The sequence below is a fragment of the Peromyscus eremicus genome, chromosome 5 (assembly GCF_949786415.1).
Source record: "Peromyscus eremicus chromosome 5, PerEre_H2_v1, whole genome shotgun sequence".
NCBI lineage: Eukaryota > Metazoa > Chordata > Mammalia > Rodentia > Cricetidae > Peromyscus > Peromyscus eremicus.
The window spans coordinates 70,834,611-70,902,427 of NC_081420.1; the positions used below are offsets into that span (position 1 = coordinate 70,834,611).

The window sequence follows — 67,817 nt, forward strand, 5'->3', positions numbered from 1 at the left end:
CCAACTGGGCGACCAGCTCCCACATTTTACCCCAGGATACTCTTGAGGAGAGGGATAAGAGATTTAGATAGAAAAAAAAAAAAGAAAGAGAGATTTAGATAGAAGGATAGAGGGGAGAGAGACAGATAGAAACACAGGCTAGCCTTGGGAGGGCCTGGATCCTTATCCACCAGCCCCTTCTGTCTTGTTTAAGAGCTATTTATAGAAATGCCAAGGGGTGGAGCAAAAGACCAACCCCTAGCTCAGCCAAGTGTAGACCCTTCCAATCACCTGGTAATCATGCACATGGTCAAGCAATCCTCTAATGCAGCTCTGCTGGGTAAAGCAAGCTCAGATCTCACTAGGAAACTTTGTGGGCCTCCACAACCCCTTCTTCAAAGGATACTGTAAACTATAAAGAAATGTATTCTTTATAGATATAACCATACTGTTATCAATATTAACACCAATAATGGCTGCTGGCATTTACTCGGCTGGTTAAACACCAGCAAGTTAAACAATCATGTCTTAGTTACTTTTCTGTCGCTGTGATTAAATAGACTGAAAAAAGCGAGTCAAGGAGGAAAGAAAGGGAGGGTATATTTCTGCTCACAGCTAGAGGTACAATCCATCATGGAAGGGCAGTCGAGGTAGCAGGAGCTTGAAGGAGCTGCTCACGCTGCATCCACAATCAGGAAGCAGGGAGCGACAAATGCTTGTGCTCAGTCCGCTTTCTTCTTTTTCTGTAGTTGAGGACCCAAGTCCATCAATTAGTACCACTCACTTTTAGAATGGGTCTCTGCATCTCAGTTAATCTAATCAAGATAATCCCTCCAGCCGTGCCTAGAGGCTTGTCTCCTAGGTGAGTCTAGATACTGCCAACTTCATCAAAAGAAACCTTTACAGTTTGGGAAGGGCTGAGAATGTAGCTCAGTGGTAGAGTGCTTGCCTGTCCTGTGCAAGCTCCTAGGTTCAACCTGGCTTTGAGAGAGAAAAAGAAAGAAAAGCAATGTGAGCTGTGTTGCTAGTTTTAAATCAACTTGACCCAAGCTAGAGTTATCTGAGAAAAGGGTACCATAACTGAGAAAATGCCTCCAGAAAACTGGCCTATAGGCAAGCCTATGGAGCATTGTCTTGATTAATGATTGATGTGGGAAGGCCCATCCTTGGTGACGCCGCTGGGAAGGTGGTCTTGGGTGCTACAAGAAAACAGGTTGAGCAAGCCATGAGCAACAAGCAAGTAAGCAGCCTTCCTCCAGGGCCTCTGCATCAGTTCCTACCTCCAGGTTCCTACTTGAGTTTCTGCTCTGACTTCTCTGGATGATGAACTACATGATTATCAGACATTTTCTTGATTAAGGATTGGTGTGGGAGGGCGCAGCCCACTGTGGGTGGTGCCATCCCTAAGCAGGTGATCCTGAATTGTATAAGAAAGCTGACTGGGGAAGTCATATTGAGCAAGCCAGTCAGTAGACGCTGCCATGGCCACCGCTCTAGTTCCTGAATCCAGGACCCTACCTTGAGTCACTGTCCTGACTTCCCTCAGCAATAGAGAGTGTCCTGAGAGTTGTAAGCTGAAATAAGCCCTTTTCTCCCAAGTTGTTTTTAGTCATGTTGTTTTCTATCAGCAACAGAAAGCCTAAGACTGGAGCCACATGAGATCTTAAGCAGGAGAACAAGAGAGATTTATTCTTTATAGATATAATAATACTGTTATTGATACTAACACCAATAATGTCTGCCAACATTATTTCTGTAGCCTAACTACTCAGCTTTAAAGGAGGCTTCGTTTTGATTTTGATAAATCAGGACATACAACTGTCGGTGATGAATGGCTATTTTCAGATGTTTACTGAATTCTTAGAATACATCAGTGTATTGAAAGAGGGGGTGGGGGAACATACTATTCTAGCTGGGACATTGTGCTTATCAAAGAGTAAGGCAGGAGGTGAGAGAGCCAATGTCAGCAAATGAAGATGCATCATGTCTGCCTCTGCTGCTATGTGGTCTCTGACAAGGTAATGCACTTGTTAGAATATTGTTTTAACTACGATAATAGTGAACAAAATAACAGTGGCTTACATCAAATACATTATTTTCCTTTTACTTTAAAAGTAGCTCAGGGCTAGCAAGCCAGCTCAGGGGGTAAAGGCACATGCAATGCAAGCCTGTTCACCTCAGTCCCATCCCTGGAACCAACCCTCTAACAAAGTTATTCTCCCACCTGGCTTCACTCCCCACCCCCAGAGACCAATTGCATAGCACTTTCTTCAAATTGATACATAACCTGTAGGAGGGAGGTGGAGGTTTATGAGACTGGGGGAGGTAAACAGACATCTCATGGCTGGAGAAAGCAGTAACCTGGAAGACTCTCAAAGGCCCTCCCCAGCTTCATAGGAGCAGTAAACAACTGTTGAAGGAGGAGACTGACCAAAAGCACTACTAAGAGGACATTCTTGAATCTGTTGAGCTACCAGCAAGTTATACATGGGGTCCATGAATGGAGCTTTCATGAATTTTCACTCATTCACAAAACAATATGAGTCGTTAGGGTGGGCTTCTCTGTGATACAGCTGCTGTTGAGTCATCCCTGCTTCTCTGACCCCTTGCCCAGGCTCCTGGTAGTAAACCCAATAAAACTTTAGATTTCAGTGCAATTGCTACTTTGGTAGGCCGTGGATGCCTTTTTTAGGATGTGCATGTTGTGTCTCCCTAGGAAATGTCCCTCACATATAATCCTCACACATGCCCCCCACATTATGGACACATAAACACACACAGTAATAACAACAAATGTTTTAAAGTAGGAAGTCTAAGCTGGTAAGCAGTGTCATGTGGTCATTCATGGACTTGAGTTTTTCCATGCCATAAAATGTCTTCATTGCACTGTTGAATTCAACATCACATATCTATACTCTTATCATATGGAGTATGAGAAACAGATGGTGGTAGAGGCACAAGGTTAAAGGGAATGGTCTACAAGTTATAATCACTTCTGGACACATTTTGTTGACTAGTATTCAACCACATGACACACATAGTAACAGTGGAGGTTCAGAATTGTCATCCTTGGTTGGTCAGCCATGTGCCCAGCAAAACCTATGGAGGTTGGAATGTGACAAATAGAAAGTCTAAGTGGATATTGGGGCATACTTAGCAAATTCTGTCACCTTTATCTACTATAAGCCTCAGTTTCCACTGTTGGAATGTAAACAATTGTATTAAGTAATCAGCCTATGGAAAACACACTTTAAGTACTTAATAAAGTTAGGTCCTCCTATGCTGAATTCATACAATGGCAGCTCCGAACTGTAACAGGTCATTCTTCTAGGACCACTAGCTCCACAATAATGAAAATGAGACATTAATTATGAAAGCTTGACCTTTAGCTCAGGCTTATTCCCAACTAGCTCTTATAACTCCAGTTATCCTATTTCTATCTATCTACATTCTGCCATATGGCTTTTACCTCTCTCCCATTCTGTACGTCCAACTTCCTCAGCATCTTGTTGGCATCTCCGGCCATGCCAGATTCTAACCCTGAGTTCCTCTCTGCCAGAAGTTCTGCCTAACCTCTCTTGCCTAGCTATTGGCAATTCAGCTTTTTATTAAACCAGTCACAACATCTTCATACAATGCACAATATCCTACAACATTTTCCCCTTTTTGTCTAAATAAAAAGAAAAAGATTTTAATTCTAACATAGTAAAACTATATACAATAAGAACAATTATCGGTAAGAATTACATTTACAATGTCCAGTCCACTTGTATTTGGCAAATTTGGAGAAACTACTCTATTACCTATTCTATCTTAGTGAGTTCAAAGTTTTATACCTAAACCATTTTCTGTCATAACTTGTATTACCATCCTAAAAACATCTTTTTAGACCTTAAAATATTTTCTTAGATAAAAAACTTAAGCTTTTATGTTTCTCAACCTTATAAACTTTACCTCTTTTATGTAAGTTTCTTTTCTGATTTTGGTAACAGGAAAAATGGTGTAACTATCTAGACTTCAACCCCATCAGAGACCCAAGAAGGATAAAATATTACCTGAGTAAACAGGAAGTGGAGACCAAACAACTTCCAAAACTACAGAAGTGGCAGAGACAGCTGGCTACCTGGACAAGTCACCCTCAGTTCCTCTGCAACATTGAAGCATCTGTCTTCAGCCTAGAATATCTGACAGACTTTTCTGTGAAGCAGTAATTTTGAAGGACTGACCTACCTTGTCTTGGCAAAGTTCAGTAGTTGCCTTCTTTTGTGTCCTGCTTGTCCAGTTTGGACAGCCATACTGTCAGCAGTCAAGGCAAAGGCAGTTTATTGCCCAGATGGCTAGCTTTGCCATAATGAAAGCAAACTCCATATGGAGATTCTTCAGTGCCCATTATCTTCTCTGAAGTATATTGGTGCTTCCAGGAGCAGATGTATCTCATGATCATGAAAAGCTTTATATTATTAAAACATATTAAATGCCATATTCTGTAGATCTCTGAAGTGTTTGAAGACCATCTATCCAAAATATGTGTTTGACCTTGAAAACATACCTAACATGACTAACTATTGTAGATGACTGATTACTAACCTGCATTTCTTAATTATCCTAAATAGTTTATAATAATAACTTTCAAGGACTAGAACTTTAAATTACATTTTTAAATGAGCTGCATAGGTACAATACCTTAAACAAGAGTAGAGGTACATATACAGGATAGCAAAAATAACCTTACATTTGTATCAACATACAAAAATCCATAGTGATGTAAAATATTTGAGACTAGTAGTTGCTTTTTTTAGCTTAAAAGTAGATTCAATAATCTACCCTTCTCCTCTGTCATTCCTATATCCCCCCTTTTTATCTTTTCATTAAAGGATCCCTGAATCTAACCTCTTTTGCTTAGTTTTCCCCCTAACCATGAGCAGTAACAACTTTCACACAACCCCCCTTAACTATGATAAACGTTCATAACTAACCCCACTTCTTGGGAATGTAGGCATCATGTTCTTAAAATTACTTCCTGCTGTCTGAGGCTGGTGGCATCTTTAGGAGACCCTGAGAAAGCTTGGGTAATGGTCAAGTCCTGGGAGAGCTAGCTGTATCATTTGTTGTCCAGTCTCTGTGTAATGGGAAAGTGCAAGACTTATCTGAAGTCCTGACTAGTTTGTGAGGCAGGACTTTATCAGCTAGCAGCTTTGAAGTTGTTCTGGATGCAGATTTTTGAGGAAACTGCAACAGAAGCATTCTGAGGGGCTGGATCACTTGAGCTACTTGTCTTCATTGATGTCTGGTCCTTTTGTCCTGAAAACACAACTTTTAAAGGTAACAGATATCTCTCATTAACACAAGTATGGAATGTGCAGTGTGTACAAATCAGTTAAAGATGTTTTGTTGTTGTTGTTGATGTTGTTCTAGGTTTGAGGTAAAAGACACCTGTCAACTTTATAAGTCTATTTGAAATGCATAAACAAACTGTAATATAAATCTCCATCCATGCCATATGAAAGGATGCCATGTAACAGTAAGTCATGAGCACCCTGTGGTTAACAAGATTTATTATGTCTCAACCAGTCCAGAGCTGTTCCCATAGAAGAGAGATCAGCATACCCTGTCTTGTAGTTTTTTTCTTGGCTTCTTTCTTCATGTCTGCAGCCAAGATTTTCAGGAGGTTTCCCCCAATCAAATCTGATCCACATTTGATTGGTCTTTATTAATTTTGGAGGAATCCCTAGATTTTTGTTTTCTGGGGAAACAAAGACATAACCTCCCCCTGCCCAATGCAACACATTTTTTGACTTCCATTCTAAAGTTAAGACATTCTTAAAATATATAGACTGGTTTGATTCAGTAGTTTTATTTCCCCCACAATCTAGTATCTCTCAGAAGCTGCCATATTTTGTTCATTAGCATTAAAAAATTCAAAGTCAACAAAGAAACATCAAGGATCCAGACACCCTGTGTATTTCCCATCCTTATATTGTGGCTTATTCTCCTTACACTACTTTACTCTCTCTTTAAAGACTTTATTATTTTCAAACTATTTATTTATTATTCTTTGACTGCCTATAGCCATTTTCTTTTCTTTCTTCAGCATCTAAGCACATTTTCAAGCAAACTGTACCTGTTCAGAGGTTTTCTCTGCCTGAACTTGGCTTTTTTTTTTTTTTTTTGTCTGCAGCATTTCTCTGACCACATGAGCCAAACTTTAAATGGCTAGGTGACAGCTAGGCTACCTACTGCACAGCTCTACTTACCATATGGTGCTGGTGGCTGGCTCCAACCCATTCAGGTTGGTAACAGCCAATCCTCATGCCTGTGAATATCAGCCAGGAGCTGCATTTATCCACCTCAGTTCTGGGAAGTTGCTGGGTTCATGCTGTGGCAGGTGTTTCTATCTAGTGTCCCATTCTATCCAGTAGTGTGCCATTCAAGTCATCAGTTGCATAGCAGGGCCTCTTAAAGGAGGTTTGCAGCATACAGATCACACCTCTGTATGACTCAAGCACCAGGCCTACATAAGAGACCATGATTTTCAAGAAGTCATAATTGACTCTCTGTTTGGAACATTTTTTTCAGCTTTCTCAGGCTCTATGTGGATATGCATGCCCGACGTTGAACACCAAATATAGTTGGACTTTCTTTGGACTGCCAGCCCCCAAATAATGACACCTTGGAGACACTTATTAAATATGAAAGCTTGGGGTTCTTGTTTTTGTTTTTGTTTTTGTTTTTTTGAGACAGGGTTTCTCTGTGTAGCTTTGTGCCTTTCCTGGAACTCACTCTGTAGCCCAGGCTGACCTTGAACTCACAGAGATCCGCCTGGCTCTGCCTCCCGAGTGCTGGAATTAAAGGTATGTGCCACCACCGCCCAGCTGAAAGCTTGGTCTTTAGCTTAGACATGTTCCCAACTAACTCTTATAACTTAATTTAGTCAGTTTCTATTAATCTATGTTCTACCACGTGACTTTTTTATCTCTTTTATTTTTATACATCCAAATTCCTCAGTGTATTGCTCACATCTCCTGTTGTGCCAGATTCTAAACCTGACTTCCTCTGTGCCCAGAAGTCCCATCTTACCTCTCCTGCTTAGCTATTGGCAATTAAACTTTTTATTAAACAAATCACAATGACACATCTTCACACAGTGTACAATATCCCACGAGACTGACTCTAGTCACAGTGTCCTTGCTTATTGAGGGCCTGGCTACGTAAAGCATGCAGGCCTGGCATAAACACAAGTGTCAGGCTGCAGTTGCTCCCTGTCATTCATCCCATGGCATGACCAGGAAGATGCATCCCCAAGTTCACTAGCATGAGCTTCAATGGCTTATCACTATCACTAGATCACACTTGTTGTAAAGCATCTTTACCCTTGGCCTCTGGACCCTTTCAATTTTAGTGGAATGGGTTTGATGCTACAAAGGAAGGGTGTCCAGAAAATATGAAGGATTTATCTTTTGGGATTTAATTCCTGAGGAAAAGCCTGGTAGAGATCCAACATCGCCTTCCCTTCCGTTGTGTCTGACGGAAGGGTCCACTTTTGTAAAACATATCCCAAGGAGCTAGCCTCTGCTAGGGCTTTTGTCCATTCAGAAGTAGAGCCAAGCTCCTGAGGTACTTTTTTTTTTTAACTCTTTATACTTTCTTTCTTGTGTTCTCAATATTCCAGATTTGGGGTACCTTTCATCTCTTACTATCTCAAGCGGAAGTGCTGTTCCCTTTCTAGCCACACCCCCTTGGTTTTTAGTAGCTAGTTTCCTGGTTGAGTTCTGCTGTGGGATGGTCTTTCTGTATGCTGTGAATATAAGTTGCTCCCACTGGTTAATAAATAAAGCTGTGTTGGCCTATGGCAGGACAGGATGGAGCCAGGCAGGAAATCCAAGAGAGATAGAGGGAGAAGAAAGGTAGGGCCAGGGGAGACGTCCAGCTGCCCAAGGAACAAGATGCCAGCCAGCTGGTAAAGCCACAGCCACAGCCACATGGCAAAATATAGATTAATAGAAATGGGTTAATTTAAGATGTCAGAGCTAGCTAGCAATAAGCCTGAGACATAGACTAAACAGTTTGTAATTAATATTAAGCCTCTGAGTAATTATTTACAAGTGGGATTGGGAACTGGCGGGTGGGACACAAAAAAAGCTTCTGGCTACAGAGTTCGTTTCCTCCTTGAATCTTATCTTGTGGTATTCACTTGTCTCCTTTCACACTAAATCAGAGATGCCTTGTTGACCCCAACAAATTATTGTGAGGTGCTGCTGTCTGACATCAGTGCTTGGTCATAAAGGGTATGGAAGGTTTTGCATTGTTCCTTTTAGACTCCTGGCTGGAGAGGCGGGGGAGCAAATGAGCTACCATGTCATGAAAACATCCAAATAGCTTTTGTGTGGCTGTGTGCATATAATACATGTAGATGCTAGAGGTCAGCATTGGATGTCTTCCACTCTCTACCTTATTTTGGGGGACAGGGCTCTTACTGAACCCAGAGCTCATCCATTTGGCTCATTTGGCTAGTTAGTGAGCTCCAAAAACTCCAAGTCTCTACTCACTAAACAAGAATTAAAGATGTGTGTTGCTGTATCCAGCTTTTTACATAAGGGCTAGGGATCTGAACTCAGGTCCTCTTGCTCACACAACAAACATTTTACTGACTAAACCATCTTTCTGGTCCCTTGAGTAGCCTTTTTCAAAAACAGTACATGGCAACAACCACCACCATTTGTCACTCATGAGAATGAGCCACTATGGAGTTATGCCACAAGCTCTAGTCAGGCTTTGTATGACTGCAGACATTTCTGAAATCGATGCCCAAGCTCATGAACCACTCAGCCCTAGTCTCCTGAATGTTAGGTGTCCACCAACTGCTATAAGTCATATGTATTGTTTTAAGCTTCGAGTTTCTGGGCAATTCATCACAAGATACAGATGACTAATATACCATGGATCTTTTGGGAGGTTTTTGGTGAACCTGTCATCCATTTCCTTTCCAAATGTCTCCCACTTAATCTGTAGCACGTTTTCTTAGGTGACTCATTACTAGTCTCCAGTTAAGATGACCGAAGGAAACCAAAGGTGTGGAGCTTGGCTCAGTTCTGACAGCTGAGCTGACATGACATGCAGTATGATCTTTCGGGCAGTTGTTGAACACTGAAGATTTTTAGGGGTGATTTCTCTACAAGTGGAAGTAGAAGTAACGTTACTCATATGATCACCTCCTTCAATGTGCCACACTTTGTTTTGTGAATGAGAAACAAAGAATTTCTTTTTTAGACTGTAAGACTTTAACACCCATGGTCCATACCCTGCCTTGTTATGAGCAGCTACAGGTGCACTGCTAAGAGGTGAGCTATTACATCATCTCCGTAGTTTCTTTCCTCACAATTTTGAGTCTCAGTTACACTAGGTTGGAATATTTGTGCAAGTTATATATGCCATGGCAAAAAAATAAAGATTAAGAACTAGTTAGGAAGAAATGGCTGGAACTGTACACAGTTGTAATTTCTCCTCCATTCCCCACCATGCTCTTTATGCCCAGATAGTGTCAGCTGTCATGTGAGGGTAGGACTGATCTGAGATCACTCAACTAGACTGTAGAATGCCTAACCCACGTATTCTAGTGATAGCATAAGTGTGGGTCACGAAGTTGAGATGATCATGCCATGGCCTGATATTTATTAAGGCAGCCTCATGATCAGCTGGCTGTAATAGCTTTACACACAGATTCCAATCCTATGACATAGCTGGTTATATTGGACCTTCTCCTAACCTTTCTTGCTCCCTCTCCCTTCTTTCTTCCACACTTTCCCTATAGTCACAAGAGGTCGTTTCTTTTGACCTTTCTTCTAGTTGCATTCTTCTGGGATTCTAATGAACTTGTAACACTGAGCTAGTATTTTAAGATTAATAATATTGAGGTCATTGAGGGTGAGTTAACTTCAACCCTGAAAGTGCCCATATCAAGCTCCAATCCACTAACATTTAAGAGGACCTCCACACTAAGCCGTTTTTGCTTTTTCAGGCCAAGCACATGCATGTGGGCTGGCGTTCCGAAGTTCCCCAGTGGCTTCCCTTTACTGGTTGGTTTCTGCTTGTATCTCCTCTTCAACAGCCAGCCTTCCTCCTTTCTCCAGACAGCCACATTTAATGTCCACAATAGAATATAGTTTCAAACAGAACTTCAAGCCTTTTGCACAAATTATCCTTGTATCTCCTTGACAAATGTTACTAATAGAACATACTGTGCAGTACCTGTTGGGGTTGTTAGTTGCAAACAACAGTCTTCATTGTAAGTAGCTTTAAATGTATTAAATGGCCTTAGAACAGTCAGAGATTTTTCCAGGGAGGGCCTGAATCAAGCTTTAGGAGCCACTTAACTGTAGCAAGGACTGCTTCTAGAAGAAAGCCCTATTCCTGCTATTGTGCACAGGTCCCCCAGACTTGCAGGGCTATTGCTGGGGACTCTCTTCAGCTACTTATTCTTATTATTTTTGTTACTTAAGTCCAGAGCAGATGAGCATGTTTGATGGCTGGAACCTAGCTTGAATCCTGCCCATCATTTTGTCAGCAGCCTCATGAAGGAATCCAGGCTTCTATCTGGAGGAGGAAGGGCTTGTAATGGGAGAAAGGGGTGTTTTAAAAGGTCCTGGAGGGTGGGGGAGATAGCTCAAGTACTTCTAGCGCTAGCATTGAAGAATGGATTTCAGGTGGCCAGGACCTGCATAAATGCTGGGTGTGAGTGGCAGTCTGCTTATAATTGCATTGCTCTGCAAAGGACATAGGATCCCACTATGTAGACTAGTTGAGTTAGAATGTTCTGGTTTCAACTGCAAGGCCCTACGTCAGTAAATAAGATGGAGAATGATTGAGGAAGAGCTCTGACGTCAACCAAGGGTGTTCACATGTACGCCATGTGCGCAGTATACATATGCAGACACCCATCACACACACAAGCATACGCCCGAATACAGGCACACACAGCCCCCCTCCTCCCACATAAGAAACCAAAGAGGCTGGACAGTGACAAACGTGACAAACACTCTCTGCAGTCAGCAGCTCTTGAAACTAAGTGTGCTGTTCTGTCACTTAATCTTTTGGCACAATTTCCTTTGGTTCCAAATTCTCTGCTCTCTGTAGGTGTTTTTCTGTTGTTTTCCACAAGATACTTTCCCACCACAGGAGTTCTTTTATCGTTTATGTTTTCTTTTAAGGTATGGCTCTGCAGACAGAAGGAACTATGTGGAAGCCTTCAGTACTTTTCCCCACATGGCTGCTCCCTGGCTGAACCCAGTCCAGGGGTTCTCTCTCATTCCAGGGTCCAGACTGAAGTGTTCAAAGAAATTAGATATGGGCAAAGCTAAGGTATTGCACAAGCCCATTTATACTGCAAGCTTTTATAGATGGTTTCTGTATCATGTTTTACAGCATAAAATCATATACTTCTAAAGTTTAAAGAGATCAAAGAGATCGTTAAGTCCTCATTTTATAGATGGCATAATTAGGGGCCAGGGAAATGTAATCATTTTCTCAAAGTTAATTAGTTTTGAGATTGGGAGGAGAATTCCAAGGAACTAATTCTAGCTCACATTACCAAGTTGCCACACTCACATGCCAAATACCATAGACCGTAAACATGCATGTGTGTGATAGGGAAATAGGGGAAAACAAGAAGTTAGCTAATTCTCTTCCAAGTTAGTTAGTTCTCTTCCAAGTCCACTATTGGTAATCATATATCCTGTTTTGTTTAAGGTATCCTCAAGTCACACTAAATCTGAAATAATTATTAGGAAGAATATACTCTAAAAATATACTCATGCTGGAGAGATGGCTCTGTGGATAAATTACTTACCATGAAAGCTTGAGGGTAGAGTTCAGGTCCCCAGAACCTACTGAAAAGCCAGGTAGCTATGGCAGCCTCCTGTAGTCCCAGAACTCAGAAGGCAGAGACAGCGGATCCTAACACAGGTTGACTATCTAGAGTAGGTGGAATTGACAAGCACCTGGTTTACTGAGATACCTTGCTTCAATCAATAAATTGGAGAGTGATTGAGGAAGATACCCAGTGTCAACTTTAGAACTCCATATGCACACATGTGTACACACATGAGCATTCACACACATGAAATCATGCATGTACACATGCATGCATATTGCACATATAAAAAGAGAGAGAAAAAGAAAACTCAAGAACATATCTATAGTAGCTTATTTGGTAAAATTTATTTCAAATGTAAAAACTGCTGAAGTTGGGGGTGCTGTAGGTAAGTGGTAGAGCATGAGAGCATGTACTTATCATGTGCAGGGCCCTGGGTTCAATCCCCAGCCTCCAATACATGCATAAAAAAGAAAATGAACTGTTTCATTGTTCTCCAGTGATGGAAAGAAAAGAGTTGGCCAATGCTGTAAAATGGTCATTAGTCAGAGAAAGACTTGAGCTCAATGCAATAGTTTCCAAATTCCAAGTCCAACCAATAGTGTCTACGAAATGAATCTTAAGACATAACCAACATTTAGAAGAAGTCAAACAGAAAACAGAGTTAATCTTGTGTCCAGAAGGTGGTGTTCTTATATTAAATGACTCAATTGTGTGTGTGTGTGTGTGTGTGTGTGTGTGTGTGTGTGTGTGTTATGGGTTGTGGGTCACAGTGAATGCAAGTGGGAACAACCGTCACATATAAAGGTATATATAGCCCTCTCAGCTGAGGTTAGGGGTATAGAATAGGAGGAGAGGGAGGAGGGGGTTCTCAAGACTCAAGACACATCTGTGGGTGTAGTTCATACTACCTTATGGCAAGGTATTGAATGAGTTGGCTGTCTCGATATAGCAATTAAAATGGATGAACTTTGAGTCATGGTGAAGAACTAGTAATAAAGCTGCTATTGTCGAGCAGTGTTAGAAGATCCAGAATCATTTCCAAGTGTGTCTATTAGGTGTCTGTTTATTCTTGAGCATATTAGGTGAGTAAGGCAAGGCAGACCAGGCAAGCTGCTATAGATACTGTCTATCTGGCACAAACACGCTGCCTTTATGCAAGAATATTACAGTTTTTCTAAAAGATTCAAGAATAGCTGATTTAAAAAATTAAAATGCTACCGAAGATATTGTAGACGTGTACTTTAATATAAAATGATGTTTAGACATGTAAGTTAAAAATAAATGGCAGAAAGTCCATATAGAGTTTCGTTGCCAAAAAGGTGTGTATAATATGTAGGGGTGTGTGTGTGTGTGTGTGTGTGTGTGTGTGTGTGTGTGTGTGCAGACGTGTGCGCATATGCACGTGCACATGCATGCAATGTCACAGTTTCTTGATCTTGGTACTTCTTATGGTTTGAAAATGAAATGTCTGCCATAGGACCATGTGTTTGAACACTCAGTCCCTTGGTAGGTGGTGCTGTTTTGACAGAGTATGTCACTCAGCCTGGGGTTCCTGTGCCCCCAGCTGGGGTCTGATTAATTTGTTAGACTATCTGACAGAACTGAGGGCAACCCTAGTTCTGCAGAATTTCCCAGGATAGAAATGGGCAGTTACGTGATAAGATGCAGAGGGAGAGGATGGGGGGCCAGGGCACACTATTTCAATGCCTCCGGTGGGAACTCAATTTCCTAGTACAATTGTCCAAAGGCAGCCCAGGTACCCAGCAAAGCTTTTGACCAGGAGTTTTAATCAGACATAATTTCAGATGCTTCCATCAAGGAGGGTCTTTCCCAGAGTCCATGTGTGGCTCTGAAAGCCCTCTTTTGTGGACAGAGTCCCACCGTGAGCTTACCTAAGGGTCTCAACCTTAGTCATTTCAGTAATCAAAACGCAGAGAAGTTAGAAGGCCTTGTAACAAATCACAAACACACCCTGAGCACTTACCAACTTTCAAGAACTTTAGAATGGCTCAGAACCAACTATTACAACCCAAGATGCACCTTCCGCCCTTGGAACTCAGAATTGAGAGGGACTCAGGACTGTAGATGAAGACCAAAAATTCCTATTTCTTATTCCGCAACCAGAGAAATCAAGATTTATCATTTCAATGATCAGGTATGAGTCTTTTGTGTCGCTTTTATTCATTCATTCAACAGATACCTACTTATTAACACTTGGCCCGTAGTTTACAAATGATGAAAGAAAGGCCTTCTGACACCTTTCCATACATGCTATTTATCTTGTGCCTCATAAAAAATCGGGGTCAGAAAAAAAATTAAAATATATTTACATGTATGTTGTGAGGACTGATTTCTAAAAGACAAGATTGATCGGTATATAGAACATCAGATTGACAAGCTTCCTCATGAAGTTTTGAAATGTTTATTTTAAAAAATAGGAATCCTCATATAAAGTTCAGATTTGTGTACCAAGATACTCTGTGCCCCAGTGTGACTAATGAAGAAGTTCAGACATTTAAATGTCATTAAGATACATTATTTACAGCTTGAGGGAGAGTAGGTGATGGATATGATCAAAACGTACTGCATACATGCATAAAATTCTCAAAGAATGAATTTTTTTAAAAAAGAACAATATGACATTCTGCACCCACAGAGAGAACATATTACTACACATCACTACTTTGGATACTTCTTGCAGTTGCTAAAAGAGTAAGAATTGTGTCTAATGACATGAAAACTATCCAGCACAGTGAATAAAAACTAGAGAAAATATGTAGTGTGATCCTATGACGAAAAACAGAAAAATTCTATGGGCACAATGTGTATGATATATGATATATATTATATATCATCATATATACAGTATATATATATATATATGATATTCATATACACATGAACTACATACCAGTTACCACTGGAGTGGGGGATAAGGAGATGGGAGGTAGAGAGGATGTTATGTAATGGAAGTTCAGTTTTCCAGGAATCAAGCTTGGAAGCCAGAGCTTCATGCATAATGAGCATTAACTCTACCACCAATCCACAACCCCCTTCACTTTAAAATCTTTTTCACATATTTGCATTGTTTTCAAAAATTAAAAGCAATTTTGAAATAACTGAACACCAGTTGTCTTCCTCCCTTTTTCTTGAGGCTTAGGAGAATAGCTATAAAATTGGTAGGCCTTTTCAGCATTGGCCTCCAGGCCATTAAGGGTGTGTTTCTCAGTCTGTCTTTCTACCTTACAGAAGGAGCATGGAGCAGGGTTATGTTCTTTGTTCCCCTTGGAGAGTCCCCATAAGGTCTTTAGGAGGAGTGAAAAATATTTTTAAGTCCACTAATTTACAGATAATTTGAGACTAGGTAAGGATTTATAAAGACGGGATAGTCTTTGGTAATGTTGTCATACAGACAACTGAGGTGTGTTAGAATCACCCTTGGCAACCGTTGATTATGTTTACTAGATTTTTATTCAGCTTGTGTGTGTGCTCGCACACATGCACAGGAGCATGCATGCAAGCCTGCACATGCTCTCGCTCGCTCCCATATTGTCTTCTCTATTTTCTGTTAAGCTCTTTATAAACAAGGCTACCGTGATTTTCCTTCTAAAACGTATCAGGCCTAGTTATCGCAAGAGACCTGATCACCCACCATCTTGGTGAGGTTAGTCAGAGGCAGGCAGGAGGGCACAGAGCAAAATGCTTCTCAACTCTTCCCTTTTTAATATAAAGAAACAGAATTCAGGGAACTTGGGTACTGCGGCTCCTCCTCTTCAGGCCCGAGTGACTCAAATCTGGGCATGGAGACAAACATTCAAACTATGTCATTTAAACCTCCCTGTGACTAACAGTCCTGACTTCTCTCAGTTCTCAGTTGAATTCACAAGATGACAAATGCCACCTATGAGCAGGATTTCAAACTTGCTAATCAGTAGATAGCAATTTTAGCTATTTACCAGCAGGACCCAGTCATTTTTCCAAGCCCAAGCATACAGTGACAAGCCTTTCTCTATATTTTGCTCTCTATTTTTTCTTACAAAACTCCAACCAATTACAGATAGATTAGGAGAGATGTCTTAATATTGATTGACAGCTTGGTTGGACTGAGCATCTCCTAACAGATTAGTAAACACAGCTTTGGGTGAATTAACTTAGGGGAAAAGGCTGTTCTGCATGTGAGTGGCACCATCCTCTAGGTTGGGGGACCTCTGATGGAATTTTTTTTAAGGCCCTTTAATAGAGCATCATCTCTTGCTTTCTGAATGCCATGATGTCAGCTGCTCTCTTCCAGGATAGACTAAGACCTCTGAAGTCATTAGTTCAAATCAAATTTTCCTCCTTTACATTGTTTCTTCACGTTTACACAGTAACGAAAAAGTCATCAACATGCTAGCTATGGCTGTCCAAGATTCATGCATGTTTTTTCTCAAAACTGTACACTTCAAAATTGTGTATTTCAGTACTAACTGATTTTGAATATTCCCAATCCTGGGAAATAATGATAAATGCTTGATATATCATATATGACAGCCTGCTACAATCTTTACCTTTTATACATGTATATTCTAACATCGTGATTGTTGCAATTCCATCAATCAAGACACTACAGCTTGAGGATCAGACGAGCATGGGCTATATGACAAAAACCTATCTCAAGGGAAAAAGAAAAGAAAACTCAGGCTGAAACAAAAACTTGCAAATTATTTGATTTGTTAGTATTACTTGATTTAAATTTCCTAGAGTTGCGAGATCATTAAATAATAGGATTTTCACTGGGCGGTAGTGGCACATATCTTTAATCCCAGCACTCGGGAAGCAGAGGCAGGTGAATCTCTGTGAGTTTGAGGTGAGTCTGGTCTACAAAGTAAGATCCAGGACAGCTAGGGCTACACAGAGAAATCCTGTCTCAAAAAACAAACAAAATTAATAATAAAACAGATTTTAAAAATAGGATTTTTATCTTTAGCACAGGATTAAAGTTATTAATTTCTTTTGACAATAACCATTGTATTATTTATTGTTATTATTATTACAAAAGTTTACTACAACGTACAACAGGCTCCAGGATAACACTTCATTCTAACTATAGATGGCCAAGATGTTATGGCAGGGCATCCAGATGTTTAAATAGGAATGGAAGAGGCTTACCGTCATCTCAGATATGAGGAACAGCTTGCTTTTCGCCAGATTTCTTAATTCCACCTGTGGCCATGGGTCCCTTGCCCGTGGCCTGGGCTTTTAGCTCCTCGGTTTCTTCTCTCCTCTTTTTGTTTCTGCTCGAAAGCCTCGTCTTCCTAGTCCATCTCCTCGGCCTCTTCTTGGGCTGTTTCAGGGGCTTCCTCTTGCCACCTTTGCAGCCTGACATGACGCCTACAGACAGCCCCTTCACCAGACCCTCTCAAGCAATTTTTTTAAAAACTCTGTTTGAGAAGAACCTGGAGGTTAAAATAGTTGAGTAGCTTTCACATTTTCTGGAAATGTCACTTCTTGCCAGTGGCGTGTCAGCCATGGTAGACAAGCCAGAGAAGAACTGTTAAGGTGTCTGTACATTATGAGGTCTCTTATTTATTGAGTTTGACTGTCAGTTCTACAGAATGCTTTCTAAGGATGAGCATATATTCTTCACACATTGTTTACCAGGAGGCTTGCCTTTGCTGCCTATGTTCTGTTTTGATTTGACAGCATTCAGGAGATAATTATAAAGAGCTTCCTATGTCCTGACTTCTTTGCATGTTTATTTTCGGTGGTGTCTTCCTCAGATCTGAAGGAGACCATGAATTCTGTTCAAGGCAGCTCTGAGCCACTGAAGAGAATCCAGGAGCCAAGTTCACTCTGCCGAGTGGAAGAAAAGTTTGGGCCAGGAGTCATCATTGATCACATCCCAGCCATCATGTCTGAGGAATAGTGACAGAATTGGGTCCTTTCATGGTCATGTGACAGATAATTGTGGAGATGGCTAGTAGTAGACCATGGGTTTGGTCGTAACACTAGGGGTACAGTGAATTGGCAGCCTTGACATGAGCATAATGGCTCATCCACAGAAATCCAGGTCTCCTCAGATGATCTAGGTAACTATGATGTAAACATTGGGCCATGGATTTTTCAGATTTAATGTTTTCATGAATGAACTTTTATGATAGTAAGAAAAAACCCACAAGTCTTTCACCTGTAACTTATGATATATCACATCTTCGGTTTGATTCATTCTTTATCTAGTTAAAGGTGTTTTATGAACCACTTCTAGAAGTTTTGTGATGCGATCTTCACCTCTAAAAATGATGGATTTTGTTTCTGAGATAGAATATTAAAAAAACAAAGAATACTAAAAATGTATGAGGAAAAGCGAAATTATAAATCCAAATAGGATTTCAATATTACAGCTCTTTAAATATTCATTCTACCTGAGCATAAATAATTTGGTTTCAGAAAGCTTCAACTCCGTTATAGTATTATTTTGTGAAGGTGGAGGTGGGCTTGAGACAGGGTTTTGCTTTGTAAACCAGGCTGGCCTCAAATTCACAATAATTCTTCTGCCTCTGCCTTCCAAGTCCTGGAATTTCAGGCGTGTGTCACTATGTCCTGTTGCTTTATTGTTTTAACCATTACATTTAAAGCAGACACATAGAGTACCATGAATCTACCAGAAAAGTACATAAAACTTTCTACAATTTACACAGTAATGTCTCAGTGTTGTGCTGAGATGTTTATAGATGAGAAATATCCCTTCCTTCCCAGCACTGGGCACAATACTGACTCAAAATGCATAATTCACACACCATAAAGTATATTGCTCTAAAAAGTATAATACAATGGTTTTTTAAATACTTTTTAAAACTATTTTTAGATTTATTTTATGTGTATGAGTGTGCTGCCTGTATATGAAGGTCAAAAGAGGGCATTCGATCCCGTGGGACTGGAGTTAAAGATGGTTGTGAATCACCATGTGAGTATTGGGAACTGAACCTGAGTATTCTGCAAGAGCAACAAGTGCTCCTAACCACTGAGCCATCTCTTTACTCTCTCACAGAGTGTGTTAGTCAGCACAATAATCTAGAATCCAAACATTTCCACCACCTCCAAAAGAAACATTAGTAATTAGTCTGCCTTACCTAGCCCCTGAACACCACTACTTCCTCCCTTCTTTCCTTCCTTCCTTCCCATCTCCCTTTTTTTTCTTTCCAGAGCTAGGGATCAAACATAGGGTGCTGATTTATGGATTTTTCCTTTAAGTGATGCATTTTATATAAGTGATACTATGCAATAAGTAGAATTTTGCATGTGATTTATTTCACATAATGTGGGAGGGTTAATCTCATAGACAGCTTGACTGCAGGGAGACACAGCTCTGGTTATGTCTGTGAGGGTGCTTCCGGAGAGGCTTGATTGAGGAAGAACTGTCAGTGGTGGGACAGGGACACTGTCACCCCTAACATATTCCCCTAGTTTGTTGGGACTGTGACTCAGGGAAAACCAGGATTCATGTGTTTGATGTAGACCAGTTTCAGGAATAGGCAGTTTATGAAGCAGGGCTGGACTGTGAACTGAATAGATTGTTTAGACAGGAGGCTTGGAGATAGAGAGGTGCTCGGGTCAGACACACCAAGAGCACGGGTGCAGGCTTCTGAAAGAAGAGATGAAAATAAGACATGGCCGAGTGTGGGGACCAGCACCTCCAGAAAAGGGAGCTATGGATTGTCCTAGCAGTGGCCATACATAGTCTACCATTTTGATGGCTCTCAAGTTACATCTCAAAAAGCAGCTAAGAAACTTTCCTCTCTTTTTTTCTTTTAACAAATGAGGTGCTCTAGGGATGCCTTGGATGGAAATACAATCTGATAAAACCAGAAGCCACTAGGGCTGCACAAGGGGTTTCACATGTATCTTTTCCCTGTAAATGGAGTTTCTCTCATGAGTTTCCTGGAAAACTTCAGGCTATAGCTAAAGAGGAGAAAAGGCTTTAAGCACTTGTTAATGCTGGAATTCTTGCTCTTTGCTGATGAGAGACTACAACTGGATCTGGGGGTTAGGGGACTCCTTTCCCTTCTCCTGTCCCCATAAAATTTCCCTTTCTATCTTGGTCTACCATGAATATGCCTGGGGCCATCTCATAAGCTAGGGTCCTGGACTGAACAAGAAAGAAAACTGGAGAAAGCAAGATGAGCACCAAACATGAATATTTTGTGGTTCGACCCTGCAGATTCAGTGTGACCAGCCTCCTTATACTTCCCTGCCTTCTCCACCACGATGGCCTAGACTGGATGCTTTCAAATCTAAAGCCAAAACCAACCAACTCTTCCTTCCTGAATAAGAAATGAGAAAAGTAATGAACATGGTATGTTTTTAAGGTTCATTCATGTTTTCAAGGTTCATTACATTATTCAAGGTTCATTCATGTAGCATGTGTTAGTACCTTGTTCCAGTTATGACTGACTTAATATCCCATCATGTGCCTATGTCACGCTTTGTTTATCTGCTCTTTGGTGGATAGATAGTTTGGCTGTTTCTACTTTATGGTTATTATGAATAATGTGACTGTGAACGTGGATAGACAAGCTGTAATATGGATACGTATGTTTTCATTTCTCTGGGAGCAGAATGTCTGGATTGTATGGGCAACTCTCTGAGTAATTGCTCTGGTTTGAGTATGTTCCCCTAGGCTTCATGTGCTGGGAGATTGGACCTCAGAGTGCTGACGTCCAGAGGGGCGGGGCCGATTACTGTCACCCTCATCATCTTAACCTGGCTTCCTCTGTTGCCATGGGATGACTTCCTCCCGTATGCACAGCTGCCATTGGGATGCCATCTGTCATAGGAAAAGCCTTCATCATAGCTGTGCAGATGCTGGTTCTGTGCCTTTGACCCTCTACAACTGTGACTCAAGTAAACTTTCTTTTTCTTGTGCGTGCATGTGTGTGTGTGTGCACAGTAAACTTTATTGATGGTATTCAAGAGAGTAGGACTCCCTAAGCATACCATCCCCCTTCTCCCCTTCTTCTGGGGGTCTGGGATGGAACTGTGAGGAGAGATGCTCAGTGTTGGGGGTTGAGTTGGGACAGGGACTCCTCAGCAGCTGAGAACCTCCCTCTTCCTCACACATTCTTTCTGGGGTGGGTGGTTCAGGGCTTCTTACTCCTTGGAGGCCAAGTAGACCATGAGGTTCCCCCACACTGTTGCTGTAGCCATATTCATAGTCACACCAGGAAATGAGCTTTATGATATTGTCATTAGAACAATGCCAGCTCCAGCATCAAAGGTGGGAGAGTGGGCATCACTATTAAAGTCCTAAGAGACAACCTGGCCGAGCCTCAGTGGAGCCCAGGATGCCCTTGACTGCACCCTCAGATGCCTGCTTCATCACCTTTTAATACGATCCTACTTGGCAGCTTTCTCCAAGTGGCACGTTAGATCTTCAACAGACACACTGTGGGTAGGAACTAGGGAAGGCCACACCAGTGACCTACCCATAGAGCTCTGGGATGACCTTGGCAGTACCAGTGGATGCAGGGATGATGTTCTGGGCAGCCTCATGGCCATCACACCACAGCTAAACTGGTATATATATACACACATATGTATATATGTGAAGTGTCCAAACTCAGATATTTGGTTATAATAGTAGAAAATGAATTAATATAGTTACCTTTTATAGGACTGTCAAAATGCTTTTCAAAATGTATACAAAATTTTATCTCAAAAGCAATGCACCATATGGATTCTAGAAGCTTTCAGTTCTACTTTTGTTATGTTTTTGTGCAGTGCTGGATTCTAGAGCTTAAGGTCTTGACTATAATGGGCAGGCACTATACTTTTGAACACCTTTCCTCCAATCATCCCTATTTCTGCCAATGATTACTATCCCACCCCTTTACATCTCCCTCTCTAAATCAGATTAGCCTCTGATTCAAGATCCTTGATCTTCCAAAGGCTGGATTTATTTGTTTACACCGCCACACTCTGTCTAGCTTGGTTTTTGTAACCATCTTGGTAAGTATGAAGTATGTCTTATTGGGGTTCCAATTTATATTCCTGAATACCAGTGATACTGAGAATCTTGAGTGTTTATTGGCTGGGTTTTGGCTTGGTGGTAGTGGTGGTGGTGGCACATGCCTTTAATCCCAGCACTTGGGAGGCAGAGGCAGGTGGATCTCTGAGTTCGAGGCCAGCCTGGTCTACAGAATGAGTTCTAGGACAGCCAGCGCTACACAGAGAAACCCTGTCTCAGAAAAGAAAAAAGAAAAAGACTAGGTTTCAAAAATTTACTGTTGTCTTACATAACTTCTAAATACATATACTCTGGATACAAGTCCTTTATTAGATACATGACTTGTAAGTAAATACATTTTCCTAATCTTTATGATTTCTTTATGACATGCCCTGAATCACAGTGTTTCAATTTTTGATGAGACCTAAAATATCTATAGTTTGATCTTGTTGTTAATGCTTTTAGCATCAGACCTAGGAAACTATTATTTAACTCACAGCTATGAGGAATTAGGCCAAACATTTTTTCTAAGTATTTTTATAATCTTAGCTCTTGCCTTTGGTGTAACAAATCTTTCTCTGTACCAACAGACAGCTCCCAAATAATGACATGGAGACTTCTTATTAATTATGAATGTTCAACCTTAGCTTAGGCTTGATCCTAAATAGTTCTTATAACTTAAATTAACCCATTTATATTAATCTATATTCTGCTATGTGGCTTAGCTACCTAATCTCCCTGCAGCTGATCCTGCTTCCTCCCAGTCTGGCTGGTGACTCCTATGAGCGTAAATTCATCCCTCTGACCGCCTCTTTCTCTCTGCCAGAAATCCTGCCTATCCTCTCCTGCCTAGCTATTGGCCATTCAGTTTTTTATTCCATCAAATCACAGTAATACATCTTCACACAATGGACAAATATCCCACAGCATTTCCCTTTTTTAATCTAAATAAAAAAGAAAGGTTTTAACTCTAGCATAGAAAAACTATATACACTAAGAACAATTATCAAGTTAGCAAATTCAAAGAAAATACTCCATTATCTATCCTCTCTTTGTGAGTCCAAAGTTTTGTAACTAATTTGCTTTCTATCATAACTGAGGAAAATTGTAACTATAAGTATCTAGTCTTCAACCACATCAGAGACCTGAGAGGGATATAATACTACCTAAGTAAACAGGAAGTATAGAGCAAACAACTTCAAAAACTATTGAAATGACAAAGACAGCTGGCTGCCTGGACAGCCATCCAAGGTTCCTCTGCAACATTGGGGCATCCATCATCGGCTGAAAGGCCTAGAACATCTGACTTTTCTGTGAAGGAGGAATTTTGAAGGACTGTACTACCTTGTCTTAGCAAAGTTTAGTAGCTGCCTTTTTTTGTGTCCTGTTTGTCCAATTTGTACAGCATACTCTCAGCAGGTGAGGCAAGGGCAGTTTCATGCCCAAATGGCTAGCTCTGTCACATTGAAAGCAAACTCCAACTGGAGGTTCTTTGATGTCTATCGTCCTTTTTTGAAATAAATTGTTGCTGCTAGGAGCAGATGTGTCTCACTGTCATGAAAAGTCTTAGGTTATTAAAACATCTTAAATGATATATCCTGTAGGTCTCTGAAGTGTTTGAAGATCATCTATCTAAAATATATCTCCATTGGACCTTGGAAACATACCTAACATGATCACAAATTTGATTGTTATAGATGACTAAATACTAACCTGCATTTCTTATTATCCTAAAGAGTTTGTAATTATAAATTTGAAGGACTAGATATTTACAGTACATTGTTAAATCAGCTGCATTGGTACAATACCTTAAACAAGAGTAGAAAAATACAGTATAACAAAAATAACCTTACATTTTTATCAATATACAAAAAAATACCTTAAATAAGAGTAGAAACATACATATAGTATGTTCTAATGAAAATAACTCAAAATTGGATTGATATACAAAAATCCATACCAATGTAAAATATTTGAGATGAGCAATTGCCTTTTTAGTTTAAAAGTAGATTCAATAATCTACCCTTTCCCCTATAATTTCTATACTATATCCCTGCCTTTTTACCTTCAGAATGAAATCACTTAATCAAATCTCCTTTGCTCAGCCTTCTCCCTGACCATGACCACCAACAACTTGCAACCAACCCCCCTAAATGATAACAAACATCCATAATCCATTAAACGACCAAAAACCACCCACTCCACCTCTTGGGAATGTGGGCACCATGTTCTCTACTTCCTCTTGTCTAGGGGCAATGGCATCTCTAGGGGAGCCTGAAAAGATTGAGATAATTGTCAAGTCTTGGGAGAGCTAGCTGTATTATTTTTTGTTTAGTCTCTGTGTGATGGGAAATATGCAGAGACTATCTGAAGTCCTGGCTGGAGTAGTGCGTGAGGTTGGACCATGTCAACTAGCAGCTTTGAAATTGTTCTCGATGCAGAATTTTGAGGAAACTGCAACAGAAGCATTTTAAGAGGCTTGATCGCCTCAGCTACTTGTCTTTATTGGTGTCTGGTCCTTTTGTTCTGAAAACACACAAACTTTTAAAGGTAGCATACATATCTGCATTAACACAAGTAGGAAATGTGCTGTGTCCACAAGTCAGCTAAAGATGGCTTTCTGTTTTTTGTTTGAGAAGGTAAAAGTCATCTGTCAACTTTATGAGCCTGTTTGGACTGTATAAGCAAAACCTTATCCATGCCATATGAAAGAATGGTATGTAATAATATAGTCATAAGGACTCTGTAGCTAACAAGATTTATCATGACTCATCCAGTTTCAGAGCTGTTCCCATATAGAGGGATCAGCATATACATCAGCTGTCTTGTTGTCTTTCCTGTAGCCAAGATCCTCAGGTCTCCCCCGATCAAATCTGATCTTTATTAATTTTGAAGAAGTCCATAGCTTTTAGTTTCCCGTGGAAACAAAGGCATAACCTCTCCCCCAATGCAACACATTCCCTGACTTTTATTCTGAAGTTAAGACATCTTTAAAATGTATAGGCTAGTTTAATTCAGCAGTTTTCCCCACAATCCAATATCTCTCAGGAGCTCTTTTTTTGTTCATTAGCATTAAAAAAAATTCAAAGTCAACAAAGCATCATACAGGATCCAGACACCCTGTGTATTTCCCATCCTTATGTGACTTATTGTTTTTATATTACTTTACTCTCTCTTTAAAGACTGTATTATTTTTAACCATTTTTATGACTATAATAGCCTTTTTCTTTTCTTTCTTCAGCACTTACACTCTTTTTGAAGCATTTGTACCTATTTAGAAGTTTTCTGTGTCTGGACCTGGCTTTCTGTTCATCTGCAACTTTCTCTGACCATGTGAGCCAAATTTTAAACTGCTAGGCTACTCCTACATGGCTCTGGTGACTGGTTCTGACCCCCTCAATTCAGTGAGAGCCTAGCCTCATGCCAGTGAGTACCAGCCCACAGCTGCATTTACTTGCCCCAGCTCTGGGATTTGTTGTGTCCACATACTGCAGTGTTGGCTGCTCAAATGCTCAGCTGCACAGCACAGCCTCTTAAAAGAGCCATACTTCTTTCTTTCTTTCTTTCTTTCTTTCTTTCTCTCTCTCTCTCTCTCTCTCTCTCTCTCTTTCTTTCTTTCTTTATTTCTTGGATAACAAGTATGCAGACGCCATTTATTTGGTCCATAAGTACTGTATATTTGTTGTTTGCATTTACAAAACATCAAATATAAATAACCTGAAACTGTAACAAATACACAAAAATCGGCTTCCTACACAGACATACCAGGCAGTACAAACTGAAAGTTTGAGTAAATTAACATTGTTTTACATTAACATACACAGTGCCGGGTAACATTTAAAAAACAAGTTTCAATGCATAGCACTTGACACTTCTGTGAGTCTTTCAGGTAAGAGTATGAAAATGATTAGATCTAGGCTAAAAATAACTCTTCTCTAGACAAAAATAAAGGCATAATATTTATAACCAGGTCTCAGCGTTCCTACCCCACAGTATTTTCCACTAGGATATGACAGCTAAGGCTATTTACGGGGAAGGCAACATGCATGCATCCTCTCAGCTCCTCACTGGTCTACCTGGCTTTGTTCACAGGGTCTTGAACACTACTCCTACATCAACACAGCAATATAGTCTCTAAGTCTTAGCAAATGGATGCTTTCACAGGAGTGGAACCAAAGCCACCGCAGCCTGTGCTTTCTCTCTGCTTCTGTATGCCTTATCGATCAGGGATACTATGGTTGCCAAGAAGCTGCATCTTCTGCGTTTGGAACTTATTTTATTTTATTTTTTAGCTTTCTCAGGCCCTATGTGGATTTATGTGCCCCACATTGGGTGCCAACTAATATGAATTCTTAGCCTTAGCTTAGGCTTATTCCTAACTAGTTCTTATAATTTAGTTAACCCATTTATATTAATCTATGTTCTGTTCACATGACTCATCACCTCATCTTTGTGCTGCCCATACTGATCCTTTTATGTCTGACTGAAGACTTCCACATGCCTAGATTCATCCCTCTGACCTCTATCTCTGCCAGAAATCCTGTCTGTCCTCTCCTGCCTAGCTATTGGCCATTCAGCTCTTTATTACACCAATCACAGCAATATGTCTTCATACAGTGTACAAACATCACACAACACTTTGGGATTTTAATTTTTGTGCATGTTATGAGACAGGAAATCTAACTTGTCTTGTTGCATGTAGATATCCAATCCTTTCTTTACTGTATTGTCTTGACATACTGTTTAAAAATCAGTTGAGGGGCTGAAAAGATTGTCAAGTGGTTTGGACTCCAGTGTGGTACCCAGTACCAAGGTCTGGTAGGTCACTATCAACTCTAACTCCAGCCCTAGGGGGAATCTGATTCCCCTCTTCTGGCCTTCACAGGCATTAACACACATGGCATATACATACACATAAAGTAACATAAATGTTTACAACAAAATTACAACAATAAATGTATAAATTTAATTTTTTAACTATGAATTATATGGCAATGACCCATGTTTAAGTAGCATGAGGCTCTTGCATGACTGTAGGCTCGTGGTAAGTTTTGGGATTTAGAAGTTTGGGTCCACCATCTTGTTCCATAGTAGGCTTATAAAGAAATGATAAATGAGGAAATAGATGAATGCTTGCAGTGTTTTTGAAGCCTCATTTTATTGGGGAAGGTAAGAAACACTGAGCTGGTGGTTCTTAGTGTATGTGTCGTAGGAAAAATGTATTAGGATTGTATTTTATAAATATACTTCTGGTTGTGCTGCCTGGAAAGCATGAGAGACTTCATATCTGAGTCCCCTGTAACTAGCAGCATAGTTGGTACTCAGTAAATGCTCCTTGATGAACACCTTATCCAATGTGTCTGTAAACAAACACACTGGGTTTCTGGCTGATAACTGCCAACATTTCCCGTTTTTCTAGTGTATTAAAGAACAAGTTCTAGTTTAGAATCTTGTTTTTTCTAAACTTCTGCTACTTTTCTGCACATAATATTCTAGGCAGATAACTTTCCAGGACAGAATCATTAGTTCTCTCATCCCCAGGGAGGCCTTTCTGGTGCTCTATGTATACTATTGATCCCCACAATGAATATACAGTTTAGCCCAGTCTACCATACTCATGTGAGCCAAAGGAGAAAGCGAGGCCCTATGTCAAGGCTTAGACCTTTTAGTTTTTGTGCCTCTTCCTAACTGGCACCTAGACCCAATACCTGTCTTCAGTGGACTTGGCACACTGTTTTGCTTTCTTGTGTTTACCTCAACTTGTTGCCACAGATTACTTGAAGATTTGAGTTTTCATATTTTCCTTATCTCCCTCAGGCTCGTGTTATGTTGACTAGCCCTGCTAGCCACATACTGGTACTCAGTAAATATTAATTGAAGATTATCCTACTGTCAACGGTATTTTCTTGTTTCACCACCCCAGTTACAGAAAAGCTGAAGGCTGAGTTTAGAGCAACATGCTTAAAGGCAAAACAATGGATCCCCAATAAGTCAGGGGCAAAATCTAGTCTTCCTTCTAATGGCAGTCATTTACTTTCTCCTCAATGAATTCACCTAGCAGGTTGAAACATTTGACAATCCTGAGTATCGAGCTTGTCCTTGAAAGCCCTGGCTAGAGCCAAGAGACATACATACCAATTTTGACTTCTTCACTGTCTGAATAATTTCAGAATTCATTTTTCATTTATTCCTTCATTCAGTAAATATCAGCTCCATTGTGTGCCTAGTACTGTGCTAGAGCAAGATTGTTGTGGAATATTCCTTTACACTGTGTGAGGATGTGTCACTATGATTGGCTTAATAAAAAGCTGAATGGCCAATAACTAGGCAAGAAGAGGTTAAGCGGGACTTCTGGGAACAGAGAGGACTTGAAGAGGAAGAAAAGTGAGTCACCAGCCTGTTTCACAGGAAGCAGGACATGCAATAGGAGAGGTAAAAGTCAGGAGCCATGTGGCAGCATGTAGATTAATAGACATGGATTAATTGAAGTTCTAAGAGCTAGTTAGAAATAAGCCCAAGCTAAGGCCAACCTTTCATAATTAATAAGTCTGTGTGTCATGATTTGGGGGCTGGCTGTCCAAAAAAGCCTGCTATATGAGACGATCATTTCACTCACTGTGTTCAGAATCTAGATAGACATTAGCAAGCTGGAAGGCCATTGGGATGAACCCTCCCTCGTGGACTTTAGAACTCCCCCACCCCCCAAAACACACACACCTACAAAGGGAAGTGCCTCTTTATGATTTAAATTACCATGTAAAAGGTGGAAGTTGTTTTTGAGGAGCATTAAGACAAAGCCACTTTCTCTTGGTCAAAAGAATAGACTAAGAAAATTCTGCGTCTAACCCGGGGTGGAGGTACAACAGGCCAAGCTATATTACCACGGGGAAGAGGAGGAATAATGATTCCCTTAATAATATGCTTTTCCTTCCCAGAAGACCTCACCCACACTGCAACCAGTCAGGCTCTTGCTAAGAGCACGATGGCCCTGGCCTTCCTGCTTTTCTGAGCTCTTTCAGAAAAGGGCAACTTCCTCTTCTGCACCGTTTGCTTGAAGATACCCGGCATTCTTCTGTGAACACTGTGGGCTTTCTCACTTTTCTGTAAAGCTACTATTACCAGAATTACGGGTCACAGCCTGTGTTCCAACTCAGGTTTGGCTATCTTTCCTCAACAAGGCCACTAAAGGTGGACTGGAAAGCAGAAAAAGGAGATTTATTCAGTGAGGCCACACTGGACAGAGGGCCAAATCTCCAAATCCTGCCTTGGAGTTGAGTCTCCTGACATGAGGGTACGGTTTAAATACAAACAAGAGCTATGGAACCAAACACTAGCAATCCCACCACTCTCTCAGCTCCAAATTTCTCCTGCAATGTCATCCCCAGAAAATAAGTTTCTCAGGGCTTCAGCCATTTCTTCTTCCAGTGGTAGATCCCTGGGGGAAATTCTAATCTGTGTGTGTGTGTGTGTGTGTGTGTGTGTGTGTGTGTACTTTTTTTTCAATGGGCTAATAGCCAAAGAGGGAGCACAAATGATATTTAGAACATACCCATTCCTGCCCTGATAGGTGGATTACACCATCCCTTACAGGTGCAACAGCTGGCCAAACGCCATCGCTGAACCTGCTGGCCTGCCTTTTCCAGTCCTTATTTTAAAAGGGCACGGCTTTTTCTTTTTCCTCGCCTCCCTTTTCTGGCCACCTGCCATGATTAGCAGTTTGCCTACCCTCCCAAACATTAATAAAATTGTCTCCAAGCTTCCTTCTTTTAAAATCCTTCAAGGAGACTAATAATCCCCAAGGAGGGACCCAAAGTAACAAACGGAACTCACATTCCAGTGGAGTGGTGGCATGTAGCACAACCCTCAGACTGTTTTTCCATACCAAGAAATAGCCTCCAAATTCAGTCTGAATGTCTGGAAACTAAGTTTAACAGTGGATTGAAACTCAGAATAAAGCAAACGCTACTGTTACCGTGAGTAGGTACCAGTTTGATATAAAGTTGTATATATATATTATATATATATATATATATATATAATATATATATATATATAATATATATCTTTCCTTTGCAAAGGAAACGCGGCTGTTTTTCATTTTTCTATGTTGTCCCACAATACAGGTTGTGAACCTCCCTCTCGCCACAAAGTTTAGCAGCCGCATCTACTTGGAAAAGGCCTTGAGTGGTATGCCATTTGGTATTCTGAGGAAAGCTGTTTTAACGACTTCCTTTCTCCCGTGCATTTCCCAGGTGACTTGAGTTAGGGGTACGGGAGCGTCGACTTTTGCTTAGCCTGGGAGCAAGACCACGGTGAAGACTGGCCCTAAACACATGGACCCGAGGAACGGATTCAAGACGTTGATGATTGCCACAGGCCCTGCAAGTTTCAAAGCAGAGCTCCGTCCCTAGTCCGGAAGCTTTTAGAAACGTGTTGTTTTTTTTTTTTCCAACCTACGCGTTTGCTCCCATCTCCGCCGGCCCCGCCAAAGCGCCACACAGCAGCACAAGCCGCATACACCAGCCTCCCAGGTACCTGGCAAGCCGGTCCTCGGGAGTCCCGTTGGCAGCGCACTCACGGCGCATGCCCGGAGCCCAGCCCCCGCCCCGGCCACGCCCCTGAGGCCGCCACCTAGGGGCGGGGCGGCCCCCGCTTGAATGGGGCGCGCATTCCAGCGGGAGCACGTGACGCGGCCGCGCGGCCTGAGGTAAACAAGCGCGGCCCCGCCTCCCACCCTCGGCGCGCGGCACTCCTGCTCGCGGGCGGGCGGCGCTCGGCAGCGCGGGCCGCTTCTCCAACCGTCCCCAGCGGCCGGCGCGGGGCACAGCTGCGGCGGCGTCCTGCGCCGGAGTCCCGGGCCGAGCGCGCGCCCTCCGGTGCCCTCTGGCCGCCCGCGCGCTGTGGCGCAGCAGGAATTGGGTCGCGGCCCGGGCGCTATTCGCGGCTCCTGACGCGGCGGTGGCGGCGGCGGCCGGCGGCGCTGAGCTCAGCGCTATTCTCGGGCTCCCGGGGCACTGCGCCCGAGGGTGTGTCCCCGACCCGGGCTCGCAGCTATAAGGGGCCGCGGGCGGCCTCAGCCATGCAGCTCTACAGCAGCGTGTGCACCCACTACCCTGCGGGCACGCCGGGCCCCACGGCCGCCGCCCCGCCTGCCGCCGCCGCCACCACCGCCGCCGCCGCCTCCACCTTCAAGGTCTCCTTGCAATCCGCCGGCCCCGCCGCCGCCGCCGCCCCGGAGCCGGATACCGGAGAGCGCCCACCCGCCGCGGCCACCGAGCCCCGCGAAGCCGCCGCTGCTGCCGCCGCCGCCGCCGCCATGCCCGCCTTCTCTGCCTGCTTCGAGCGGTCCGGGACCGCCACCGCTGCCACCGCCGCCGCTGCCGCCGCCGCCCCGCCCGGCGCGTGCTGCAAGCCGCCGCTGCCGCCGCACTTCACGTCCACGGCGCACATCGCCGTGCGGGCCCTGGGCGCCGAGCGCCTCCTGCTGCCGCCGCCCGCAGCCCCCGCGCCGCCGCGCCGCGGTTCCTCCGCCTGGCTGCTGGAGGAACTGCTCCGGCCCGACGAGCCCGCGGCCCCGAACGCCGCCCGCGACGTGCCCGACAGGAACTTCCGACTGAGCGAGCACCGCCAGGCCCTGGCGGCCGCCCAGCACCGGGCCCCTGCCCCGGTCCCCGGCAGCCCGGAGTCCGGCCCCGGCCCGTGGGGCGAGGAGCGCCGGGCGGAGCGGAGTCCCCGAGGTTGGGACCACCGGGCGGGCGGGCGCAGCGACGCCTCCGGGACCGACGCGCATCGACGGCACGACCCCGAGGCCGAGGCTCACCCCGTACCCGCCGCGCTCTCGCGGAGCAGCGGCGAGCCGGCCCCGAACGGCGCGGGCGAAGCGGTAGGCGCGCCCCGGGCGGATCAGAGAGACGAGAAGCTCGCCCTGTACCTGGCCGAGGTGGAGAGGCAGGACAAGTACTTGAGGCAGAGGAACAAGTACCGATTCCACATCATCCCCGACGGCAACTGCCTCTATCGAGCTGTCAGCAAGACCGTGTACGGGGACCAGAGCCTGCACCGGGAGCTGAGGGAGCAGACTGTGCACTACATCGCGGACCACCTCGACCACTTCAGCCCCCTGATTGAGGGCGACGTGGGGGAGTTTATTATCGCGGCTGCCCAAGATGGGGCGTGGGCTGGGTACCCCGAATTGCTGGCCATGGGGCAGATGCTGAATGTGAATATACACTTAACTACTGGAGGGAGACTGGAGAGCCCCACCGTGTCTACCATGATCCACTATCTGGGCCCAGAGGATTCTCTAAGGCCTAGTATTTGGCTCAGTTGGCTCAGCAATGGACACTATGATGCTGTTTTTGACCACTCCTACCCTAACCCAGAGTATGACAATTGGTGCAAGCAAACCCAAATGCAGAGAAAACGCGATGAAGAACTTGCCAAGTCCATGGCCATATCCCTGTCCAAAATGTATATCGAACAAAACGCATGCTCTTGAAAAATCTGAGGACCTGACAAGCCGGGGAAATGGCGTACATCAGTTGTGTTGGGAAAACCACACGAACTCTAATTAGGGTAATGGCACTTTTCAACTTCCTAGTAGATTGGCTGTAGGTGTAATGCCTTAATCAGTTTTTTAATGTTCTCTCAGAGCTGCAGGTTGCTGGGCACCTGAATGATGTTTCCTAATAGGTTTGGGTGAGCCTGCTGCTATTTATAATTTGCTGTATAAAGTGAGCGCTACTTAATTTGCAAGCTGATGTCTCACGGTATGAATTTGTTCATTCCCGGTAGTCTATTTTCTATAAAAATGTATTTTTGCACATTTTTAAAAATGGGTGTACTTTAATCTATGACGTGTTCCAATTGCGAGAAATGGCTTTAAGCATAATCCAGAGAAGTGCTTTCTATGAAGTTTATTTCAGTTTGTGATTTAGTAGTTTACATTGTTAAAATATTTCACAATTCTTAATTATTTCAAATGGATATTTTGACACATTATGTTACCAGATGATTAGCCCATTCCACTTTGATGAAACAAGCGGATTTGTTGTTTGGGGGGGAAATGTTATTTTTTTAGAACTAGTCCGCTTTGAAGACAGTTAAGGAAGGGATCGCTTTGGGACGATGTTTTTTTTTTTTCTTTAAAGGACAGTACAGGCCTTACTTGAATAGAAGTCTGCTGTTGCTGTGGCAGAATGATGATTCTGTACTCTGATGTTTAGATTGTCTGCTGCTCTTGATTGTTTTCTTCTTATTCATCAACTTCTTAGGAAAGACGTTTAACATGTATGAAATTTTGTGAGACGTCCAGTCTCCTGCATTATACAGCTTCTTGGTTTCAACTAAGATTTTAAAAAATGAACCTAAGTAGCTGGGCCTGACAGAATGGCCATTATTTTTAGCAGGAGGCTACTGTCTTAATATTCTGTCATATTAAAGTTCTTCCAAAAGGCAAAATAGAGTTTACCTTGTATTATGTAAAAATGTAAACAGCTTGTATGGTTTGCTGGGTCAAACAGTGTTTCCAGCCAAAAAAAAAAAAAAAAAAGAATCTATATGTTGCCACTTTTAACTACCTTTAGTGTATTTATTAAGTAATGAAGTTTGTACTTTTTTATTTTGTAACATTTTGTGATTGTTTTTGTACAATAATGTATTTGTACAATATAGCAGTTCTCAGCTGATGGAATGAATGAATAAAATGTATACTTTTACATCTTTCTGGGTAGAGTGGTTTTTAAGTAACCAGGTCTCTAAGAACTTTTCTTAAGTGTACACAATTTTTTTTTCACCTGTAAAAATGCTCCAGAATCCTGGGAGGTTTCCCAAATTCCCACATGAACAAGAAAGTATCATTCAAAGGATAAATCTCAATGAAATATATTAAAAGGTGGAGTGACTCAAGAAGTTGCTCTTATTATTTCTAATTATAATTCCTATCAAATTATAGCTGTACCTATTGGCTAATGAATAGGAAAGTGCAATTCACCAGCCCAAGTCTAATTAAATGTCATACTTTGTGATCCATTTTTTTTGGCTTAGACTTTCCTGTATTAAAGAGTAGCCAAAGTAGTGTCCTGAATTTACTTTATCAGTTCCTCTTGGCTATGGGAATCTACTTTAAAATGTTTTAACGGGATTTAGTTGTAAAATGCATGTTATGGTATAAATATGCCCCCTTAAAAAATCATGAGTTGAAATTTAACTCCCACTAGGTGGGGCATTTGGGAAGAGATTAAGTCATGAGGGCTGTGGCCACTTAAATGAAATAGGCCTCATGAAAGGGCCGAAAGATTTAGCTTTAGGCCTTTTTAAGACCTCTGCAGTTGATGGATGCCTAGAGGCCACTGTCTTTGTAAAGGACTGATTTACCAGATAAGAAACATGGCATTTTCTTGGACTTCCCAGCCTCTAGAAAGGTGAGAAATTTCTTTTATAGATCACCCAGTTTGAAGTGTTTTCTTGTAGCAGCACAAACAGAGTAAAAGACTGCACCTGTCTGTATGTATCATTTGGATGTGAAGTTTATTGCAGAACAACAATAGCTAATTTAGATTTGTTACTTTTCAGTGGATTGCTTAAAGACCACAATTACAGATGCCTGAATCTGGTAACAACATGCTTGGAAGGATTACATTGGTTACACAGGAAAGGCAAAGTTGTCAGAAATTTAAATGTTAATTTTAGATCTCTAAACTTTTAGGTAAAGTTTTGTTCTGTTTTCACTGGTTACATAATTTGGTCAGAAACAAATGCTATTTGAATTATGCAGTTACCCTCTGTGTGCTTTATTGTTTTATGAACTTTGGAAGTGCTGAGAACCTACACCAGAAAACAGAATAGATGATGTTCCTGAATTTTTTTTTTTAAGTCTTTTACTGATTTAAATAGGTTTCCAAATCAGGATCCCTGGCCATTGGTTTCCACTGAGAAGTGTGAGGATTTTGACACAGTTTCTAAGATCAGATGACGTGGTAGTGTGATACAGTGCAGTATTTATACACAAGGGCAATTGTCAGCTTTAGCCAATGCAATGTTAATTCAAAAGCATATATTTCTATATTTTTGGAGGTGAGTGATTTTTTTTTTTCATGTGAGATGTCAGTAGGAACAGTATTTGCTACTGAATATGAGAGGCTTGTGTTTAGTTGTCTGAAAAGTTTTCTTACATCCTTCTCATTTGGTCTGTGTGGCTTAGTGCTTGTTTTGTTGTTTTTGGAGAAGGAAATGTAGAGTCATTCCTTTGTATTTAATATTTCTTCTCTACTGCTGTGCCAGTTTTATATGTTAGTAGTGACAAACGTGGATCAGTAAGCACAGAACATAAAAAGCTGAAAAGGTAGGTGATGATTCAGTTTGTTTGTTTATGCATTTATTTATTTTTGACTGTTCGAGACAGTTTCTCTGTGTAGTTCCGGAACTTGCTCTGTAGACCAGACAGGCCTTGAACTCAGAGATCTGCCTGCCTCTGCCTCACAATTGCTGGGATTAAAGGCGTGCACCACCACCATCCGGCTTGGTTTATTCTTATTTACCTTGATTTTAGCAATTAGTTTATTAAACATTCATTCCTTCAGTTACTCTTTGCAGAGTAGCCAAGAGCCCAACGTTCTATGAAGGAGACAGTTGGTGCTGTGAGTTAATAGCGAGTTTCCTTAGAGTTTATTTCCCTCTAAAACATGGGGAGGATAGGATGTAAAATAAACCCAACAAGCATTTTCAGGGACATTAGTGAGAAAAACCACACTATTAACTTGAATATTTTGTTGAAATGGCATATAGATTAAAAACTATGATACAAATGGGGTGTGATGATACACATTTATAAATTCTATTTGGGAATTAAGACAGGAGGATCTTGAGCTGAAGGCTGTCTGAACTAAATAGTAAGTTCCAGGCCGGTCTGGGATCTGTAGCAAGACCCTACCTCAAAAGAACAAAAGTAACCAAAAGCCCTACGATAAAATAATGGTTAATGTGCATTTGATTCCTACCTAAAATCCAAGACTGCAGGGAACTTTAGCGTTTTGGCAGAAGCCTAATATTTGAGTCTTTTTGTTCATTTTCCACTCAGATGTTTCCTCTGAGATCTGTTTTACCTGTGTTAATGTATTTAGTGGGATTGAGGGTTAAATCAATGTAGATAAGTACATTTGCCTGGGGTGCTTTCATTACATTTTTTCTGGACTTTGTTCACAGGCTTCACTTTTATTAGTATAAAGCTTTCCTCCGAAACCACACTTTATAGAGACGAAATGCCTGAGGAGCCCATGACCATCAAGATTGGTCTGCTTCGGAATGTGTGAACAGCCCTATGATGAAAGGTTTTCTTTGTGATTTCTGTGCATAAATAAAAAAAAAGGGTCTTGAGATAATCTCACTGCTTTAGTGAAATATGTATTTTTCTCTTAATTTATCACGATACTAAAGTAGGTACCAAGAAAGGCATCCAGGAAGAAGTGTTCTTATGCACAATTTTCTATGCAGGTGCTATGATTTGGGGACCTTGTAGTAGTACTTTCTCATCATAGCAGCCAGCAAATAATAATACAGAGACATTAATTAAGAAAGCTTGGCCTTAGCTTAGGCTTTTCCCCAACTAGCTCTTATAACTTAAATTATCCTGTCTCTATTAATCTACATTCTGCCATGTGGCTTGGTTACCTCTGTCCAACTTCTTCCAAGTCTTGCTGGCATATCTCTGTCGCTCTTCTCAGTTTTCTCTCTTTTCCCTAGAAGTCCCACCTAGTCTGTCTACCTAGCTCTTTATTAAACCAATCAGAAGGCACCTTAGGCAGAGACACATCTTTACAGTGTAAACAAATATACCACAACAGGACCTCCCCCAGAAAATGTGTTAGGAACATAGTCCCCAGGCATGTGTGACATTTTGAGAGGTGGAATCTTTGGTAGCTAACTGGGTTAGCCAATTAATGGAATATTGAGGGGCTGGCTGTGTTATAAAAACAGCTGTCTGGCTTTTTGCTCTGCTCTGCAGTTGATACCATCAGCCGTGTTTTGATAGAGCAAGAAGGCCTTTGGAGACAGTTGCCATGATGCACCTGCCATCCCCAGGCTTCAGAACTGTGAAATAAACCCTGCCTGTAGTGCTCAGTTATAGCAACAGAACGCTGGCTAAGAGAAACATATCTAATCAATTCAGGAGTAGGTGTGTCACAGGTTCTCATTTAGCAGTTGTCATATGAAGGTGTATCTAGACTAAGTCAGATAGTCACTGAGAAGCCAGACTACATGTATTTCAGTTTTAGCCCCGTGTATGTAAGTATAGTGGATGTAGGCTATGTTACGTTCACTGTTGACTCCTCAGGTTCCAACCCAATACCTAGCAGAGTACATACTCAGTATCTGAATGAGGGAATTAATTGGAAGGAAGTAGGAGCTTTGATAAATATTTAGTGCCTGGGTATAATCTCTAAAATGATTTGACTCTAATAAAAGTAGAGTATAGTCATTGATAAAATTATCTGGGCATTTTAAACTGAAATTGTTGGTTATAAAACGACTGCATTTGGTTTGAAAACCAGGTCATCATGTATGGTAAACATACACTCTACCACTGAGCTACATCTCTGTCCCCGAAGTATTAGAATTCTGTAATCAATGAACTTAGAAATAATAGAATTTATCTTTGTGTCACCTTTCAAATACCTTAAGAAATACCTTAAGAAAACCAAAAGGACTTATTTAAATACAGAACTTGGATTAACCTGTGTTGAGTTTGAAGGTGTTGCCTGGTTTCCGAGTCTTGGTCTGGCTTGCTTTAGATGAAGCTACCCTAACCAAGACTATAGCAGTTTCTAGCTTTGCTCTTTCCTCTCTAGAGCCTGGCCAGATATGCCGGACACATCGCAGGCATTCTTTCAGCATGGTGTGTTCAGTAACACTGACAGCACGCTTGTGTCAGTTGATCAATGGGGCCAGGGTAAGTAGCATGGGTCACATCAAAACTGTCAGTGTATTTCCTCTGCTGGAAACTGGGTCACTAGCAATTGTTCTCCGAGTAATAGATCAGAGAGAGAACTCACTGTTACCAGATCACTCTTTTGTAAAACTTAATCTGCTTTGTTTCTCACAATTGAAATTTCTAAATAAATGGTCAGTTTATGTATAAAAATGTAAGGTAAGCTAAGTAATGACTTTAGATGGAATTCCTTAAGAGTTTGTGTGCCTTTAGACAGTGACTGAAAACAGCTTCATCTTCCTGCATTGCCCTGCTGGATTGGGTCTGCTGCTCTGAGACTCAGTGGGTGGCTGAGAAGTGTCTGTGCTCACAGGCTTTCGGCTTCCTGGGAACCCTGCCACCAGCTTCCTTCCCTCTTCCTTGTCCCCTCCAAACATTCTGGTTTCCTACAGTGGCTACTCTCTGGTCCCAGTTCCCCATAGTGATGTCCTACATCAGTTAGAGACATTAGGCTTCATTAGAGTGAACTCTAAAAGTTAACTGGCTTTTAGTTGTTTTTGTTGTTTTGTAAATTGGGAGGCTCACCTATGAGACAAGTGCTTAAGCTTTAAGGATTTGATCCACTGCTGACAGCTTTACCCCCCACTGCCTTTACCTTTTCTTTGGTAGTTGTTGATGGTATTGTGGGTTTGGCCAATGAAGAGGTCTCTGAATGCATGCAGTACCTAATTTAAATGTCAAACACTGGCTATAGTAATCCTCAAAATTAGCACGGATTTGTCACATCTGTTTAATGTTTGGCTTCCTTCCTAGCAGAGGTAATCATTCATGAACCTATCTGCCATCACCTCCTTTCTGTTCATGCATTTCTATGTTTAGTTCACTGCTCCACTAAGCTTAGAAGTAGTGCAAATTTCAGTCTTCACTCCTCCACATCACACTGTGCAGACTGCTCCGAGTATGTCCTTGTTAATACCTCTTGAATGAGTGTGAATTATGTCTATACCAGAAATGAGCTAGTCTTCCATAGCCCTTGCTGTCCGTGAGAGTAAGCTACTTTTTTCTTTTATTAACTGAAATGATCGAACAATTAGAATGACTGACAATTAGAATATAAACAATGGTGATTTGAAGAAAGGATGACATGGTCCCAAAGAGATATATGCATTTGATATTTTAAAGCAATTGAAGTAGAAAATGCACACTTGTATGTGGACACACACACTTTTATGCTTTGAGCCAGATTTTTCGAACTGTAATTTTGAACCCAGGGTGCCAGTGGGTTGGCAGGGTATATACAGAGACGCCACCAGTAATGTGTACTTGAAACACTGATTTAAATCTAAGTGCTGATATTCCTTCTAAACTAGAATTCCCAATTTGAAGAATTTGAGGAAGAGAATATGGTTGCATTTCTTAGCTTTTTAAGGTGCCATTTAAGGCCCTGTACAAAGTAGGTAATTGTGAAGATAGCTTCTACCAATGTGTCATATAACACCCGTGCAGCCAATCTGTCAAATAAACTCAAAGGAGGCTTTCAGTTCTAACGACAAACAGGAAGCATTCACACTTTTGTTTCTCGAAGAGAAATATGAGCAAGCCTGGTGATGTCATAAGGATGAAAGCAGGAGGAAATGCCACAGCTCAGGAGAAGAATGCAGCCAGGAAGTTCTCATGCGGCCATCACTGCACTGCCTTAGCTGGCTTGCTCACTAGAGCTAAAGGGGGTAATCTTTTCATGGCATTTCTTACTCTCAGCCATGCTCATTGCCTCGATAAAATACAGCATGCCTGAAGCAGAAGCCTCAGGAATAATTTACCTCAACTTCTAGGCCAAAGAAGAGAGAGGTTTCAGCTACAGGTTGAACTTTATAAAAAGAAACTATTTCTCAATTTTTTTTTTAATCTGTTCATTTTATTGCTGGTATTATTGGTCGAAGCTGTGCTTCTCTGAAGGACAGCAATTTGCCAAGAGCTGACTTCATTGATGTAGAAGGCAGCTTGACTCTACAAGAATAGGCAGTTATGCTAGCTAGGCCAAACTGCTGTGACAAAACATTGATTTCTCTGTTTCTTAACAGATGTGAAGGGAGCAGTGTGGGTTGGCATGGCAGCTCTACTCTCCAGCCCTGTCACCTCGGGCATGATGAAAGCTGGGTCACCACCACCACCACACCTAGAATCTAGCTGCTGAGGGAGAGAAAAGCCTCACGAGCCAAGATGGTGCCGTTCACATCTGTCATCTTTGTTGGGCGCCCACCACACATTAGAACATTAGGCCTGGAAGTGTGTGGTGGGTTAGGACGTTGTCCAAGAAAGGCGATTGAATTCTCGTAGAGAACAGTAGGCATTCCAAATCTGTACTTCATAGAAATAGCTTAGAGTTCACATATCTTATGAACAAAGATATACAATACTGAAGGTTTTTTGTAAATGAAGCAAATAAAACTAAGTTATTTCATATGAGAGTAAAATTAGGATTTAGGATTCCCTATGAACCCCCCAACAATATAATGGTCAGGTACCAAGTGTACCCATGCAAGGCTTTCCACATTTTTGAACTATTTTTCTATTTCCTTCTATTCTTAATTGTTCTTTGGTAGTGTATCAGAAATATCTTGAAAAATCTGGGTCCAATGTAAGCCATGTATTTCTTTAGAAAGAACAATTTAGAAACATTTTTTTTTCCTTTTTAGGCTTTTTACAGACTTTGTTTGTTTAGCATATTCCTGGTTTTAGTTTTCTCTCTGATTCTGTTTCCTGAGTTTCTGCTTGCTTTTCCTTTAGAAGACTTGTGTGGGGGCTGGCTTGCTTAAAATTAGTTTGTTTGCTAATATTTGTGAACTCACTAATTTTTACCTTACTAATTTTACTAACTTACTAAAATTGTATATATATTATATATATATATATATATATATATATATAAAGATTTAGCCTTGCTCTTTTCAACTTCGTCAGAAAGGAAGGCAGAGGAAGCTGCTGTAAGTATTGAGTGGGCAAGAGGCTATATAAAAGAGTCATACTTAGCCGGGCGGTGGTGGCGCACGCCTTTAATCCCAGCACTCGGGAGGCAGAGCCAGGCGGATCTCTGTGAGTTCGAGGCCAGCCCGGGCTACCAAGTGAGTTCCAGGAAAGGCGCAAAGCTACACAAAGAAACCCTGTCTCGAAAAACCAAAAAAAAAAAAAAAAAGAGTCATACTTAGGATTTAACAATGAGACTAATCCTCCAAAATGAAATTTACTAAGAATCATCATGAGTGGGTTGGCACAGACAAAGGGAATAATAACACACCTAGTGACCCATTTTCTAGGGAGGACAAAGGACCCTCCCAATGGAAACTGGGTAGCATATTCCTAGCAAAAAATCAATCAAAAGTAGTTGATAAAAAGAAAGTTGTAACTATCCTAAATATAAGGCTCTGCAGCCTTGTATTGTCACAGAGCAGGGCGGTGGTCTCTATGAAACCTAGGGAACAGAGACAAGTAACTACATTGTTTAGTGTGCCTTGCTTTAAAAAATTATTTTTGAGAATTTCAAACATCTATTCAATGAAATATGTTCATATATAACTTCCTCCATCTCTCTCCTCCAACTCCCATTTACCTCCCAACATGCCTCCTCACAACTTCCTGTCTTTTTTTTTTTTAATAACCCATTAATTCTGCTTAGTGATGTCCATATGTGCATGGGTATGGGGTCAGCCCTTGGAGCAACTATCCACTGCCAATAGCTTCTCAGTAAATGGGGGAGGGGGGCGCGCAGAGCTCATCTACCCCATCTCTGCTGTGATTTTGTGTCTTGTTTTATCTACCTGTTCTGTTTGGATCTTAAATTTTCCCCAAAGGTTCACGTGCTAAAGGGGGTTGGTTGCCAACTCACAGTGCTGTTAGGAAGTGAGGAAACCTTGGGTAGTGGGGCCAAAGGTACTTAGGTCATTGGAGCATGTTCTAAGGGGACACTGGAACCTTAGCCCTCCCTACCTTACTTCCCAGCTGTCATCATATGTGAACTCTAAGCTATTTCTCTTCTGCTCCCTACACACTTCCAAAGATAATGTTCTGCCTCTCTTTAAGACCTGCTGGAGTGATCCACCAGAGACTGAAGCATCAGAAACTCAGCCAAATGAACCTTTCCTCTTTTTAAGTTGACTTTCTCAGATATTTTATTACAATTACTGAAAAGTGACTCACTCTCAAGTTAGGTCTGAAGGTATCAAGGGCCAGCCACACTGATGTGCTGAGTCACTTGGGAAAAAGAGAAAAAAAGAAAAAAAAAAAAAAGCACTTTTTGGAAGTAGGAAGGAAAGATTCAACAAATACTGACTGCCTGAAGAAAGTACTGTGTGCAATGTGGTGTACACTTTCAGGCTGTACAGCAAGTTATTTATTTAATAATTAGAGGTTGTAATCCCATCTTCCTCACAAATCACTTTGCTTTCCAGGGGCTGCTTTGGAGCAGTCAGCTGGGCTTTAGATTGTGGCTAAAGAACTTAGCACGTGCATGACCTTGAGTAAATTGGTTAGCCTCTTTGACCTTGCTTCATCACTTGCATGATGGAACCAGTTGCTGTATCTATTTCAGAGGCTGTGGTGGTATTAAATTATAAATAACATCGTGTATCCACTGAATGTATTTTATATTTACTTCTATAATACTTTACAAGCACAAGAATGAACTAACTCTTTGTTAGGGTCTGCAAATCATCTCACAAAAGAGAGCCACTCACGTAAGAGAAAACAAGAGCATTTATTTCTCAAGAGAAAATTCCTGCATACACGGGTCAGCCGTACAACAAAATGGCGACACCCTGAGAGCTTACACTGAAAGAAGCTCACAGGCTCCTTTGAAGCCCAGATAGGGGAATTCCAGGGACAGTTAGGTCATCTCCAGCAAACATGATTGGCTAAGCAAGCAACTGTTACGTTAGTTTAAACTTGATTGGCTATGGCATCTTTGGACCTGTCAGGGCATGGCCAAAGATATATATAAAAAAAAGAAGGGGGTGGGGGAGGGTGTAGGAGCTGCCCTTTTCTGATTGGCCGGCTCTAACCTGCCAAACCAGGCAGTCTGTCAGGGAGGAGGCTGTGGTCCCAGTCTCAGCAGTGAATGGCCAAGTGGCAAACAGGAAGTGCAGAGCTGGAGGCCAAGGCCGCCGAAGGCCAGGGCTGAGGAAAGCGGTAGTGGTCAGCCGGGGTCAGGCCCCCAGCTTCACGCTCCACGCCCACATTCACCTAGGGTACCCTGCCTCACCGCAGCTTGGGGCCAGATCTGTGCTGCTTCCTTGCTGCCATTTGCTCCACTGCCTGGTGCCGTCTCACGTGCATTTATGGGGACTAAAGAATTAGCTTCCTGTGTCAGTCTAGATTGTGTTGAGCTATGGAGCAAATTGACATAGACAGATTGACAGGAAAAACCAATCATGCGTGTATGCATGGGAGTCCCACCACACATGGACCTTAAGAAGGGGCAAGCGACCAAAGGTCACGTCCTGTCTTGAGCTGAAGGGAAAGGAGTAAAGACTTAGGGGTCCTTAGAGTGGTAGATGCTCAACCTAGGGAAGGGAATAGGAGGACGTTCATGATGAATGAAGGTTGTCTGTGAACACTAAGAGATGGGATGGTTGGGCATGGTATCAACCTCCAGGGTCCTTTCCTATGATCCAAGTTTAGTTGTCCCCGTGGTTGATAAAGTTCTTAGGGAAGGGACTCCTGAGGCTGAGCTCCTCCCAGAGGATTGGTCTTTAGACATGAGGGGAGTTCAGAGGTGCATGTGGAGCACCCCCTTTCCCAAGTGCTCTCTGCTCAAAGCACATTTTGAGACACCCTTTCCTGGGTGAGATCTTCACACCGAGCATAGTTTATACCTCTCATCTTTATCCTTACTCTGATTTAAGTTTTTTTTTTTTTTCAGTTTAAGCTTCTTTTGCCTTTTTCCATTTTGATGTGTATTTGCTTGTGTGTATATACATGTTTTGCACATGCATGTGGGTAAGCTTGCATGGGGAGGTCTAAGATTGGTGTCAGAAATCTTTTATCTCATTCAATAAGGCAGAGTTTCTCAATCAAATCCAAGCAGAGTAGTGCAGCTAATCTCACTAGTCAGCTTCCTTTGAAGTGGGGGTGGGTGTGGGGGGGTGTGGGGGTGGGGTGGGGTGTGTGTGTATGGGGGGGTGTCTTCGGCTCCACCTTTGAGGCTCGAATCTACATGAGTTCTGGGGGTCTGAATTCTGATCCTCATGATGACAGAACAAGTACTTAACTACTGAGCCATCTCACCAGCCTGAAACTTTTTATTCTATTATGTATGGTGTGTGGGTATGGGTGCACATACACATGTACGAGTCAGAGGACAACTTTGTGGAATTGGTTATGTTTCTACCTTTATGTAGGTTCTGGGACTAGAACTCTAGTTGCCAGGTGTCTTAGGGTTTCTATTGCTGTGAAGAGACATCATGACCATGGCAACTGTTATAAGGAAAGCATTTAATTGGGGTGGCTCGCTTACAGTTTCAGAAGCTCAGTCCATTATCATCATGGTGGGGAGCATGGCGGCATGCAGGCAGACATAGTGCTGGCTACATCTTGATCAGAAGGCAACAGGAAGTGGTCTGTGTCACACTGAGGGGAGTTTGAGCAAAAGGGACCTCAAAGCTTACCCCCACAGTGACACACTTCTTCCAACAAGGCCACACCTTACTTCAACAAGGCCCACCTTCTAATATTACCACTCCCTTTGGGGGCCATTTTCTTTCATATAATACACTAAGCTTGTGTAGCAAGCATCTTTACCTAATGGACCATCTCCTTTAAAGATATATATTGGTATTATATATCATTGCTTATTAGAGGCCTTGACATTCATTATTAATACAATTATCTGACTTCATATTTTTGCATTGGAATGTTTAACATTTGAATTTTATCTCAGAATTTGAAAGTTATAAGTCCTTTTGAAAGCAATGATATTGATTAATTTCCATCTTGACATGTTTTCTTTCTTTTAGTCAATACTAAGCTGTGTCCCTGGAAGATTAGGTTTCAAAAATGGCATTTCCAGAACGTTTCTACTTCTTCCTTCCAAAATATTTTCTCATTAAAATGATGGGAAAATGTAATCCCGTGAGTACAGAGATAGTGAAAAACATCTATCCTTTTTTGTGTGTCTGGGCACAGCCTTATTCTGCAGAATCCTGGACAGAGGACAGCATTGGAGGTCCATGGTGACCTCTGATGGTGGCATCACAAGTGGAGTTAAGGCCACGCATTTGAAGTCAGGGTTGGACCCCTGAATCCCTTTCATGGATGCTAATGTCTAGCTGACAATGGCTTCTCCATCCTGGAGGAGCCCTAGGAACTGACCTCGTCGACACTGGACAGAGAACCAAGAAAGGCCCACCATACTGAAATCAGGTATCTACCAGAAAATTTAGGTGTTAAAAGGTGAGAACCCAGCTTTGCCCCCACCTGGCGTTGAGCATACCAACTGCTAGATTTACACCTTGACCTGAGGCAGATTCCTTTTATTGGTCTGGGTTAAAAGAAGAGACACTCAATTGGGATCCTCAGTAAAAGCCACAAGTCTGGAGCCACTCTGTCACTACAGGCAAGGCTCCGCACCCCCTCTGAGGACCAGCACCGTGTCGTGAAGCAGTTACACATCTCTGAAACAAAACAGCAAAATAACCAAAATAGCAAGTGAACGGGAAAGAGAAAGGCAACAGAAAAGAATGTAGTGATTGAGAACAAACCGCCAAAGGAGAGAGAAGACACAAATCAGCCCACAAATGACATCTGCAGGGAGAAGGGCTTGGACCCTGGGGAGTAGAATGCTATTTTTAAAACTATTCTCTAAGTTAAAAATAGCACAGCCAAAGTCAAATATTCAGTAGAAATTTGGATGATAAAAATGGAAGAAATCTCTCAAAGTAGAACAAGGAGGCATGAAATATAAAATAAGACCGAAAAGGAAAGTGAAAAGATTAATCTAGAAAGTCCAATATCTGACTGTTGTGTTCCTGAAATAGAACACGGCACTCGTTGACAGGAAAGATTAGGGAAAAGATTTCCTAGAACTCCATGACAGTTTGCAGATTGCAAGGTCCCTTAGCACCCACAGGGCCATTCTCGACAGCCATAGAAGTTGGATCTGTGGATTCAGATGGGAACAGGACCCTTGGAATGATGCACTGTGAAACCTGTGCAATTAGATTCTGCAGCCAAACAAAGGCAAAACAAAAAACCTATGTCATGGGGATTTGACTACAGTTTTTTTTTTTTTTTTTTTTTTTATGTGCGTGTGAACACAAGTGCGCATGCCCATGGACACCAAAGGAGACTGCTGAGGTGTCTTGTTCTCATAAGTGATGCATGAGTGTACATATACGTGGAGAATGCAAGAGGGTTAAATTCTTATTTTCCAGTACTGAAAACATGGATCAGATAAGACAGCCTAGTGGGTGAAGGTGCTTGTGACCAAGCCTGAAGACCTAAGTTCAATCCCTGGGCTGAACGCGGTGGAAAGAGAACCAACACCTGCAAGTTGTCCTCTGACCTCCACATACACCCATGGCATCCACACATTCACACATACTCATCCACAAACACGTAGACACACACCAATAAATATTAAAACATTTTATAATGTCTAAAAGTAAAAATTAAGTGTCCTAATATTTCTATAAAATACTTTAAGATTACACATTTCTATCAAATTGCATTTATAGTCATAATAACACACTAAATATCAAGTCACATAACTATAATGTAACAATAAGGTAAGCACGTTAGTTAAAATGTGTAATCAAAACCAGAGTAAAGCGTACAGGAGTGGACTTATGCCTGGGAATGGGAGGGCTATAGTTGGAACTGCTGTTTTTTATTTTAAGCTGTGTTGAGCTGTTTGACACTAAAAAAAAAAATGTGAACATGTACAACTTAATCATGTAAAAATTGCAGCGTAAAAATACATTACAGGTTCTTGTAAGCTCCACATCCCAAATTTTAGTTTGGCGCTGTGTTTAATGCTATGGTACAATGATAAAGACCTTCATTCTTGAAATAGCGTGTAATACTTTAAATAGCATAACTGAGACACGTGTGTGGTGGGAGGGAGAGCGAGGGGTAAGTTATGATCTGTCTGTATTTAAGCACAGTGAGAGTTAGACCTCTGCTGTGCAGATGACAGAGTAGACTTAGGTATAGGAATACTTGAAGCATAAGGCGAGATGAAGGAGAGGAACTAGTGTGCACAGTAGATTGCTCATTCCTTGCAAGAGTGATTATGTTTCTGATAGCAACTCATTAATTATCCAAGAGCTGGTGGTTGGGGAATTCCGACCCCCAGGAAGCTTTCCCACATAGAATAAGGCTACATTACAGTTACAGAAGGTCTTAACAGAAAGAGGGATGTGAATTTGAAGTTTTAAAGATGATGACTTACTGTAGAACTTGACTTTAGAAAGATAGAGTGGCCTTTCTTGGTGTATACTTGGCTTAAAATATAACTTTGAGCCTTCTTGTAGAATGAAATATACCAGGTGGGCAGTGGTGGCGCATGCCTTTAATCCCAGCACTCAGAGAGGCAGAGGCAGATAGATCTTTGTGAGTTCGAGGCCAGCCTGATATACAAAGTGATTTCCAGGACAGCTAGGGGTACACAGAGAAACTCTGCCTCAAAAAACAAAACAAAACAAAACAAAACACCAACAAACACAGGTATCTCCTTTTGTTGTTTAAGTGTGTTACTCTTCTCATAGCTCTGACAGAGTTCTTGGAAGAAGCAACTTAAAGAAGGAAGGATTTACTCTGGCTGGTGGCTTAAAAGAGTAGATCCATTGAAGTGGGGAAGACACGATGGTGGGAAGGCTTGCATCAGGTGGGGCTGGCATTGTGAGGCAGTTGGTTACATCACAAATGAGAAGTCAGGAAACAGCTGGGGTGGGAACCAGGGCCAGGCTGTAACCCATTCAGCCAACCAGTCAGCTACCCGCTGCCTTGGTGTAGGCCCTTCCAAAACAGTGCCTCCAGCTGGGAACCATACCCAGGGACCTGTGGGGGACATCGCACACCCACGCTGTAACAGTAAGGTTGGATGTGACAGTTCTGCTGAGAGCTGAAGAGCGTGGGACTCAGTCAGCACTGGGCAGCCATCATCCTGCTGCCTGGCACCAACCAGGATCTCCTGAAGTCTGGTTTCTTTGTCATTTAAACTGGTCTAAAGCGTTTCTCGATTCAGTCACTCTCTTTCTGTGGAAATTTCTCACTGCTTTTACTCATGGGGACCTGTCAAGGAAAAGTCATAAACCTGATGCAGTTGGATCCATGCACCTGGGTACACATTCAGCCCATGCAGGATCAGTGTGTTTCTTTTGGAATAACGGCACTTTGGGGGCCAGGGGTACTAACATCTAAATTTAAAAGATTATATGTGTAATTTATTCCACCAAGTCCCAGAGGGGCAGACGATGTAGCTGCTTCCCAGAATGATGAAGTAAATGTGCTAAGAGATGGAGATGATGGAGTGAGAGAAAATCCTGAGAGTTTCATTTCTTGGCAGTGGCCCTTTCTAGGACCCAGCTGCCTTCCTGCCTTGGTTTCTATTATTTACAAGGTAACAGTCTAAATTCAGACCAGATAGGAACAGTTATTTGCAGTTTACACACTTACTTGCATTGGTTGTTCCTGGCCCAGACTTGGTCTTTAGTCCTTGCTTGGTGGTGATCTTTGGCCATAGCCTCATCTCATGTGGAAGCTAAAGATGTGGTTTCCTCCATGGTGAGGCTGCAGCATGACACCCTTCAATCCCTGGGGTGGGAGCTATGCAGCCCTGTGAGTGGACTGGGTGGGTCCTTTGCCCACATTTGTGCTCCAGTTTACCCAATGTTCAAGAGTGGCCTGCATCCAGACATCACACTGGATTCCTAAGTAGTAAATTCTGAATAGGGGATTTGCCCAGCTCTCTGGATGCATCTACTCAGAATCTAGAAGCAAGTGAAAATGTCTTGTTGCATGAAAATGGGTTTTTGTCAAGTGAAATACACTTAATTTTTCTGATTAAAAATTCAACAACTTGGAAAAGTGCATACTTTCCCCTTTCGGATTGGGGTTATTTTCTGATTTGAAATACAGTTAGCTCTCCATGTTGGCAGGTTTCATATCTATGTATCCAACCAACTGCAAATCAAGAATGCTTAAAAATAAATAAATGATAAATAAAAAAGTGAGGCCTGGAGAGAGAGCTCAGTGGTTAAGAGCACTCATTGTTCTCTTAGAGGACTCAGATATGATTCTGAATACCCACATAGTGGCTCACAACCATCCCTAACTCAAATTCTAGGGGACCTGACTCCCTCTCCTCAATGCTGTAGGCACCAAGCACACACTTGGTATACATAAATACATACATGCAAAGTATTCATACACATAAAATAAATCTAAAAAATAAACTTGTGTATCAGACATATGAAGATCCATTTTCTTGTCATAATTCTCTAAATGAGGCAGGCTAGCAACTAGTTACATAGAATTTATATTATGTAAGGTGTTGTAAGTAATCTAGAAATGTTTTTAAATATATGAAAGGATAAGAATATATACATACATACATACATGCATACACACACACATATATATATGTATATATGGTACTATTTACCATATATATTTACACAAGGATCTGAGCATCTGTGGACTTTAAATTTTTATTTATTTTTGTTTGTACAGGTTCATGTGGGGGTGAACTTCACCGTATGTGTGGAGGTCAATGTGCTGGAATTTGAACTCAGTTCCTCGTGCTGGAGCAGCAAGCTCTTTGCCCACTAAGTCACCTCCCCAGCCCCATTTGTAAGTTTTGTTAATCCCTGGAGTCCTGAAACCAGTCTCCCATTGGAAACTAAGGGACTGTTGTACCTCTACTACAGCCTTTAATTCTTTACAGCAATTGGTGCTAAAGACACTTTAAAGTGTAAGCTTTGTTTAAAAAATGAATTGATGCTAATTAAGAGTGAAGAATAAAAAAGTGATTGGGTAAAACAGTTGAAAGCAGAACATAATTGGGTACACATTGTTTATTCCTGGTTCCTTTACTTCATTAAATTGAGAGAAGAAAGAAAATGTTAATCTTTGTGTACCTAATCCAATATTCTGTGCATCTTACCATATTAACATTTGCATAACATTAGATATCACACAGAGTAGATGTTTGAAAAGTAGTTGCAGCATAAACATTCACTTACCATCTTCTTTCGTCTATCCAAACTATGTGGTATCCTTTGAACTAAAAATAAAAATGTTAGAGTATTTTGCCCTTCTGTGAGAAAGTATGGATACTTGAACAGTCTCCTCCCTTTTAAGGAACTTTCCTGGGTGGTGTGCAGCTCAGGCAGTGAAGGGGTGCTTGCTGGCATGTGAGGCCTGGATCCACCTACAACAGCACAAAGCTAGCAAACAAAGCTGCTGATTTGTACTCAAATTTTCTGTGGACCGTGGATTATTCCCTCTTTGCAAATCCTTTCTCTCCCTTTAAAAAGAAGTTAGCATTCCATTGTGTAATTTTTTTTTTAAATCAAGTCCTTTCCTTAAATTAGTAATGTTTTAAAAATTCTCTTTAAATAATTGTAAGACTCTTTTTTTTTTAAGTTCGGGGATTTTTGAAAAGGAGTTATTTTTATGTGTGAGTGTGTGCATGTGTGCCTATGTGTGTGTGTGTGTGTGTGCGTGCACACAAGAGTGTGTGTGAGATCATGTCAGGTGCTTTTCAGGCCAGAAGAGAGTGTTGGGCTATCTGGAGCTAGAGTAGCAGATGGTTAGGAGCTGCCTGACTTGGGTGCTGGTAGTTGAACTCGGGTCCTCTGCAGTATCGAGAAGCTTGAGCCATCTCTCTTGACCCCAAGTCAGAAGATTTTCAAATATAAAATAAGCCATTTCAAAGTGTACCAGTGACCCAGAGTCTGATAACTCAATTTCCCTTTTGATTTGTTCTGGGCACTGTTGGCTCTTCTGTATTTCCTGGGCTGATCAAGGCATGGGAAGCCCTTGTGATTCTCAGCTGATATAGCAAAACCCATTAATGTCAATTTGTTTCTTGGTCTGCGTGTGTTTGCTGATTCTGCACACTTGAGTCAGTCAAGTCTATTTCAGGAGACTGCATTTTGAAGATAAGGAATTAAATGATATTTTCTAATTACATGAAATATCTAAGCATTTTAAGCCCCTGGGTTCTCTTCCAGCCTAAATTAAAAATGTCTGGAAAAATGACTTTTCCCCCTTGCCTTTGAGAGTGAATTGAGAATAGACTTTTAGGATAAATTGATTAGTTTGAAAAACACACTGGAAATGAAGGCTATTGTGAAACATCTCTTATACTGGATCATAAAACATGCCCGTGGCCTGATTCAGTTAGAGCACAGTCTAAGTCTTGAAGCCTGACTTGAAAAACCCATTTCCCTGCCCCAAGAACACTCATGGACCTCGCTGCTATAAATAAATATTGGTAAAGAAGGGGGTAGTTAAGTGAATCATACTCTTGAAAAACAGTCTTTTTCAAAGTAATTACATATTTTTACCTGGACTTGTTTACTGCTCTAAATATAAGTTTGACTAACAATCTGGGTTGGTTTTCATTGCATTTGCTCAGGTAGAATTGTGGGTTTTCTCTGTAGTCTACTTTTGCTTCATGATCATTACTCCAAGTGTGATAGCCTGAGGATTCTGTGGATGAAGCCAGCATACTAATAAAGCTGCCCATCATCCACCCCAGACCCATTAACTGCTTTCTGTCTGTCAACGCGTCATGGATTACACCAGCATCCACACTTCTCTTCCTGGTGTTTTGAGTCATTGCTGTCAGTTGGGTGTTAGTAAATCTAGGGATAGTTGTGATGGCTATTCTTGGTTATCAAATTGACAGCTCTGGAATGAACTATAATCCAGAAATGGAGGGCACACTTGTGATCTGAATCTTGAGGCAAGAAGACAACATGCCTTTGATCCGGATCTTGAGGCTGGCTGACACACAACTTTAATCCAGACCTTAATGCTAGAAGGCATACCTTTAATCTGGGCCACACCTTCTACTGGAAGCCTATAGAAGGACAAGGGAAGAAGGAAGGGTTTGTTTGCCTGCTGGCCCTGGCCTTGTCGCCTCATCCATTCCTTCTTCGAGATTTCAGCAGACCAGTTGAAACACCCAGCCTTGTGGGACTGAGAAGCTACTAGATTCTTAGATTTTCCATTCATAACAAGCCATTGTTGGACTGCAGCCTATAAGAATCTTTGGTTGATACAGCTATCAGCTAACGGTCAAATCTGTCATCACTTGAAGAGCTCCTGCTGATCCTTAGTATAATACTATTTGGAATTTTGCCTTATTAACTGTCAGACAACCAAAAATGAAAGAATATGGCTTTCACAAATTTCCTCTGAGATGTAGTGGGGATGAGGTTTAGCTTTCCATTGTTGATAAAGCAGAGCTAATGACTGATAATGGATGTGTTTACCAATACCATTTACCAATTAGTTGCCATCCAGATGACTACCTGGAATTCATGTTATGTTCTAAGCATAATAGTTTTTTGATGTTTCCAAAAGTTAAAAAAAATTAAGAAAATATTAATTTAATTAATTAATTTTGTTTTGTGAGACAGGGTCTCTCTGTATAGCACTGCCTGTACTGGGATTTGCTATGTAGACCAACCAGGCTGGCCTCGAACTCAGAGATCTGCCTGCCAAGTGTTGGGATTAAAGGCATGTGCCACTCAGCTTTAATTTTATTTTTAATTATGTGTATATGCGTGTGCCTGAATGTGTATGTGGGAGAGGTTGGTTGGGGGGTATTCTACATGTAAATGCAGTGCCCACAGAGGCCAGCAGGGAGCATTGGACATTGGATCCCCTGGATCTGGAGTTACATGGGTCTGAGGTTGTACTCTTAACCACTGAGACATCTCTCTAATCCCAGAAAAATGTTATTGATTCATTCAAAATAAATATGCAATGAGGAATTAGATGGGGTCAGAGATGTGGGAAGGGACCCAATCAGATTTCATATGACATCTGGAACCATTATAAGAAAAATTAGAAATCAGTTTAAGTATTTTAAGCCAGGGAGTAAAGAAATAGAGCATTTGATTTACTGTTTACAATTATCTGTAGGCTGGAGATGTGACCCAGTAGAGGAGTACTTGTCTAGTGTGTTCAGTACCCTGGGGTCCATGGGAAACAGGGAAAAACAGAAAAGAAAGGATTGCTGCATTGTACAGAGAAGAAGATGCAAAAAAAGCTAGAATTAAGAGAAAGAGTATGAAATAGGAGAGAGGCTGAGGCGATGGGCAAAGGGGATAGAATTGGGTCGATTAAGTTTATGAACCTCTAGTTCTGAGCAGAGCCTTCAGACTCCATCTAGCAAGTACACATTTTTCTCATATGAAAGACAATCCTGTAACAACTATGAAATTAGAGGTCACATATCCATGTACCCTCTTTGTATATTTTTTTTTTATCCAAAATCCTGGAAAAGATCTACAGCTCAATGCCACTTCACTATTCTACAGTAAGTAACCAATGGAAGAGCATTACTGGGTAATACAAGACAGACAACAGAATATATGGACCCAACAAATAAATATTAAGCAATGGTGTTCTGACATAATTTCTTAAACTTCCAAGTGAGCAATTTCCAATAGAAAGCAAAGGGAAAATCTCCCTTGTATTGAATCCTCAAAGCTCTTCATTGATAAGAAGACCCGAATCCTTGAGCGGGCATGCATGATCTACCGAATGGAGATCCACCACGCTAGGGGTCACTCAGGTTGTGAGCCAAGATTGTGGCTGCCAAAGTGGTGGCAGTTCTCTAGTTAAGCGGTAACATCGGAATGTTTGTGCTTCTGGTCTAAGTGCTGTGGAAAGTCAGTTTAGTTGATGCACCTCTTACTTGTTGTGTTCATGAGTGGTTTGGTGGGGATGGCTCTGCTAGGTGGAGAAATCAACACCTGTTCCACCCAGTGTGCCAGCAGCATGAAGAAGAAGCACCACATGTCTCTGTTTTCTGTGTCCCCGTGGAAATCACACACGGATACATGAGTCAATCATGGAAGAAAATGCTGGGAACTCTATTACGAACAATCCATGTGAGTCTATTAAATGAATAACAGAATTTATTGAGATATAAATTTAGGAAATACATTCATGATTACAGAACAAAGCAGACACAGAATTCATCCTCTGATCTGACCAGGAGTGAATAGTCCTTACAGGCAGGAGCAGGAAGAAGAGGCATGTGACCCTTCTCCCTTTCCTTATAAGAGGTCACATACAACAACAGGAAGAACCGCCTCCCCAAGCCATATAGCCCAAGATCATGCACAGAGCAAATACCACTACAGAACACTAAGTATTGCAATGTGGTTCGAAGAATGTAGACATTGACATCATACCTACCAACAAATCCTGCCAAATGAATGACCTACAAATTTCTTCTTTTAAAACATTAATTGTGTGTGTGTGTGTGTGTGTGTGTGTGTGTGTGTGTGTGTGTATAGTTGGTTCTATCCTACCACCATATGAGTTCCAGGGATTGAACTCAGGTTGTTAAGATGAAAAAAAGCACAGTTAGAGCATCCTTGAGCAGGGCCTATGGAGGCCCAGTGGGGAAAGCTCATTCTCTGGCCTCAGTGGAGACCTAATAGCTACCCAAAACATAAAAGAGCTCATTCAAATGGACCAGTCAACCACCTGGCCAAGAGTCCACTCCTCAGGAAAGAGGGTTCACCTTAGGCCTAAAGAGATAGGAGGAATAAATACCCCTTTAACTAGATAATGTACTTTTCCTCCTGGAAGTTCTGTACTCAAGGGCACTCACTCACAGAGCCGAAGCCCTGGAGCCTTGTGATCCTGCCCACTTTTCTGAATTACACAGAACATCGCCACCTTTCTTCTGTTTCTCTTCTAAGCTTGCTTTCCCTAACACTTTGGGCTTTCCTCTTCTTCTCAAGCTCTCCTCCTTACCAGGCGGCTGCTCACATGTCTGACTTCTGTGTCTAGCTCAAGTGGGATGGCCTTCTCTAATATCCATTTTCCTTCTCCAGGGAGCTGCCGAGAATGACAGCTTGCTACCCTGGAGTTTTTCTTTTCAATTCTACTAAAATGGCTTCAAGCTTTCCTTTGGGTCCACTCTTAAATTCTCTTATTAATGAGACTAAAAACCTCAAAGGGGGACCCCAAAGCCTCCAATAACATGTGGTAACTCTGATGGACCCCCCTCCCCCATTTCCATAACATCATGTTTACCTACTGAGCCATCTCATAGGCAAAAGCTTTAGAAAAACAATTTAACTTTAAAAATCTCTCTCTTGCCAGGTGGTTGTGGCACACAATCCCAGCATGCAGGAGGCAAAAACAGGAGGATCTCTATGAGTTCCAGGCCAGCCTAGTCTACAGATTGAGTTCCAGGACAGCCAAGGCTACACAGAGAAACCCTGTCTTGAAAAAAAAAAATTTCTTTTAGTTTTATCTGCCAGGAAAAAAGCAAAGGTTCAGTACCCTGAGTTTGTTAGACTTACGTAGGAAAACACCCGATAGTGTGTCCTTAATGAGTGTTGGAAGTTTCTAGAGGAGGATTTTGAATTACAGAGCAAGGCAAAGCTTCTCCATGTTGAAGGAGTCGGGCTATGTTGATGAGAAGATAGAGGACTCAAACATCATTTGTTCTGATTGTCCCTGAGGTAGAGATGAATGGAACGCAGTTTGGAAGTGTTTGCTTTGGTATTACCGAATCATCGCAGATATGAGGTGTATAAGATGTGCAAACTGCAAAGTCCAGGCAAGTGTGAGAGAGATCAGAAAGGAAAGATGAGCATGGGCTTTTAGTCATTTGGAAACTATGAGTCTCCAAAGACCGATGAGCACATGGATAAGAATGTGGGAGGGGAGTGTGACAGGAAACGGGAACTATCCATTACCTTTTTCTTAGCAGCTGAAATCCTCTGGCCTAGCCAGCACTCGGGCTTGCAGAGCCAGCCCAAACAGATGATCTTTCTGTTTTCCTTTTCCTGGTTCAGTTTCTGCAGGACTCGGATTGTCAGTGTAATTCAAAAGCTCTTTGCTCTCAATAGCAGGTTCTGCAGCCAACTTCTGTCTCAAATCTCCAAAATCAAGGTAGACTCTTACACTGCCAAGTGTGCTGGACAAAGAGCAGAAGGAGCCATTGATTCCTTAGAGGTACCCGGGGCTTGGGGTGTCTCTTTTATGCATTGAAGTCTGTGGTGCTCTTTGTAAAATTCAATTGCAAGCCAGTGCCTAATCTCAAGGTGATAGAGAGCTTAATATCTCATTCAAGGGACCATGCATATGGAAATGAGATTACCCTGAGATTCAAATAGTAAAATTCATCCTTAATTGGATAAAGAGGGGTGGTTCCCCTGTGAACTGAAGAGGAGCCGATGTGGTGGGGTGGTTGTTAGAAAATGAAGACATCCACATGAAAGTTCTTTAACACTACACAGGACCAGGTGTTTGCTCAATAAACATGGGCTATTATTGACTTCAAGCCACGTCTCCTAATTTGCTTAGTGATAAAAGTCACCTGGGAGGACTTGTTAAACTTAGATTCCCAGGCCCCTCCCTAAAGAGTGCATTTTGATTGGCTTAAAGAGGGTTTAAGGAGTGCCCCAGAATTCTTTCAATTTCTGAGTTTAGAAAACACCACCTGAGATGCCACTCAGACTCCGGGTGCTTCAGAGTCACATGGGTGCTCCACCCTCAGCTTCTCGGCGTCTCTATAAAGAGTCTGCACGTGAGCCTGAACTCAGGTGGTGGGATGTGGAGGTCTTAGCCTACTTTTCAAAACAAGGCCCCTAAACAAGATTTGTTAAAGTCTTGTAAACTATACCCCAACTTTGTTCTTTGTTCAGACATCAAAAAGGGAAGCCAATGATTGTAAAATTCAAATTCTAGTTCCGTCTTTTTACTTGTACTTTTTGCTTTTACTCAGTAGATTTCAGGCAGGACCTGTGCACTGTTTAAGTTTCCTAGAAATTTTGCTGTTATCCAGAAATTGAGAAGCATTAGATTTCACTCAGGACAAGGCATGTGGTTGTCTTTTTTTTCTCCTAACAGTTGCCCCACACAGAATCATCTTATCCTCAGTCCATAGGGGAACCACCCCTCTTGAAACACTCTATTAAGGATGGATCTTATTATTTGAATTTTGGTTGGTATAGATACATTGGGAAAGAATGTGTTACTCCAGAAAAAGATTGGTTCCTGAAGAAATAGGGACGGGGGTGGGTGGGTGGTGGGTGGGGGGTGGGGCAAAGCAAGTGAAAGGGCCCAGGGGTCTTGCCCACTCTATTTCCCAGATTCCAGACCTGGATCTTGGCTGCAAGAACCAACCGGCCCAGAAAAAGGAACCCGTCCATACCAGGAATCACAGCTTCCCTTTTTTCCTATGATGTCCTCTGCCTCAGTTACGGTTCTTACAGCACACCATCATCCCCATCCCCTCCCTCCCTTTATTTTTACATCTTTCACTGGTCCGTACTCCCTCCTTTATGCCTCTGGTCTTTCTAGGGTGCTCTACACACTTGTGATTAACACATCCCTTTCAGCTTCAAACTATCCTATACTGTCTCCTTTTCTTTATTCCCCTGAGGTTATCTCACAGGACTTTTTCTTCCATTCTTCCCCAAAAAACTTCATAGTCAGGATAGAGGACAGTGTTGGGCTGGCAACTGATGAAATGGCTCATAAGGTAAAGGTACTTGTTTGAGGATCTGAGTTTGATTCCCTGGGACCCATATGGTGGAAGGAAAAAAAACCCAGTTCCCACAGGTTGCGCTCTGACCTCCACATGTATGCACCATGGCATGTGTGCATTCACACTCACATATATACACCCAAAATAAGTGAATAAAAATTCAGCATTTTTCAAAAAATCAGAACAGTATAGGGCTGGAGAGATGGGGCTGGAATGACTAAGGGTACTTACTGCTCTTTCAAGGGACTTGGGTCAGTTCCCAGCACCCACATGGTGGCTTACAACACACCTAACTCCAGTTCTTGGGTAGCTAGTGCCCTCTTCTTACCTCCATGACTATCAGGCACACACATGGTTCACAGACATGTATGCAGACTCTCATACAGAAAAACAAATCTTTTGAAAACAAAAATAAGAATCAGACATGCTGTGTGATGCCTTTCTGTACACTGTGAATATGTATTGCTCTGATTGGTTGATAAATAAAGCTGCATTGGCCTATGGCAGGGCAGGATAAGGTTAGGTGGTACATTCAAACTGAAGACAAGAGGAAGAAGGGTGGAGCCAAGGAGATGCCAGCTGCTGCCCAAGGAGCAACAAGATGCCAGCTGACTGGTAATGTCAAGGCCATGTGGCAACATATAGATTAATAGAAATGGGTTGAGTTTAGTTATAAGAGCTAGCTAACAAGAAGCCTGACCCATAGGCCATATAATTTGTAAGTAATATAAGCCTCTGTGTGTTTACTTGGGATCAAGAAGCTGTGGGACATGGGTGGGAGAGATTTGTTCCGATTTTGGGTCTGGGCAGGACTAAAGAAACTTCCAGCTACATTTTGGCACCCAACATGGTAGCAAGAATTTCCACCTAAAACCTGAGAAAGCTTTTAAAAAGGGTTCTAAAGTGGAGCCAAGAGCAGCTTCCTAATTGTGTCTCTCAGGCAAGCCATGATACAGAGATGCAGGCTTGTGCTACAACATGGCAGGTTTGAGCCGTGTGGGCTTGATCTACAGCATTGCAGATTCCTGTTGCGGTACACAGAAGTGTTTTCAAGCCATGTAGTGCTCTGCATGGTGGATTTAGCTTTTGCTAGTACAAAAAAAAAAAAAAAAAAAAAGGTTTCTGATCTATACACTACAGGATGGAGGCATAGACCTACTGCTTCCCAGACTCAGTGGTGAGCATGGATCCCAAAGCTGGTAGTAAACATACCTCTGACATGTTGGGAAGCTGAGGGGGCAGGGCAGAGTCAATAGCCAGGGTAATCATTCAGCTTAACAGTTTAAAATCTCTCCTGGTCAGAGAAGGATTATAGATTCACAATAAGACAGATTCAGATGGAATAAAACTCTAAACAGTTTACATTGTGTGTAAAAAGGTACATAAGCTTGAGAGAGAGAGAGAAGAGAAAGGGTATAGATAGTCACAAAAATAAAATAAAGTCTTAAATAATACAATAATATATAAAAATATAATAAGCCATGTAAAGATGGAAATTACACAGAGAGTCTGGATTGTGCTGTCTTTGAGATTTTTAACTGGAGAGAGATGTTTGATTGTAAAAGCTACAAAATTAAACCAATATGTATATTTTAAAGATATCTTGACTTCAAATTTGTGTTTAAGGATATGTTGTTGGAAAAGAGGTTCTGCTTTTGTTTCCACAGACGATTAGAACCTGTGGATTGTTTCCAGGCTAATATGGTTTGATTAACCAAGACCCCCTGACAGGTCTCTGATGACAGCCATGGCCCAGATGATCCAACATCCAAAACAGCTTCAAAGCAACTGAGATAATCCAGCTTCACAGACTACTACAGCCAAGGTTTAGCTATAATTCTTAATTTTCTCAGGGTCTCCCAACTAGCAGGAAATAGTATGAGAAGCTATGCCCAAATTCCCAAAATATTGTTTATAAATGTTTATTTTTATTTAAAGGGGGTTGATTATAAATACAATCTCTTTTTAAAGAAGAAAAGGGGATATTATAGATATGATAGGATGAAAGGGTAGATTCTTGAATCTACTTTTAAAGAGCAACAATGTTTTACATTGCTATGAATTTTAGTTTATTGATACAAATTTAATTTTGTTATACTGTATATATTTCTACTCTTGTTTAAGATATTATGTTTATGCAACTCATTAAAAATTATAATGTATAATTAAGAAATACAGGCTAACAATTAGTCATCTATGATAATCAAACTTATAGTCATGTTAGTTAAGTTTTCTAAGTATACATAGATATATTTTAATTAGGTAGGTAACCTTCAAACACTTCAAAGACTTATAGAATATGACATTTAAAATATTTTAAAAGCTTAGCAAAGAAACACAAATGCTCCTGGCAGACCAATTTACTTCAAAGAGAAAGATGGGCATCAAAGACATTCCATATGGAGTTTATCTCTTTCTTGGCAAAAATAGCCATTTGGGCAAGAAACTGCTCTTTCCAGGACTGCTTGACAGTATGTTGTATAGACTGGACATGCAGGACCCATGGGAAAGTGACCACTAAACTTTGCCTAAACAAGGTGAGATGGTCCTTCAGGTTCCTGCTTTACAGAGGAGACTGCCAGACATTCTACAGGACACAGGGAGGAGAAGTGACTGATGAACTTTGCCAATAGGCAAGACAATCCTTAAAATTTCCTACTTCACTAAAAGCTATGCCAGAGACTCTAGGCCTGTAAGCTGAAGATGGATGCCCCAACATTACAGAGGAACTTTGAATGACTGTCCAGGCAGCCAGATGTCTTTGTCATTTCTAGAATTATGGAAGTTGGTTGCAATGCACTTCCTGTTTACTCAGATAATAGTATATCCTTCTGGGGTCTTTGATGGAGTTGAAGACTAGATAGTTACAATTTTCCTTAGTCATGATAAAAGATAAATTAGATATAAAACTTTAGACTCACAAAAATAGGGTAGATGATAGAATATTTTCTTTAATTTTGCTAAATACAAATAGATTAGGTATTGTAACTATAATTCTTTCTTGACAACTGTTTTGTTACATGTAATTTTACTATGTTAAAGTTAAAATCTTTTTTAGTTAGCTAGAAAAGGGGAAGTGCTGTGGGATGTCTTTCTGTACACTGTGAATATGTGTTGCTCTGATTGGTTGATAAATAAAACTGTTTGGCCAATGGTAACAGACTAAGGTTAGGCATGACATTTGAACTGGAAGGTGGGAGAAGAATGGAGAGTGAGAGGAGACACCAGCCCACAGCCCAAGGAGCAACAAGATGCCAGCAGACCGGTAATATCATGGCCACGTGGCAACATGTAGACTAATAGAAATGGGTTGAGTTAAGTTATAAGAGCTAGCTAGCAAGAAGCCTGACCCACAGGCCTTACACTTTGTAAGTAATATAAGCCTCTGTGTGCTTACTTGGGACCAAGCAGCTGTGGGATACAGGTAGGAGAGATTTGTCCTGACTGGAGGCACTGGGCAGGACCAGAAAAACATATAGCTACACAGGACACTATCATTTTTGGCTGTTCTCAAGTCTTTTCAAGGCCTCAAGTCCACAGTGTGGGGAAACGACATTTCTCCTAGTCTCTACTTGCTAATAACTCTTCTCCAAAGGTTATGTTGTTGCAGGCTTGGCCCATAAGTGATGGTAATGTTAGGAGGTAGTGGGATTTGAAGAAGTGAGGTATGGTGGAAATAAGTTAGGTCATTGGGAACATGCCTTAAAGGGGCTATTTCAGCCTTACTCCTCTTTAATTGCTATGACTGGAACATCATTGCTTGCTGTGGAACAATCTTTGTGCACTGTAAATATGTATTACTTTCATTGGTTAATAAAGAGCTGACTGGCCTATAGCTGGGCAGGAGAGCCAGACTAGGAGAATTCTGGGAAGAAGAAGAGTGGAGTCAGAGAAGTAGCAAGCAGATGCAGAGAAAAGCAAGATGGGCATGTCATGCTAAGAAAAGGTACCAAGCCATGTAGCAAAGAGTAGATAAGAAATATGGGTTGATTTAAATGTGAGAGTTAGCTAGTAACAAGCCTGAGCTATTGCCCAAGCATTTAATTAATTATAAGCCTCAGTGTGTGTTTATTTGGGAGCTGCTGGCAGGACTGATACTTCCACCTACAATTGCTTCTGTACCATTCCCTTCCGTGATGTTTGGTTTTAGACCAGAAATAGTTGCCAACTGACCATGAAACCTTTGAAACAACTATGGAAAATGAATCTTTTCTCTTTTAACTCTTGACTACCTTAGAAGTCTAAAGAGTTTGCTTTGTGACCCATCTACCTAGGTATGGTAAACAATGTTCTGAATGGAGATGACCACAGAAAGAGGTGACTTTTAACTGGGATTGGACAAATATTACTGAAAATGTAGGGGTGTGAGTATCCTTCAGATGGGCACATTTAATTACTATCATTGGAAGATTTTTTTTTGAATATACAGTCACACATGATGGGTTCACCTACTCATATTCATTCACACAATGTTTGTGAAGGTTCAGCATCCTTGGAGCTAGCTTTGGAGACCTTGTCCCAACTCTTTGACACTGCACCTCTATACATTCACCAGCATCAGAAAGCAAACTAGGCCAGAAGTTGGTACTGGGAATATGGCACATTGTTGTGACAGACCATGTCTATTTTATGCCTTGGACTGTTTCTTTGGGGAGGATTATAAATATATTTGGAGCTTTGGGCTGGAAAAGCCATTAAGCGTTCAGAGTTTAATGAGCTGTGTGGGAGCTTGGACAATAAGAATTTTGAGAGAAAGGCAGTTGAGGCCTGGTTTGTGAAGTTTCTGGGTAAGACTGGGAGCCCCTCAAACACTAAGAAATCTGTGTTTTCTGATCAGCTGGAGTTGAAGAATCAGCTGATTAAGAAGAGGATGGCATCAGTGAAGAAAAAACAAAACAAAACAAAAAACCTTTGCTTTCCTGGGACAATAGATGCTGGTTAGTAGGGCTGAAAAATCAGCTATGATTAAGAGATCAGGATCCCTGGACTGTCAGGGGATAGACAAGGCCATGATGAAAGGGCCATCACAATTGCAGTGGGGACCTATTGATACTGGAAATACTAGGACTGTGGGATGATACCAAAGACAGTGGCAGATGTGGAGTGGACCTGGCTTGAGCCGACTAGGCAAGCTGTATGTGTTGCAGATGGCAGATCCAGAGATGTGGGACTTCCAAAGTCCTTTGGAGCTCAGTAGACCATGAGTGAGTCCCAAACACTACAAACTGAGGTATTTACACTGTTGGATTTTGCTTTTGCTTTGATCTTCTTGTAACTGTGTCCTGGTTCTTCCCTCTTGGAATAAGAAAATTTACTATTTATTTTGGATTTTACAGGAGCCCACAGTTAAGAGATTTTTGGATATTTTAAAGAGATGTTGAAGTTTTTTAAAGTGTTGAAATTTTTATAGACTGTGGGGCTTTTAAAAGTTGGACCATTTTTCATGTTGTGATATTAATAGTAACAGAAGGTCTTGGGGACAAACAAGAAAGGAAAGGTTTAACAGTAATGCATTTATGGGTTGAGTTGAAAGAGGTCAGTTGTGCTGAGTAGTCTTTGTCAACTTGACATAAACTAGAGTCACCTGGCAAGAGGGAACTTCAATTGAGGAATTGTCTCCTTCAGATTGGCCTGTGGGCATGTCTATGACAAAGTATTTCCTTGATTGATGATTGATATGGGAAGGTCCAGCTACTTTAGGGGTTGCCACCCTTAGGCAGGTGGTATAGACTTAAGGAGGTAGGGCTAGTTGCTGGAAGGAAGATCGGTCACTGGGAATATACCCTTGAAGGGACTATTGAGAGCTGGCACCTTCCTGTGATTCTCCTTTTTGCGGATACCATGAGGGAACAGTTCTCCACTGCCACATGATGCCACTATGATAAACTCTATCAGCATAGGTCAAAAGCAACAAGATCAAGTGACCCTGCCATAAAACCTTTGAAACTGTGATTTAAAGTAAATCTTTTCTCCTACTAAGTTGATTACCTCAGGAATTTGTTAGAGTAATGGAGAGGTGATGAACACAATAGTCAGCTTTCTTCCTTTCCAAAATAATTTAGGAAAAAATTTGACTAAGATCTCTGAGTATGTTTTGTTATCACTAATAACTGAACTTCTTTGGCTAGAGAAATTTGTATTTTCACTGGTATTTTCAAATTTGTTTATGTCCATTCAGCGGTAAATTTTGAAGGAATTGCTTTTCAAATACAATAAATACACTGGTGAGCTATTTTTGCACACGCATGTGTGTGTATGTGTGTGTGTGTGGTGTGCATATATGTTTATGTGTGTGGGTGAAGATGTGCACATGCATGTGGAGGCCCATGATTGATACTGGATAACTGTCTTAATCATATTGATGAATATTTTACTTTTGTGACAAAGAGATTTCTAATAATTTTAAAATACAGAAGAATTCTTTTCATTGAGTGGTGCTGTGTAGGAAGTAGTATGAAGTATAGTTGCCAAGCTGAATTTAAATAGCAGCCTGGTATGTGTGTGTGTGTGTGTGTGTGTGTGTGTTCTAATAGCAATACTTACACAATGGAGCAAGTGATAAAAGTTACTTGGATTAAGTTATTTGGGAACTACTGGATTGTGTGTGTGTGTGTGTGTGTGTGTGTGTGTGTGTGTGTGTCCGAAGGTGATGTTTTAGACCAGTTAAGTCCTCATTCTGTAGGCAGCATAGTTTCCTGGGCACACTGTGGAGATCACCCACACTGCTTAAATTGTTCTTCTCTCTCCCTTCCTTGTTCCTGCTCCTCTTTCCCTCCCCCATCCTTCTGCTTTTCGATCCTTTTCTTTTTTCAAAGGCTCCTAGTTAAATCCCCAGCATTTGGGTCCTCAAAATGCATCTGTGGTGGTATGGCACTATGGTCTCCAGTAAGTCCTGGCAGTTTGGCTTTATCTCCTTCCTAGTTACATTAGAGCAGGTGAAAGCAACCCAAGGATGAAGATAAAGGCATGATACAGTGTTGGGGGCTGGTTGTATTCATATATGTTTGCCGAGTAATCTGACATGGAGGTCATCGCTCTATGACCTCGGCAGAGTCTGGGAACAAACATAGAATTGATTCTCCATGGTTAGCGTGAGCTCAGCATCTGCCCTCTACAGCACTGGTGCAAGGATACTGCCCCTGTTTTCCATGCCAAGCCATGCGGAACATTATCTAGGTATCTCTCATTGACATTTATTTAAAAATGAGAGATAGCTTTATAAAAATCTTTAAACCACCATAGATTCTTTCTCAGCAGGGCAGAAGAACATGTGCAGGGATTTGCCTACATCACACAGCAGGACCCTCTGATCTTGGGTGGGTGTCTGCTTCAGAGGACTCTGCCCCTCACCACATTACCTGAATCAGAAAACATGGGTGAAAAGCTATGCAGCTCTCACTGTCTCTCCCCCGGAGACACATTCACCACATGGATTTTCTCTTAACAACTGCCCTAACTGGCAAGGTGGTCTTTTGATTGAAGAGAAAATTCTAATAGCATTTTGCAAATAGTGTATTCTTTTATCATTGCTGTTGCAATGTGTATCATCTGAGAAAGAGCTTTGAAAGCCGCGTGGTAAGTTGTTTAACAGTGATTTTCACCCTTGAGATGTTCAGCAAGTCAATTGTGCCATGGCTCCTTCCCCGGGACCTGTGGAGTGGTGGGAGTAAGCAGACTCCTCTGCCACACACAAGCTATGGCACACATGGGTATGCACACATGTTAGTAAATAAATGCAGCGAAATAGTGATCACCAACTGCTAATTTCATTTCCCACCGCAAGAACAAGGAGAAAAATAAATCTGTAATTTTATTGTAAATTTTAGAGTCATTGGATTTATATGTTATAATTGGACAACAATTGTCAAAGCACAGCGGCCTTTATTCTAAATTCAAAATCTGGCTTGCAGAGGAATATATCTGTATATTTAAAACCTTTAATTTTCATTTCCATGTGTTACTGTACCTGTTAGCAGAGTTCATTGTTATATTTCAGCACACACATACAACATGCAGTAATCAAATCCACCCTCCCCTTATCCGTCTTCCCCAGACTCCTGTGATTTCTGTTCTGTCTTCCAGTCAACTTTACTTTCTTTGCTTGTGAGAGAACAGGGTATTTGTCTTTCTGTGTATGGCTTGCTTATTTCACTTGACATGTTCTGTCTATCTTACTGCAGATGGCAGGATTTCACTCTTTATTGCCAAATTTCCATTATGGACACATGCCACAACTTCTGTATCCATCCATTCATCAGTGGGCATTGATTCCACATCTCAGCCACTGTGGATAATGCTGTAATACACACGGGCATGCTCATAGCTCCTTGGTCTGCTGATTTTCATTCCTTTGGCACTATACCCAGATATGGCATAGACTGACCTTACCACTTTCCTACTGTGAGTTTTATGTGGAACCTCCATGTTATTGCCCATGGTGGTTGCACTAATCCATGTTATTGCCTACAGTGGTTGCACTAATTCATATGCAAATGGAGTTTATAGTTCCTTCTCTACACCCTCACCAGCATTTATTATTATTATTATTATTATTATTATTATTATTATTATTTCAATTGAAGCTATTCTAACTGAAGTCAAATCTTTTAGTTTTAGTTGACATTTCCCTGATGACCAATGATACTGAGCATTTCCCATGCATTTGTTTGTCATTTCTATCTCTTCACTACCTATTCAGATCATATGTCCATTTAAAATTGTTTTTTTAATTAAATTTTTTGAACTCCTAATATTTTCTGCGTATTAACACTTGATGGAAAGAGTGGTGAATTAGGATGGAGCTTGTGATCTTGCAAAAATCATGGGCTGGGCTGCAGATTGCTACAGATTTCCCTAAAAATGACTTCATAATCGCTTTCCGTATGTACTTCATATTAGTTTTTCAAAATTCTCTGGGAGCTACTAAAATTGTCTTTGGTAGCATTCCAGAAGCTGAGGCTTGCTCTTTATTATATTAAAATGAACTCTTCTATGAGCCTTGCATGTCGTTATCCAAGTTCATTTTTCAGAGCACGCAGTAACAAGCAGAAGTGTCAAGCACAGAGAGGTGCCAAAGGATGAGAGGGGCTTGCTCTGTTTTCTCTTGTTTTTCATTTGGTGGAATTATCAACTTTGAGGACTCTGTACATGAGCACACTGGAATGCCTCTGATCTAAAGAGGATACCAACTTTGCTTAATTAAATATAGGGTACTGTGCTGGCTAAGGCTTTTGGTTGGCCAAATACAAAAAGAGTTGCTTACAATATTTTATGATGTGAAAGAAATACTTATAAGGGATTTATTTTAAACTGGAAAAGGGTTTATTTCCAGGTAATGAAATTAGGGTCACTTTCTCTTTTCTTTGATTGAGATATTCTATAGTGTTTAGAATAATAAAGACCACACTGTTGCCCATGCAAAGGAAACCCAGTTTTAGACACTGTTGAGAAATTATAAATTATAGGAACAGTGAGACTACAAACAGTAGTGGAAAAGATTCTGAAATATTAAGTAATAGCAAACTTTTTAAATTACAAGTTTGTAAAATTTAAGGAAATTAGCACTGACTATGACATTTAATGACAACAAGCTAGCTAACCTTTTTTTCTGTGACTTTTACATTTACACATATCTCCAATACTTTTCTTCAGGTATGAATTCAGCAAGACCTCACTTTTAGTTAAAGGCACTTAGTCACCAAGAGGGCTCAGTGGAAACTACCCCTACAGTTAAATATACTGGTTTATTTGCATTTTGTTCCAGATGAATAGTGCAAAAATTTGAATGCTCCCTAGTCACTGGTGTTTGCACCTTTACTCCTGTTTTCAAACTTGCAATGCTGTGGGTTTATTTAATTGTCTCAGTTTGCTTTTTATTGCTGTGACCAACATTATGATCAAAACAACCTGAGGAAGAATGTGGCGATATTTTATTTGTGCTGAAATGTGGTGATATTTTATTTGTATGTTAATAAATAAAGTTTGCCTGGAGATCAGAGGAAATAGCAAGTCATTAAAGGTAAACACAAAAGTCAGGCAGTGGTAGCACATGCCCTTAATCCAATCACTTGGCATGCAGGGTCTCTGTGTGTTCAAGGCCATACTAGGAAATAGAGCCAAGCATGGTGACACACGTCTTTAATCCCAGTACCAACCATAGAGACCTGGAGGTCTGTACAGACAGGCGGTGACAAGGAAGTGAGGTAGGAAGTGAGAACAGCAAGGCAGTAAAAGCACGGGTAGACAGGAAGTAGCTTTAGGAAGCTGTGGCGTGGTGAGATAAGGTTATCTGGTGGCTATTCCTATTTCC

The 67,817-nt window shown here is 41.5% G+C and overlaps 1 protein-coding gene, 1 long non-coding RNA gene and 1 pseudogene across 4 annotated transcripts; 2 read left to right on the forward strand and 1 right to left on the reverse strand.

Annotated features, from left to right (window-relative positions):
- Positions 1–16,926: 16,926 nt before the first annotated feature.
- On the reverse strand, positions 16,927–18,947 carry LOC131910550 (translation machinery-associated protein 7-like; annotated as a pseudogene).
- Positions 18,948–30,774: 11,827 nt separating this feature from the next.
- On the forward strand, positions 30,775–45,975 carry Otud1 (OTU deubiquitinase 1). Of its 3 annotated transcripts, none has more exons than XR_009379386.1 (2): positions 30,775–32,405; positions 44,763–45,975. XR_009379386.1 is itself a non-coding variant. In XM_059263664.1 (1 exon), the coding sequence occupies exon 1, from the start codon at positions 30,910–30,912 to the stop codon at positions 32,326–32,328; it is 1,419 nt and encodes a 472-aa protein (XP_059119647.1). In that variant the 5' UTR covers positions 30,775–30,909; the 3' UTR covers positions 32,329–32,585. The 3 variants fall into 3 exon arrangements, 1 of the variants encoding a protein (XP_059119647.1); XR_009379385.1 differs by lacking the exon at positions 44,763–45,975 and adding an exon at positions 36,033–36,188; XM_059263664.1 differs by lacking the exon at positions 44,763–45,975 and having other exon boundaries at positions 30,775–32,585.
- A 1,708-nt stretch (positions 45,976–47,683) lies between these two features.
- On the forward strand, positions 47,684–49,875 carry LOC131910551 (uncharacterized). Its single transcript, XR_009379155.1, has 2 exons — positions 47,684–48,367; positions 49,480–49,875. It is a non-coding gene; the product is annotated as an uncharacterized LOC131910551 (long non-coding RNA).
- Positions 49,876–67,817: the final 17,942 nt, after the last annotated feature.

Bases quoted from the DNA above. Each gene is read 5' to 3' on its own strand.
- Otud1 (XM_059263664.1), top strand. From the start codon at position 30,910: ATGCAGCTCTACAGCAGCGTGTGCACCCACTACCCTGCGGGCACGCCG.